General features: G+C 37.4%; 2 protein-coding genes and 5 pseudogenes across 2 annotated transcripts; 6 read left to right on the forward strand and 1 right to left on the reverse strand.

Annotated features, from left to right (window-relative positions):
- The first annotated feature begins 2,934 nt into the window (after window positions 1-2,934).
- LOC140508739 (olfactory receptor 51V1-like) lies at window positions 2,935-3,870 on the forward strand (annotated as a pseudogene).
- Window positions 3,871-20,007: 16,137 nt separating this feature from the next.
- LOC140508740 (olfactory receptor 51V1-like) lies at window positions 20,008-20,952 on the forward strand. The gene has a single exon (XM_072616619.1). It carries the CDS (start codon window positions 20,008-20,010, stop codon window positions 20,950-20,952), a length of 945 nt encoding a protein of 314 aa, XP_072472720.1.
- Window positions 20,953-27,691: 6,739 nt separating this feature from the next.
- LOC140508741 (olfactory receptor 52Z1P-like) lies at window positions 27,692-28,646 on the forward strand (annotated as a pseudogene).
- Window positions 28,647-39,826: 11,180 nt separating this feature from the next.
- Window positions 39,827-40,816, forward strand: LOC140507584 (olfactory receptor 51V1-like; annotated as a pseudogene).
- A 5,977-nt stretch (window positions 40,817-46,793) lies between these two features.
- Window positions 46,794-47,731, forward strand: LOC140508742 (olfactory receptor 52Z1P-like; annotated as a pseudogene).
- Window positions 47,732-52,138: 4,407 nt separating this feature from the next.
- LOC140508743 (ADP/ATP translocase 3-like) lies at window positions 52,139-53,079 on the reverse strand (annotated as a pseudogene).
- A 10,261-nt stretch (window positions 53,080-63,340) lies between these two features.
- On the forward strand, window positions 63,341-64,300 carry LOC140508744 (olfactory receptor 52Z1P-like). Its single transcript, XM_072616620.1, has one exon. It carries the CDS (start codon window positions 63,341-63,343, stop codon window positions 64,298-64,300), a length of 960 nt encoding a protein of 319 aa, XP_072472721.1.
- Window positions 64,301-72,089: the final 7,789 nt, after the last annotated feature.

Here is a 72,089-nt window from a genome sequence, read left to right on the forward strand (position 1 = left end):
ATGCTAGTAGTAATAGCAGCAAAATCATTGTTTTGATCATTAGCTTTTCTATTAACATTGTCTATAGGGCAATTTGAATATTAAATGACCAGACAGAATCTACTCCAACAGGATCATTAAATTTGCAAGTCTCTCATCAGAGAGTGACTATAGACATACATACAATGATGCTGAGTTAAGATTCTGGAAAATGTGCAATAGTAGCATCAGATTTTGTGAGGGTCACTGAAATAAAGTGACCAAATGCATGAATGACTGCAGAATTGGTTATGGACTACCGACTCCAATTTTCAGAATTATTGCGTGAATGTCAAATGACCCTTATGAATAAACTTTAGAAAGGGGGATAATAACGGCAACTTGATATGGTCAAGGGCATAGTACCATACACTCCACAAAAATTTACCTCATATAATTGAATATCAAAGCAAAATAGATTCTTGAAATGAGCACACCAGTAGAGAAGCAAAGAAATGTAAATCATCTATGACCCTAGTAGTTCATTCACTAGTCTTATTAGATATTACTTGTTTTGCAACTTTACTATAGTCATAAACCATAAGGGTAATGTCACCCTGTCAGAGCTAGAATATCTTCATCATCCTCTGTGTTGAGACATCTGTGAGACACTCAACCCTTTAGGGATCATCGAAGTCATACTAGCCAATTTCTTTATTTCTTAGTCTAAGGTCCTCGCTAGATACACAGGGGAATTCCATGGGATAGAGCTCTTAAACATAAAGAAATCCTGATTTTGCTTTTATTTATGAAGAATATGGCAGGACCTCATATGATAAAAAGAAACAATGCATAGCATACATAGGGATCTATTCTTGACAGCTCTCATTATCAGCTAGGGTTTTCTTCCTTTCACAGGGTGGAGACATGCCTATAAGGGAACAAAATGTCCCTTTGTTTTCTCCATTATACAATGTCACATCACACCCCTCCTTGAAAACCTGGCACAATATTGACCTCCATTGGAACCTTCCAAATCTTACTCCTTGGCCTTTTCTCCTTCTACCCCAGTAGATAGGATTAGATTTTCATATATCCATTTAAATTTGGTATTTCAATATGCAGTGAAAAGCTCTTAATCCATTGAGTATTTGTATTTTCTGTCTATTAAAGTGATTTATCAACAACAAATTCCATTCTTTCCCTTTCTTTAATGTTTTTCATGATAGGCAGCCTACTTAATGTTTATCTCTCTGAGGGATGTACCTGTTAAAACACAGCATTAGTTTTCATGTGCATTACACTGAAGGAGATTATCTAATATGTTTTAGAAAATATTACCATTGTAAGGACCAAGTCAATACTGAGATAGATGTGTTAAGGCCAAGTGAACATCTGTAGTGAAAGTGTGAAATGACACATTTTTTCAGCAAGGCCAATATGGGAAATTGCTTTGCCCAACTTTTTTTTTTTTCTTGTTTCTATTTATCAATGGCAGAGTAGGGGGTAAGAAGGAAAAAACCACAAATGTTCTTAGTCTTTGTAGAAAATGATCTCATTTTTCTCAGTATTTTTCACATAAATATTGAAAGGCTTTTTGAAACCCTAATACAACTATGCCTTTCCTCCCATGTTATTCCTCCATAATTGTGCGTTTGTCCTTCGTAGCCGAAGAAGACCATGCCATCAGAGAAATTATGACATGACTTGCACTTGATTTTGTTTTGAGTGAGGGAGGGCTGTGCAGTCACCAGCCTCACTTCTCCTTGAGAGCCATCTAAATCCAGTGACCAGATATATTTATCAGGATGACAGGAGATGATCCAGGATGAGGCAATTGGGGTTAAGTGACTTGCCCAAGGTCACACAGCTGGTGAATATCAAGTGTCTGAGGTGAGATTTGAACTCAGGTCCTCCTGACTCCTGCACTGGTGCTCTATCCACTGCACCACCTAGCTGCTCCTCCTCCACAGTTACTTAGTAGACAAATGAAAGATTTCAGTGATGGTGGCATTATAATTATAGAGTAGGAAGAGATCTAAGAGGTCATTCATTTAGTTAAACACCCTTATTTTACACATGAAAGAACTAAAGATCACAGAGGCCAAGAGACCAAGAACAGACAGATACTAATTGTTTTGAACCCAGGTCCTCTGACATCACAGTCATTGCTCTTTCCCTTCTCATATTGAATGCCTAAATGAATGGCCTGGGACCTAGGACAGAGGCTAGAAATCCTTTTAGCTTCAAAAACCAAGAGATATTTATCCCAGGAGAGAGGCACTTTTGCTGGAGCCCTGGGGTTAATGAGATCCTACATAAATGCTCCCCTCCTGCCATCCTGACCATGAAGAGCAATAAGGAAAAGATCCTGTAGATTCTGATATTGAAAACTACAGAGGGTAGGAGCATATTGGATGAGTTAACCAGTGTGATACTTGGGAGCACAGGTGAAAGGAGAGAGATCTTGGGGTAGGAAAAAAAAACCACTCATAGATTGAAAGGGGCATCATCTGAGACTGACATCTTGGTTGTTACCACATAGCACAGATAACCTGGAGAGAAAAAACACATGCTCCTTGAAGCTTAATTCCATCTTTCTAGCTCACTTTCTGCCTCCTTCCCCTATTCAGCATCTGGGCAAAATCATCACTGATAGCAGGACTTCTTTTAACAGCTCTTCTAACTCAGATATTTTATTTTTCACATTTTGTCTGATTCTCAGAAAGAAAATGTGAAGCTAGATATCATCGAATTCTTCACACCATCCAAATCAACAATACCCTGCATCTGTCAGCTGGTAGTATCTCCTCTTTCTCATGGGAAATACTTTTTTCTCATACAGTTGCTTAATTATGTCATCAAGAAATCTTTTAGGAAGAATTGTTCATGCTTTTACAAAATTGCGTGCAAAAAGTTCTTTTAAATTAAGGGAACGAAGATTTTCCTTCATCTTAAAAAAGGCATTCTACACTCATGTCCACTCAACCTGGGCACAATTTTAGCACCTCCACCTTCCTCCTCACATGTTTTCCTGGTCTGGAACAGTCATATGTGTGAATTGCCATCCCCTTCTCCATCTATGCCATAGTTCTTGGGAATTGCATGATACTCCATGTAATCAGGACTGAACAGAGTCTGCATGAGCCTATGTTCTATTTCCTAGCTATGCTGGCCCTCACCAACCTATGCATAGGGCTGTCCACTGCTCAGACAGTGTTGTAGATCTTGTGGGGGTTCAAAAATGACATCAGTTTGGATGCCTGTATTGGACAATCTTACTTCATTCATAGTCTGTCCTTTATGGAATCTTCTGTACTCCTTGCCATGTCCTTTGACCATTACATTGCAATCTGCTACCCATTGCACTACTGCTCTATCTTGACTGATGCCAGGATAATCAAGATTGGAGTAGCCATTATTATTAGGAGCTTCCTCTTTGTCACTCGCATCATCCGCTTTAAGTTGTTCAGTTACTGTCGGCCCCATATTCTCTCTCACTCCTTTTGTCTACACGGGGACCTCCTCCATTTGGCCTGTTCTGACATCCACTTCAACAGCTTCTACGCACTGGGGCTCGTGATTTGTACCCTAATGCTAGACTCTGTCCTTATCCTTGTCTCTTATGTCCTAATTCTGACATCTGTCTTGGCTATTGCATCTTGGGATGAAAGACTCAAATCTTTCCAGACTTGTGTCTCTCACATCTGTGCTGTCCTAGTTTTTTACATCCCCATCATTAACCTAACTATGGTACACCGTTTTGGCAAGCATCTCTCCCCTATAGTACATGTCCTTATGGGTAATACTTATATTCTCTTTCCACCCTTGATGAACCCAGTTATCTACAGTGTCAAGACTCAGCAGATTTGAAGTAGGATACAGAGGTTCTTCTCATGGCAAAGGTACTGAGTCACTGTAGCAAACATACACATATACATAAAAGTATATGTGTGTGTATATATATATATGATATTAAAAATAATATATCCTGGTAGTAATAGTAGTAAAGTAATTGTTTTGATTGTTTAGACTTTCCATCTTCATTGTCTATGGGACAATTTGAATGCTAAATGACCAGACAGAATCTTCTCCAACAGGATCATTAAATTAGCAAGTCTCTCATCGGAGAGTAACTATAGACATACATACAGTGATACTGAGTTAATACTTGGGGAAAATGTGCAAGCAGAATCAGATTTTGAGTGGGTCACTGAAATAAAGTGACCACAAGCATGAAAGATTGCGGAACTGTTTTTAGAATAGTCTCCGGTTTTCAAAACTGTTGCATGAATGCCAGATCACCCTTACCAATAACCTAAAAAAAGGGGATAAAAGAGACAACTTAATGTGGTCAAGGGCAGAGCAGCATACTGTCCAAAAAAATTTGCTGAGTATGATTGAATATCGAAGTACCACAAGTTCTTGAAATGGCTACTCCAGTAAAGAACCAAAGAAATGTAAATCCTCTAAGTCCCTACTAGTTCATTCACTTGTCTTATTAGATATTAGTAGTTTTACAACTTTACCATTGCCATAAAGGCGATGATACCCTGTCAGTGCTAGAATATCTTCACCATCCTCTGTGTTGAGAGCTCTCTGAGACATTCAACCCTCCAGGACTCAGTGAAGTCATGCTAGCACATTTGTCTAGTTCTGAGTCTAAGTTGTCCACCAGATACACAAGGAAATTCCATGGGACAGCACTCTCAAATGTAAACAAGTCTTGATTTTGCTTGTTATATATGGAATAGGGCAGATTCTCACATGATAAAAAGAAATTGTACATAGAATACATAAGGATCTATTCTTGACAATTAACTCATTTTCAGCTAGGGTTTCCTTCCTCTCATGGGTTTGGTATAAAGGAGCAAAATATCCCTTTGTTTCCTCCATTATACCAAGTCACCTCACATCCCTCCTTCAAAACCTGGCACAATATTGCCTTCTCTTGGAGCCTTCCATATCTAATTCCTAGGGCTTTTCTCCTTCTGCCCTAGTCGAAAGGGCTACATTTCACTGTATCCATTTAAATTTCCTATAACAATACATAGTAAAAAAGGTTTTAATCAATCAAGTCTTTGTATTTTCTGTCTGCTAAATTGGTTTTTATCTTATCAACAACAAATTCCATTCCTCCTCTTTTATGTCTCCCATGAAAGACAACCTACTTAACATTTCTCTCTCTGACAGAAGTACTTGTTAAGATACAGCATGTGTTTCAAATGTATCACACTGAAGGTGATGACCTACGTATGCAAATGTGTTTTAGAAAATATTACCATTATAAGGACAAAACAGTGCTGGGATAGATGTGTTAAGGCCAAGAGATCATCTGCAGTGAAAGTTTGAAAGGATACATTTTTTCAACAAGACCAATATGGGAAACTCACCTACTGTTTTCACTTTCTTTTTTTGTCTTATTTTTCCTTTTGTCAATGGCAGACTAGGGAATGAGAAGGAAGAAAAAATAAATGATTATCATAAAGAAAGTGTGAAGAATATGACTCTGAAATGAGAGAATAAAGATGATGAAAATGTGGGAGAAAAAAGTGATATAGAGGAGCCAAAAGAGATGTAGTCTTTTTGGGGATGTGAGTGAGTATTTGATGGGGGTGAAATGAAGTAAACAAAGATTAGGAACTTATCAAATTTGATATTAGCTTCAGTCAGTAGTGCATGTGATAAAGGTGTTAGTGACCTGTATCTCTTGGACAGAGTTTTAAGTTGTACTGGAAAGAGTGACAGAATCATATAATCCCAGTGTAGAAAGAGAACTCAGTTTATCCATTCCAATTTGAATGGGATCAGATAATTAACTCTCTGTGTAGGTAGATGGCTAAGTGGATTCGAAGTCAAGAAGGTTCATCTTTCTGAGTTTCAATCTGGCCTCAGAAACTTCGTAGCTGAGTGACTCTGGGCCAGTTACTTAATCCCATTTGCTTCTGTTTCCTTATCTGTGTAATTAGATGCAGAAGGAAATATTAAAACACTCCATTATATTTGCCAAGAAAACTACAAATGGGGTAATGAAAGGTTGGGCATCAGTGATAAAGAACAAAACTACAATCTACCCTTCATTTTTAAAAGCTTAAAGTCTAAGAATTCATGACTATTCTGGCTGGTCATCCAGGTTTTTTTAAGACCTTATTCTTGGACAATGTTTCTTGTATGGAAAACAAAGTATACCCATATTCCCATTTCTCCTATTCTCCATTGATCAAATAGAAAAAAAAAATATTATTTTCCTTTTAAATGTCAGCTCTTCTTGTAACTGAAGACAGCTATCAGCTAAGGAAACACCTCTAATTCACCCAACTCATGCTCATGTAGCCTGGTTCCCAATCCCTTCCTTGCCATATTTTGAGAATGTCAATACTTCAGTAGTTAAAAGGATCTAGGATTTCACGATAATAGGCACAGCCTTCAGTGGTGTATAGAACAGGACTAAAGGCTATGGAACTGAATGGGATCATTTAGTCCAGCCTTTCACATGCAAATATTAACCCTTGATGGTTTGGAATGGTAGGTGACGATTAAAAATTCATTTGTTAGTAAGTAGTATGATTCAAACCTAGGTGTTCTGACTCTAAACCAATACTCTATTCATTGAAGAATGCCAAGCCATTTGTTGTGGGAGAGAACTTTATTATTTATTAAATTGTTTGATTCTTACTTTGTATAAGAAGTCGCTTAACTCAGTGTAGTGTATGTAGGTCCTGCTGACCCCTGAGACCATACAAGGGTCCAGGCTTTGTATTGGGACCTCACCCTGAGTTTGTGTGTTTGCTTAGCCTAAGTTTTATTGAATATTTCTTAACTGTAAACACAGTGTGTTATATGCTCAGTTTATTCTCTTTACACCCTTGCTCAAACTCTATATAATGTAAAATCAACAAAGACTGAGGGAAATCTCAACTATGCATATTTTTCCTGGCTCTTCCTTTGTCTGTAGAACTTATTAAAATATTTTCTAAAAACTAGTATAGATTTTGACTTTGTTATTGACTCATAACTATCATGTTTTTCCATAGATCTTCTTCAAAAGATCTACTTTCTGGTTCTGTTTATCAGTCAAGACTTTGTGTATGAAGGCATGTGTTTAGGTGTGTTAGTTGGTTATATTTGTTTCTTGGTAAGTATTTTGTAGATACTGCCACCTTGGTTCATTATTCCAAGGTCCAAATAGAGATTGCATCAGCCAAACATATTGAGCATAACAATTAAGACTGGTTTCATTGCACAATCACTCTTCTTCATTCGAAAGAAAATAAAAAAAACATACCCTGGATTTTATTAGACCTTAGGGATCATAATCTTAAATATGGGAATGAGTCAGATGACAGACTGAGTATAGTAGACCTCATTTATCTTACTATATGTGGAAATCTTTCTACAATGTATTTCCTTTTTTTTAAAAAAAGTGGTATAAAGAACATGCTTAAGGAATCTGGGGGTGATGCATACACTAGAAATGTAGTTTGGCATAATTAGTTTTACTTTGATAATACCATTTCACATCTTTACTCTTATAACTAAGAGACTTATGACTGCACCAGTCAACTTCATTTCTCTGAGCCTCAATTTCTTTACATTTAAAATGTGGCAATCTTTTAGTATTACTTAATGCATCAAATTATAATAGAAACAGTCATTGTGAACTTCAAAGTGCTACAGAACTGTGAGTTACTATATTTATTTTATGAAGGAACTAAGGGAAGATTCCACTGTGTCTATGTCACTTTCTTTCAGACTTTTTTGTCTAATGTGGCTGTGCTTTGTATCTACCAAGGGGACAGGGTAGAAATCACTGGAACAGTAAAAGCATGGTGACATAGCAATTCAGTCTGTAATCTGGGGTGCCTGTCTCATAAGGGAACTTGGGTCAGTAAAGTTCTACAGTAGATCAAGTGCCTGGCCTGTATTCAGGAAGATTCATTTTCCTGATTCAAATCTGTCTTCAGACACTTACTGGTTGTGTAACCCTGGTTGAGTCAGTTAAACTCTGTTTGCCTCATTCTCCTCATTTGTAAAATGATCCAGAGTAGGGAAATCAGACTTAGTGGGAGGAACCAATATCCACAAAGATAGGAGTGCATGGACAGATAATCATATAAGGTCAACGTAATGATAATAAATATATCACAATCTACACGTAAATCTAGGTAATTCTGTCCCAGCAATGTACTCAGTATTTGAAGGGAATAATGAACACATACACAAAATTAGTACAAAAGTTCAAGTAGAGAAATCCCAGGTTGGAGACAAAATGGCAGAGGAAAAGCAGGGACTTGCTTGAGCTCTCCACTAAACTCCTCCAAGTACCTTTAAAAATTATTCTTCACCAATGCCAGAGAAGCAGTACCCACAAAATGACAGAGTGAAAAAAAATTCAAATGAAGACTACCTTGGAGGTCTACAGGGAATGTCTGCTGCACCAATCTGAGAGAAAAATGAGGTCTACTGGCACAAACAGGTCATATCAGACCTCAGCAGACAGAATAACTAACAGCTGTGGTGGTTTCTCGATTTCTCAACCCACAAATTCTAAAGACAACTCAGATTGTCAGTAGGAAAGGTATGTCAGACTTAGGGGAGAGAGGAGCAAGATCTGCATTGACTACAGCATCAGGGCATCAGCTGTGGCAACAGAGGCAGTGGCTATTTCTGGAGCTCTCAGCCCACAGTCAGCGCAAGGATCCAGAGGCTCATCAGAGGAGCATTACAGGGATATCTGATGGTGCTGAGATAGAATTCTCTTTTTTTGTCTGTTCTTGGATCTGGGTTGCAGTCTTGGTTGGCACATCTGGAATGAGGAGGAGCGCTGGCTTGGTGGAGCTTGTGGTAGCGGTGCTTGTGGTGGCAGTGGAGAGGGAGTCCTTCTAACAGTTCCAAGACAGAAAAAAGTGCTTGTTGATATTCACAGACTACAGCATGGACCAGGAGAGGAGTGGCACCCCTCCTTTCATCATATAACTTTAGAAGAACTAATAATTTATAGGTCCCTAGAAACATCTCTGAAAACAGCTGCACAGAAACACTGAAGCTTGGGAAAGCATACCCTAACCACTGGAACCAGAAACCCACCTTAACAAAGAGCTAAAAAGTCAAGTAATTGAGTAGGAAAATGAGCAAACAGTGGGGGAAAAATTAGAGTATAGAATCTTACTTTGGTGACAAAGACAATAAAATATACATCCAGAGCAAGACAACAAAGCCAAACTCCTTTATCTAAAGCCTCCAAGAAAAATATGAATTGGTGACAGGACATGGAAGTGCTCAAAAATGATTTTTAAAATCAAGTAAGAGAAGTAGAAGCAAAATTGGGAACAGAAATGAGGATGTAAGAAAATCATGAAAAATAAGGCAATAGCTTCCCAAAGGAGACACAAAAAAATGCTGATGAAAATTACACCTTAAAAAATAGGCTAAATCAAATGACAAAATAAGTCCAAAAAGCCAATGAGGAGAAGGACTTAAGAAGCAGGACTGGCCAAAAGGATAAGGAGGTCCCAAAGCTCAGTGAAGAAAATAATGTCTTAAAAATTGAATTGGAGTAAAAGAAAACCCATTGGTTTGAGGTAATTTACACCTCTCAGTCTCCAGATTCCAAGATCCTCTTTCTGTCTCAGCAGCTAGCCATTGAAGTTCCTTCATGAATCATGATTTTCTGTTAGATTGATAGTTTCATTATTTGGCTGAGTTGATACACACTTGGCTTTATTAACTCCTCACTGGACACTAATCAATGCATTGAAGAATTTGTCTGATTCCACTCTGTTCCATTACTCAGCTCTTCTAATATCTCAAAAACCATAGTATCCATCCCTTCTAGCTACAAGCTGAGCTCATGTGTGTTAAACATGAAAGAGTGTTGTACTTTCATGAAATGTTGATGACCAGTATCCTAAAACTGGCTAAAGGATTTCTAAATCTGCTCCTTTTCAGGTTTCTTCTTCATCTTCTTTACTTCTCAGTAATAACATGAAACAATGCAAAGAGGTATCTTTTATCTTAAATTCTTTCTAACAATATATAATCATAACAGAAAGAAGAGTATCCTTTATCCTTTCCTCAGTCATCATTGTAACTCATAATCAAAAAGAATATATTATCTGTTACCCTGTTTTTCTGCTTAGAAGCAGAAGGTGTCAGAGAGACTCTAATTAGCCAGCCAGTGCACCTGTCAGGGAGAAGAGAAAGAGACAGAGAAAAAAAAGACTCAGAGATTCATTAATGCTGTTGTGAAATCTGTCTTTTCACTGCTCTTATCTTTCTATATGGGCAGCTAGGTGGTACAGTGGATAAAACACAAGTGCAGGAATCAGGAGTACCTGATTTCAAATACTGTCTCAGAAATTTGACACTTACTAGCTGTGTGACCTTGGGCAAGTCACTTAACCCCAATTACCTCATCCTGGGTCATCTCCAGTCATCCTGATGAACATATCTGGTCATTGGATTCAGATGGCTCTGGAGGAGAAGTGAGGCTGGTGACCTTGCACAGCCTTCCCTCACTCAAAACAAAGTGAAGTGCAAGTCATGTCATTATTTCTCTAATGGTATGGTCCTCTTTGGCAACGAAGGATGAACACACACATCTCACACATTTAGATTCTGATTCTTTTCTAAGAATGATTTCATTCTGGTTTATGTATTCCATTTAGTTTGAGTGTACCTACCTAGTGATTGTGATCCATGACTCATTTTGCAAATGGCAAGTGAATACATCTTTATCATCTGCCTCCAATAAATAAATTGCATTTCCTGCATAATCATAAAACAGGGCTCATTTCCATATTTATCAAATAATGAATCTAAATTCTCTTGAATTCTTCCCATGCACATCACGGACGCATAGGATGTTGTCCTTCCCCTCAATACTCTCAGTATTCTACAGCTTACTGCATTTAAATGAGCAACTGCTTTCTAAACTAGTCAGATTTAACATCAATAATACATTCTCTTAGAACTAACAGAACTATGTCTCAGACATTAACTGTCAATGCAGACTTTACTCAGCAACTGTTTTTCTTCAACAGAAAAGTGATGAATCTCTTAGTGGCTCACTATCTTATATACGTAAAATTATTACTCTTGTTATAATGAGATGAACATATAGAGTTAGAATGAAGTGAAAATAGAGACTACAAGAGGAAGAGATAATTGCCAGGGAAGGACATTAGAGAAAATTTCAAGGACAATATAGCAACAGACGTTCCTGCTTGGTCCTAAAATTATAATTCCTATTATTCAGAACTTTAAGGATTGCATTTTCCACACAACTACCCTGTGAGGTAAGTAGCTTCAAAATTATCCTTAATTTAGAAATGAGGCTCAGAGCATCTAAATGATTTACCTAGTATTCCAAAGATTTTCTTGGGTCTTAGACATTATCCTAGGTCTTTCTTACTCCAAGATGAGGGATGTTATCCAACATGGTGTCATCCTTTAATATTTTTCCAGTTAGATACCATTTCCAGAACTGCCAGCTGCTACTGACTAAATGATGATATTATATTTAAACCAGTTTCTTAAAAACAGGAGGAGAGAAGTCAAATAATGATACTTATTCCCTTCATTAAAGGCAACTTTAGGAATTTTTACCATCTTTGATCATTTCTTTAGCTTTGTGGCCTGCCCAAGACTTTTGGGAGATTGCTGAGCCCCCGACAGTTTAATGAGATGGCAGGATGTCAGAGTTAGAGGGTAACTGAAACACTGAGGAAAGTCCTGGTTTGGTTGTACCTAATGATTGTGATACATTACTTATTTGGCAAAGGGGAAAGCATTAAAAAATTAGGCATACAAATTAGAAAATTGTTCTGCCAAATATCACCGTTCTTCATTTCCCCATTGTTCTAGTACTGGTGAGGGGTATAATCTTTTCATACTATATAATTTATCATGACTGGAAGTATATTTTTGATATTGTTGTGGTCTGTATATTAACACACAAATATTTGTGAATAGGGGTGCTTAACATGGGAATCCTATGGCCATTAGATTACCCTTCCTCAGTGGGACCAGAGCATTTAGAAATTTAAAGAATAAAGAGAAATATTTCTGGATTCAAACCTGTTGGACTCTGCCTTCATGATCCAATTCTGAGCAGGGAGATTTAATATACATCATCCCCTGGCTTGAATGAGGCCCTGAGAAACAGCCAGGTAGGGTAATAAATGATGAATTTCTTGGATTCTGTACATTCAATCCTTTTTGATCCTGCCTTGAGTAACCTGTGTGACTTTTTCTTCATACATGTCATAGGTAAGATAGGCCAGTGCCCTGCAGGGGAATGTGCTTAATGAAAGGGGTGGGGCGAGGTCCTGGAGTTTGCCTCAGGAAAATAAAAGAACTTGCTAACAAGTAGAGTTATGCAACAATGTAATGGAGGTGCTTTGCAGAGTCATTGATTCCTGAAGTCACTGAGTCAGTGAATGTATTTAAGTATTGTATTGGCTGCCAGATCACAATGTAGGGATTTTGTAGAGAGGATTCCTGTTCATATGTGTATGTTCGTCCTTCATTGCTGAAGAAGATCATGCCATCAGAGAAATAATGACATGAACTGCATTTGACTTTGTTTTGAGTGAGGAAGGGCTGTGCAAGGTCACCAGCCTCTCTTCTCCTCTGGGGCCATCTGGATCCAGTGACCAGATATTCATCAGGATGACTGGATATGGCCCAGGATGGAATGGGAGACCTTGGCCCCTTTAGGGCAAGGCCTATTCAGTGCTCACTTAGAGTGAGGTAATACCCACTCAGTGAACAGGACTGTTTTAGAAGTAGTCAACAGATGGCACCTTTAATGAGGCAAAGAAAAGTAACTAAATCATGCTTGGGGAAAAACAGCAACAGTTACTATTGATAATCACTGTTAAAGCAGGAGGGTCCAAAAAACAAATCTGTCTCCCTCTCCCCTCCTTCTCCTATCCAAAGGAAGGTAAATTTGGATGGCCAGAGAATGCTAAGTTAGCTTCGGGTTTACTGGCTACTTCCTCTCCTCTCCTCTCCTCTCCTCTCCTCTCCTCTCCTCTCCTCTCCTCTCCTCTCCTCTCCTCTCCTCCCCTCTCTTCTCCTCTTCTGCCCTCCCCTCTCCTCCCCTTCCTTCTCTTTTCGTTTTCTATCCTTTTCCCCCCTTCCTTTCATTTTCCAAAATCTTATACCTACTGCACACTGAAGCCCATAGATTGTACCACACTAGACGCCAGCCCAGACTCCACTTAAGGGCTGTTTTCTGGACCCTCTTGGCTTAAGAGTGGTTATAAATAGTAACTGTTGCTGTTTCCCTCCCAGCATAATTTAGCTATTTTTATTTGCCTCATTAAAAGTGCCATCCCCTGACTACTTAAATAGTCCTATTCACTGAATGGGCATTACCTCACCTTAAGTAATTACTGAATAGACCTTGGTCTAAAGGGTCCAAGGTCTCTCATTGCATCCTGGGCCATCTCCAGTCATCCTGATGAATAGTTGGTCACTGGATACAGATGGCTCCCAAGGAGAAGTGAGGCTGGTGATCTTGCACAGCCCTCCCTCACTCAAAACAGTCAAGTTCAAGTCTTCTCACTATTTCTCTGATGTCATGGTCTACTTTGGCAATGAAGGATGAACACAACAGCCTGTTTGTAGACTCAGTTGCCTGAATGGGAATCCAGCTAGCTAGAATGAAATACTTTGATTGGTGCCAGATAGTCCTCTTTATACAAGTGAAATTCTACAGAGGTCATTTTGTTCTTGCAATAAGGAGAAATAGTTTGCTTCACTGGGTCCATTGATGTGTAACTGCCACACATATGGTCTTTGGGCTGGGTTACAAAACCCCTTCATTTTCATATATCAAATCAATTGCATAAGCTTATCACTCTAAGTTCACAACATCTCACATACTTCCATTCATTTACACTGCCCCCACCTTTGAAAGCCCTCATCTTCTATGACCTGGACTATTACAATAAAATAGCTGCTGTCTGTACTGTAAGGCTCTCCCCACCCCAATTCATCCTTCATCCTTCAGATATTTTCCTACAGCCTAATTCTGACCTCATGGCCCAAACTCATTGAACTCAGTGGCTCCCTATTATCTTATCAGTTAGTTATAAATGTCAATATTCACCATCATCATCATCAACTACACTAACATCAGGCATTTATTAAATACTCTGTTTCAGTCACTGGGGATATGAAAATTAAAAACAAAACAAAACAAAACATGATCCCTTTCTTGAAGGAGGTAATATTCTAATGGAATGTTTTCTATTTTAAACTCTTCACAACCTGCTCCCTTTCTTACTTTCCATTCTTCTTATCTATTTCACCTACCACTTACCTCCCCACTTTTCGAGAAAGATACATAGATACTCTCTAGATACACTCTAAAATTCAAATACTTGCTGTTCTTTGCATAAGACATTCCATCTGATTGTTATATGCATTTTCACTGGCTGTTCCCATGCCGGAAATATAGAACTTCACTTCTCAGAATTCCAAGTTTTATTAAGGATTCAACTGAAGTGCGATTTTGTACGTGAGGCCTTTTATTAATCCTACCTTCACCCTACCACCCTATCCCCAGCCACAAGTACACTCCCTCTCAAAGCTTTCTTGTAGTCATTTTGTATTTATTATCTGTCTTAACCAGACTAATATTTCAAAAGCAAGAATAAATGAATCACTAGCTCTTTAACAGGAATATAAGGCTTGAAATTACCCACAAAGCTCTCACTGCTGCAGAGATGATGATGATGATGATGATGATGATGATGATGATGATGATGATGATGATGGTGATGATAACAATAGTAAAAATAACGAGAATGGTAATAATAAAGCAGCATTTATATGGTTCTTAAGGTTTCGTAAAGCACTCTATACACATAATCGCATTTGATCCTCACAATTACCCTGGGAGTTAGATGCTATTATTATCTGCATTTTACTAATGAAGACACTGAGGCTGACAGAGATAAATACTTTCCCCAGGGTCACCCAGGTAGTAAGCATATGAGTCCAAATTTAAATTCAGGTCTTTTTTACTCCAAATCCAAGTCCAAGTCTATCTGTTGCACCACTGCACTGCTGCTGGACCACAAAATATCCAGGAAAAGTCTGAGACTAAAAGTAATTGACAATCAATGTCACAGTTCATAGACTAATGGACCTGGAGTCAAGATGACCTCAGGTCAGATCTGATCTTAGATGTTTTCTTTTACTAACTGAGTGATCTTAGGCAAATCATTTAACCTCTGTCTCCCTCAGATTCCTCATTAATAATAAAAGGGATAATAATAACATCAACATCCTAGGTTTGTGAATATAAAATGAGAATATTTAGGAGGTAGAGCCAAGATGACAGAGTAGAAGGATGGGCCTGCTGTAACTCTCCGCCATAACCCAGAAAGTACCTGTAAAAATGACTTCTAAACAAATTCTCAAGCAGCAGAAGCCACAAAGTGACAGAGTGAAACAGATTGCCAGCCCAAGACAGCCTGGAAGGCTAACAAGAAGGGTCAACCACACTGGGCTCAGAGCAGAGCGTAGACAAACCTGGGCCATGTGGCAAAAACAATACTGGAGCAGGTTTCAAAGCAAGGAATCACAGGTGGCAGATCTAGTTCCCAGATTTCTCAACCCACAAATGCTAACGACAGCTTCAAAGGTCAGTAAGAAAGCTCTTTCACTTGGGTGAGAGGGGAGTGAGATCAGTCCCAGCCTAACCCCCAGGGTGGTGGTAGCCACTGAGGCAGCAGCATCCACTTCAGGAGCCCTGGCCTAAAGACCTTGGGTCATTTGAGTAGCTGATCTGGATCTCGGGCCTAAGTGGTGATTCTGGGGTGAGGAGAGCTGGCATGGTGGAGCTGGTGGTGACTGTGGGGAGGGAATTCTACTCACAGAGCCAGGGTAGAAAAGAAAGAGTGCTTGTGGTTGCTCACAGACCAGACCACAGGGCAAGAGAGGAGTACACTCCTCGGCTTTGATTGTGCCACCTTGGAGGAACTGAGAACTTACAGGTCCCTAGAGATTTCTCAGAGAACAGCTGTACAAAACCTCTGAAGCCTAGGATAGTATATCCTCCACTTGACAAAGGACTGAAAAGTCAAGTAACTGGTTGTGAAAATGCCCAAAGAAGGGCAAAAATAAGATTATAGAAGGTTGTATTGGTGTAAAGGTATTTTCTTCCATCCTTTCAGATGAGGAAGAACAATGCATACCATCAGAGGAAGACATAAAAATCAAGACTTTTGCATCCAAAACCTCCAAAACAAATATGTAGTGGTCTCAGGACCTGCAAGAGATCAAAAAAGGATTTTGAAAAACTGGGAAGAGAAATGAGAGCTATGCAAAAAAATCATAAGTGAGTCAGCAGCTTGTTAAGGAGATCCAAAGAAATGCTGAAGAAAATAACACCTTTGAAAATAGACTAACCCAAATGGCAAGGGGTCCAAAAATGAGGAGAAGATTGCTTTAAAAAGCAGAATTGATCGAATGGAAAAGGAGGTTCAAAAGCTCACTGAAGAAAATAGTTCTTTAAAAGTTATAATAGAACACATGGAAGCTAATGATTTTATGAGAAATCAAGAAATTATAAGACAAAATCAAAAGAATGAAAAAATAGAAGACAATATGAAATATCTTATTAGAAAAACAACTGACCTAGAGAATGGATCCAGGATACTTAATTTAAAAATTATTGGTCTACCTGAAAACAATGATCAAAAAAAAGAACCTAGACTTCATCTTCCAATGAATTGTCAAGGAAATCTGCTCTGATATTCTAGAACCAGAGGGTAAAATAGAAATGGAAAGAATTCACCAATCAACCCCTGAAAAAGTTCCCATAAGGAAACTACTAGGAATATTGTAGCCAATTTCCAGAGTTCCCAGGTGAAGGAGAAAATATTATAAGCAACCAGAAATAAATAATTCAAGTGTTGTGGAATGCAATCAGAATAACACAGAATTTAGCAGCTTGTAAACTGAGTGACCAAAGGGTTTAGAATATGATATTCCAGAGGTCAAAGGAGATTGGATTAAAACCAAGAATCACCTACCCAGCAAAAACGAGCATAATACTTCAGGGAAAAAAGTAGGCATTCAATGAAATAGGGGACTTTCAAGCATTCTTGAAGAAAAGACCAGAACTGAATAGAAAATTTGACTTTCAAACACAAGAATCAAGAGAAGCATGAAAAGATAAATAGGAAAGAGAAATCATAAGGGAATCCCTAAATTGAACTGTTTATATTTCTACATGGAAAGATAATATTTGTAACTCTTGAGACTTTTCTCAGTATTTGGGTAGTTGGAGGGATTACACACACACACACACACACACACACACACACATACACAAAAAGATAGATATATATATGTATATATATATGTATGTATGTATGTATATATCTGCTCCCTTGTCATGGAAGTGAAAAAGTCATCTCACTGATCTTTGAAGTGTCTTTGTCTTCTGTTGGTTGAGGGGTCTGCCAACCTCCACTGCTGGGGATACTGCCTCCCGAGGCATGCTCCTCCTGGCACTGGGCTGCCCAGGCTAGGCTCTGCTCCATTCTGCATCCGGTGCAACAGACCTTTCCCGTTGGCCTTCCAGGTCACCCTGGGCTGGAAATGTCCTCCACTCCATCATTCTGTGGCTTTTGCTGCTCTAGAATTTGTTTAGAGTCTTTCTTCACGGGTATTTTATGGGCTGTGGAGGAAGAGCAAGGGTATGTGTGTCTTTCTACTCCGCCATCTTGGCTCCACCCCCCAAAATACTTTTTTAAATTAGAGAATGATTGTAAGTTCTTTTTGCCCCTACAGATAGGATGAAGTTCTTGAAGAAATTAGGGAGAAAGGTGTGTATGAAAATAAAAACAATTTCAGTCAAATACAATTTTCAAATCTCATATAAATAAAATTAATACAGACAGAATGAGAAGAGAAATTATCCCACAAAACATCTTCACAGAAAATATGTCTGAGAGTGATTATCTATTCAAAATATTTGTGACATTTATATAAATATATAAGAAAAGGACACTTCCCCAAAGATGGCCAAATGAAAGAAAATATTCTATTTGCGAGAGAAGAAATACAACTAATTTATTGACAACAGCATGAAAAAATATACCAAAACACTTACAAAAGAAATGCAAATTTAACAAAAGAACACATGATTTTACCTTGAAAACATGAAACTGGCAAAGTTGAAAATCACTAATTTTGGAAGAGTTTTGGAAAGACATACCCACAACCACATTCTTAGTTCAAGCTATAAATGAGCCCACCATTCTGGAAATGACATTGGAACAACAGAAACACTGAGGGAAAAAAATCACTAAAAAAATCCCCTTAACTTAGCAATACCAATATTGATCCTACCCCAAGAAAGACAAAGACAGAAGGGATAGACCCCATAGGTACCAAAATATTCATAACAGAAGACTGTGGATATAGTAAAAACCTGAAAACCAAATTAGGTGCCCATCACTTATTGAATAAGTGAATAAATTGATGAATGTACTAGATTATAAATGTGGTATAAGACATATTGAATATTGGGAATTCAGGGAAACTTAGGAGGACTTTATAATAACATGCAGAACAATGTAAGTGGATTTAGGTGACTATACAATAGCAACTATAATATGGATAAAATCAACATGAATGAAAAATCACACAACTTTGATCAGTGTCATATGTATATATAAAGGGAAATAGAGCCAGTTTGGAAATATTTCTACTCTTCTATAAATAAGCAAAAGTGCAATTTCAAATATGGAAATCACCTTTTATAAGACACATAGAATGTATTTTTGAAGACAAATTTGGAGTACATGTTATACCTAGTATCAAATTGGATCATTCCATGCTTAAATGTCGCAGTAAATTATCTTTCTTTATCCACAGTTTTTCCTATAAGAATCAAACGGCTCTTTGAAGCCCTAACTTGACTATGCCTCCCAAGTAATGTTTCAATAATGACCTAGTAAGCAAATGAAAGATTTTAATAATCTTATTATTTTGATTCTGTTCTGTAATGTTAGGATCATAACAGAAGAGCAGGAAGAGATCTCAGAGGCCGTTCACTTAGTGGAATGCCCTTATTTTGCACATGAGGAAACTAAGGATCACAGACGTTAAGGGACTTGCCAAAGACCACATAGGTTGTAACTGTTTTGGTCCCAAGACTGCTGACATCCCAGTCATTGCTCTTTCCCTTCTCATACTGAATGCCTAAATTAATGAGCTGGGACCTAGGTCAGAGACTAGGGAATTGCATCATGCTATCAGCTTCAGAAACCCAGAGATGAGATATTTATCCCAGGAGAGAGGCACTCCTGCTGGAGCCCAGGGGTTTATGAGATCCTACATAAATCCTTTGGTCCTGCCATCCTGACCATGGAGAGCAATAAGGAAAAGAACCTGCAGGCTCTGACACTGGAAACAGTAGAGAGAAGGACCATATTGGGTGAGTTAACCAATGAGACATTGGGGAACCCAACGGAAAGGAGAGAAATCATGTGGTACTAAAACAAACCACTCACAGATGGAAAAGGACCTCTTTTGAGGCTTGCATCTTAAACATCCCCAGATATTTCAGATACACTGAAGAGAACAAGGACTCTTTTCAAATAGTTCAATTTCATGTGTGAAGCTTACCCACCCTATCCATCATCTGAGCAAAATCATCCCAGATACAAGGACTTCTCTAAACAGCTACTGTAGCCCAGACTACTTTTTCACATTCTCTCTGATTCCCAGAAAGAAAATTTGAGTCCAGGATGCTGGCATTGAATTCTTGTCCACATGAAATGGAACAATTCCTTGGTCCAGTCAGCTGGTCATGTGGTCTCCTTTTCCTGAGAAATAAATGAATAAATAAATATTGCTGACATGGCTGTTTAATTATGTCATCTAGGATATTTTTCAGGAAGAATTGTGCATGTTTTTTCCAAAATTAAATTTGGAGGTTTGTTTTAAGCTGAGGACATGAAGATTTTTTGCATTAATATATCCCTTGATCTTACTTAAAAAGGGCACTCTACACTCATGTCTGCTCAACCTGAGCACAATATCAGCACCTCCATCTTCTTCCTCACAGGCTTTCCTGGCCTGGAACAGTCATATGTGTGGATTGCCATCCCCTTCTCCTCCATCTATGCTATGATTCTCCTTGGGAATTGCATGATACTCCATGTGATCAGGACTGAACAGAGTCTGCATGAGCCTATGTTCTATTTCCTAGCCATGTTGGCCCTCACTGATCTGTGCATGGGGCTGTCCACTGTACACACAGTCTTGGGGATCCTGTGGGGGCTCAGCAGTGACATCAGTTTGGATGCCTGTATTGGACAATCTTACTTCATTCATGGTCTATCCTTTATGGAATCTTCTGTTCTCCTTGCCATGTCCTTTGACCGTTACATTGCCATCTGCAACCCACTGCGCTATTCCTCTATCTTGACAGCTGGCAGGATAATCAAGATTGGGGTAGCCACTATAATAAGAAGTTTCCTCTTTATCACTCCTGCCATCATCCGTCTAAAATTCTTCAATTACTGCCGGCCCCATGTTCTCTCTCATTCCTTCTGTCTACACCAGGACCTGCTCCGCTTGACCTGCTCTGACATTCGCTTCAACAGCTTCTATGCACTGGGATTAGTGATTTGCACCCTCTTGTTAGACTCTATTCTTATCCTTGTCTCTTATGTCCTAATTCTGAAATCTGTCTTGGCTATTGCATCTAGGGATGAAAGGCTCAAATCTTTCCAGACTTGTGTCTCCCACATTTGTGCTGTGCTGGTCTTTTACATCCCCATCATTAGCCTAACTATGGTACACCGTTTTGGCAAGCACCTCTCCCCTATAGTGCATGTCCTTATGGGTAATGTTTATATTCTCTTTCCACCTTTAATGAACCCAATCATCTACAGTGTCAAGACGCAACAGATTCGAAGTAGGATACGGAGGCTCTTCTCAGGGCAGAGGTACTGAGTTATTCCAGTGTTGTGTGAAAATAAGATATTTTTTATTTTGATATTTGGGGTAATAGTAGTAGTAGTAGTAGTAGTAGTAGTAGTAGTAGTAGTAGTAATAGTAATAGTCGTAGTTGTAGTCGTAGTATTAGTAGTAAAGACATTGTCAAGACCATTTGGTTCTTCCATTAGCATTGTGTTTGGGACAACTAAAATTCTGAGTGTCCAGACAGAATGTACTGGATCATTGATTTAGCAAGTCTCCCATCAGAAAGAAAATGCTGAGGGATACAATATTGCTGAGTTTAGCCCTTTGGGGAGAAAGTGCCACATTAGAATCAGAGGCTCTCTGGTTCACTGAAATGGAATAACCACAAGCACGGATGGTTGCAGAGATATTTTAAGGATGCTCTGCCTCCAGGTATTAGCAATGTTGTATGACTACCGAGTGACCTGTGTGTAGGACCTTTAAAGAAAGGATATAATACCCACAGCTTGACGTTGCCTAGGGTATAATAACATAGACTCACAAAACATTTATATAACAAGCATAATATAATTGAATCTTAATGTACACTAAGTTCTTGAAATGGTTACTCTAGCTGAGAACCAAAGAAATGTATATCACCTACTCCCTTTTTTGATCTTTCACTAGTTTTCTCAGACATCCAACTTTATCATGATTATCAGTCATAAGGAAAATGTCACCCAATGATACCTGGAATCTCCTAATCATCCTGTCTGCTGAGAGGTCTCAGAAAGATTCATGCCTTCGGGGCCCACTGAAGTCACACTGAAGCATATCTCTGCTTCTGAGTCCAAGTTCTCCACCAAACACACAAGGGGATTCCATGGGATTAAGTTTTTGAATGTAAAGAAATTCTGTTTTACCTTTTATATAGAGAATAGAGTTGTTGCTCATTTGATTACAAAAAGAAGAAAGTAAGGAATGTTTCTACAACTGGTTCTCTCTGCCCTTGACCAATTACTCTCCTTGTCATCTAGGGTTTTCTCCCATGGGGTAGGATATGCCTGGAAGGGAACAAAGTGTGCATTCTATCCCCCTTGTACCAAGCCACATTACTCCCCTATTTCAATATGGCACAATATTAAATCCTCTGTATTGGAGCCTTCCAAATTTAACTCCTAGTTTTGCTACGCTTCTGCAGCATAGATAGGGGGAGATTTCAATGTATCAATTTAAATTCCCTCATGTAATTTTTAGTAAAATTTCTTAAACCATTGAATATTAGCGTTCTCAGTCTGGAGAAGTGATTTTAACATTCTCAAGGACACAGACTTCTCTTTCTTTTATGTGTCCCATGAAACACAACCTATTTATTTTTTTCTTTCTTCGACAAGTGTACATATTAAAATACTGTACCTTTTCATGCATATTAGATTGAAAGTATTTAGCTAAGTATGCAAATGCGATTTTGTAGAATGTTACCATTTTAAGGAGAAACCAGTTCTGAGATAGATAAGGTCAAGAGAGCATCTCTATTGACAAGTGTTAAAAAACAAGAACAATACATTTTTAAAAACAAAACCAATATGAGAAGTTACTTTCCCCAAATATGCACTTTTTTCCACAAAATGTTTTGGTTTTTGTTTGTTTGTTTCTCTACCTGTTAATGGCAGCTTGTGAATGAGGAGGAAAAAGTAAATGTTTGACAGCTGCAAAATAATTGTGAAAAATGATATGATTCCTAAAAGAGAGAATAGTGATGATGAAAGATGTGGGGGAGAAAAAGAGGTAATATGAAGAATCCCAAAGAGAAAGAGAGAAAGGAGTCTTTGTTGGGTGATGAGTGAGCATTTGATGGGAGCTGGAATAAAGTAAGGAAAAATTTAGAGCTTGATTGACTTGATCTTAGCTTCAGCTCGTAATTCATGTGTTAAAGATATCAGTCACATGCCTCTCAGACAGAGCTTTAGGTTGTACTGCATAGAATGACAGGTTTATATAATCTCAGTGTAGAAAGAGGACTCAGAGTTTAACTATCCCAGTTTTAATATGATTAGGTACTATGTCCTCTGGACAGCTAGGTGGGCTAGGAATCAGGAAGACCTGAGTTCAAATTTGGCCTCAGACATTTACTAGCTTGCTGACCCTAGCCAAATCACTCAGCCTTGATTGCCTCAACTTCTTCATCTGAAAAATAAACTGGAGAAGGAAACAGAAAATTACATTTGTATCTTTACCAAGAAAACCCTAACTGGGGTCACAAAGAGCTGAACACAATTGAAAAATGACTGAACATGAACAAGTTTATATATAGAGATATAGATATATGTCTATCTATATATCTATATCTACATATATATATCTATATCTACATATATATATATACATATACATATATATATATATCAAGCAAACTACCTGCCTTATCTGAAAACTACCCCTTTGCAGAAATTCCCTACATATATTCTGCTCAGCTTCTTAGCCTTGTACCCTTGTTTGAACTCTATATAATATAAAATTCACAAAGACTGAGAAGGAGCTCAATTATGTATGCATTTTTTGTTTTCTGTCTCTCCCTTTCACTGTACAACTTAATAAAATTCTCTCTAAAAACCTGTTTAGATTTTGGGTTTGTGGTTGACAAATAGTGCACATGCTCTTCCATATTTCTTTAAAAGATCTACTCTCTGGTTCTCTACATTGGCCAAGCCATTGTGTGTGTGAGAAGGTATGTTTAGGTGTGCTAATGGGTCATATGTATGGGGTGGTATTTTGTAGACACTTCTGTGTCTAGGACCTGTTTAAGACAGGTGACTATAGTAACAGATACTAGCTCAGTGATCACAAGCTGTTAAGACATAATATTTTTGTAAAATTCTTAGAATACGCATGCTGAAAAGCCACATTAGATCTCTCAGTCTCTGTTATTCTCTTGTTTTTTTCTCTCTTTCTGTGTCTTTCTTACTGTCTCTCTATTCTCCTTTCCTGGGTCTATGTCTCTCATAATAAATGGAATAATTCTGTTTTAAGTGCTATCAAAGAAGTGAAGGAAAATTGGGGGAGTGGTTCTGTCATGAGGAGGTGAGGCAGTGTGGAAGAGGAAAAGATGTAGTTTCAGGTAGAAGGAAACTGAAATTCGAATATTAGTGCCTGGATCCAGACAACCATATGAAGAAATAGCCGTTATGAAGCAAATCATTCTAAACAAATTGAGGTGTCCACATTGGGATTTGATGCCTTTGGACAGAGTGGGTTGCTTTTCAGAAAGGTAGTCAGTTAGCAAACAAGCATTTATTGTAGAAAGCAAAGTACTTTAAAAAATGCCAGATAAGGGCAGTTGAATATACTGTAGAATAACTTCTCAGCCAGGCATGGTTTATAATAGATGACCTTTAAAGCTCCACCAACTCAGATTCCATGATACCCATCATACTACATGTTTTCTTTGTATCCTGTCATAAACATTGCTGAAAATTGATTCTGTCCCTCTGTTATCTCTTACCCTAAATGCAACTGACCTCCTTCTCCAATCATACCTACCTTGATGATATTATTTACCCTACTGGTGATATGTTAATAATACCTTATATCATCATCAGCCTTATTTCTTTATATTGTTCTTTTGGTCCCTGACAATTATAATTCTTGAAATAAGAGGTGATAAACAGCTCAGGAAGATACAGCCTAGCAATGAGAATGCTGGTCATGAAGATGTGGGTTTTTTGGGCATGGAGGATCTAGGAGTTGTTGAATGCTTCTCAATGAAATTCCTAAAATGTGATGTCTAAAATGAATAAAATTTTCTTTTGATATCTGTATTGATAATGTATTTTTGTTTATTGTTAATATAATTTTGCTTCTTAATGGGGCAATCTTCCCCACCTAGTTATGGGCCTGGGAAGATTTGTAGGAAGATCCACACCTTTTGTTAATAAGACGTTAGTTTTCAAAGGTTATAATGCCGTATGGCTCAGAAAAATGTCTAAGTACTCTGAGGTGAGTCTTTCCTTTGGGTTTTACTCTTTGGAAGTGTTATTTGGACAGACGAGACTCTGGGTAGCCACTAAAGAGACCCTAGGCTTTGAAAATCCCAATGTTAGTACTTCTCTCTCTGGTCATTATGTATAAATGTAATGGACAGACAGTTGGATCTGTCTGTTGATATATGATGAATGTATTGTGTACATCAGACGGTTGGAAGCCATATCTGTTGATTATTTTGATTTCTCTCTATTTTCTCTGAAGTTCAGGGTGCTGACTTTTTCCCTGAACTAAGTGAATGATACATGTGCTTGATTAAAGTGATTGTTGAATCCTCAGAATTTACTTTCCTTTTAGAAAAGCTGATCAAAAAACCTGTGACAGCAGGCCCTCTTGTATATGTCAGGGTGCTTGTTTTTTACAGCATTCAATCAGGAAAGAGTGCATTAGCCTTATTATTCCCCTTTTTTTCAGAGACTATAATCTTAAGAATGCTGCCTGATTGAGCTAGTTAAAGGGATTTCAATTTCACAGTGTTTTCTTTTATTGAACTTTCTCTTAATAAAAACTCAGATATTTTCAGAACAACATTCTCACTAAGATTCCTTGTAATTGGCATCTAAAGAACCATTCCTATCCCTGATTTTAATTAGTTCATGCCCTTACATCTCAGTCATCCTATGTGGAACTACAAGGTTAATTTAGATCAGAGATGGTGTTTCCCAATATTATTTCTTTATATTCCCCATTTTTTCTCTTTTGTATGCATTGCTAATCAAAGGTCTCTGTGTTATATAGGGGTATGCATGCACACACATATGTGTATATATGTGTATTCATATATATGTTTTATTTATGTATACATATTCATATATACTTCTACATGATTTTTTATTATGTATGATTTTTTGTCGCTTTGCATTAGGATCATCAGTATTTTTCTGCTGAAATTCAATTCAACCTAATTGATACTGGTAAATTACCTCTTCTATGTTTAATACCTACACTGTGAACACTACTGTGTTTAAATCAGATACAGTCTACTAAGTAATTGAGTATTCAGTGTAATTGGGGGTCAGGGGAGAGATACAAAGGACATATACAGATTAATATAAAACAAAAATTTTTATATATGTACATATGCATACAAACGTATTTATACATAGTTATACTATGTGCATATTTGTGTGTGTATGTATATACATATAATATATACATATACACACATATGCATCTGTGTGTGCACCCATATGTGTAACAATAAGTTATAAATGTGTTAGAGAGGCACTATAAAAGAATGCTAGGAGAGCCCATAAGAAAATGGTTATCACCAACTGGAAAGAAGGTTTCACACATGTGGGGTTTTTAACTTTAGTTTTACTGTGTGGGAAATAAAGAAGAAAATATATGGTTGGAGAGACATTCCAGCTATAGAGAACAACATGCAGGAAGGAATGCAAGTGGGCTATCATGGGATACCTGTGGTGAGTGCTAGAATTTTCCCACAGTTTAGGGAATGTGCAGGGGATGATGAGATAATGTTGAAAATGTAGAATAGGAAGGTCAAAATGTGTCAAGGATATAATATAGTAATGAAGGAAGATAACAAAATCTAAAGCTGCATTAAAACAGGTATAGATTTTAGGAATAAGGAGATGAAAGGTCCCTTTTAGTCTGCTCTGTATGGAACTTATCTGGAGCACTGAGGTTCTAATAAATTCAAAAGAACAGGGCAGCCAAGATAGTGAAGGGTCTCAAGGTGACAATATGTGAGGATTGTTTGAAGTAACTAGGTATGGTAAACTCGGAGAAGAGCTGGAGTTTGTATATGTAAAGGTAATTGTTATAAATGAAAGATTAGACTGCAATAAAATTTAGGCTTAATAAAAGCAAAAATTTTCTAACAATGGGAGCTTAACTAAAGTACAAATGGCTTACTTTGGGAATTGGTAAATTCCCCTTGTTTAGTTTTCAAGCAATGGCTAGATGGTGTGGTGTTGCATTTGTGTTAGACTGGCTCTTATTAAAATTCAGCTTGGATTCAGTGACACATGAATACCCTTCTAGGTTATATGATTTCATAATTTTGGAATCATATAAATGTTTTTGGACAGATGAATGAGAAGACTAGGGAAAAGGCAGAATGCCTGGCCAATTACATAGCTTCTGTTTAAGGGAATCAAATTAGAGTAAGTTAAATATCTACTTTGATACCTACAAGCATCCATTTTAAAGGAGGAGAAAGAATTGATAGTGTCTGAATAGAGACCAAATCATATTTTTATTTTCTTCTTTCTTCTTCCTTCCTTCCTCCTCTCTTTCCTGCTTTCTTTCTTCCTTCCTTCCTCCTTTTCTCTCTTTCCTCCTTTCTTTTCATCTTCCTTCCTTCTTCATTTACATCTTTCCTTCCCTTCTTTTTGAATTTTCTTCCACAAAACAATTAAAATGGAAATGTTTTACATTGATTCTACATGTGTAGCCTGTATTTTGTTTGTTTGCCATCTCAGTGAGGGGGAAGGGAACTGACAGAATTTGGAACAGAAAACTTAAATAAAAGAATGTTACACAAAATTTTACATGTAACGGGGAAAGAAAATATTTTAAAAAAAGAAAAGAAGAAAAGAGAAAATGTTTAATTGGAAAAAATAAGATTGCTTTCAGATTAATACCTTGGTTTCTCCCTTCATCACAATTAGTAGGGCATGCCACAAGAAGGAATCCATCAACCACCCACTACACACACCATTACTGAACCATCAGTCTTATTTTATATCATTGTGGTGGCAAGGTCTAAAGAAGATATTTGAATATGATGTCCTCTCCACAAAATGATACTAACCTATAATATATCAAGTATCTTCTGATTGGTATCCCAGGACTGGAGGACTTACATACCTGGATCTCCATTCCTATTTGTTTGATGTACTTTACAAGGATCCTTAGCAACAGCTTCTTAATCTTCCTTATCATCACTGAGCACAGCCTCCATGAACCTATGAACTTTTTTTTCTCTGTGCTGGCCCTGACAGAACTCCTGCTCTCCACAACCACAGCATCCAAAATGCTGGCCATTTTCTGGTTCCATTCTGGAGCTATCTCCTTTGGCAGCTGTGTGGCCCAAATGTTCTTCATTCACTGCATCTTTGCAGTAGAATCAGCCATTCTTCTGGCCATGGCATTTGATCGTTACGTGGCTATATGTTACCCGCTGAGATATACTACCATTCTTACTCCCTCAGTCATTGGAAAGATTGGGGTGGCAGCTGTGGTTAGGGGTTTTCTCATCTGCTTTCCTTTCATCTTTCTGGTATACCAGCTTACTTATTGTGGGCAAAATATCATTCCCCACTCCTACTGTGAACACATGGGCATAGCTAGGTTGGCCTGTGACAACATCAAAATCAACATCATCTATGACCATAGTCCTAGTGTCCCCAAGTCTGGATGTCTTGCTCATCATTATTTCCTATTCCTTGGTCCTCCATGCTGTCTTCAATATACCTTCCTGGTCTGCCAGACTCAAAGTTCTTAACACCTATGGCTCCCATATCTGTGTGATCCTCATGTTCTACATATCAGCCTTTTTTTCTTTCCTTGCTCACTGCTTTGGAGGCAATATCATTCCCTGGCATATTCATATTCTGGTGGCCAACCCCTACATGGTGGTGCCTCCCACACTCAATCTCATAATTTATGGAGTAAAGACAAAGCAAATTCAGGACAGGGTAGTAAAAGTCTTCTCCTTCATTAGGACATGTTGCTAATATACCATGAAAAGATTCTGACACTGGCCACGCCTGATACAACATTTTGAATTAGGTGGTGAAATAGCAAGTGAAAGAGAATAAAATAAAATCCATTAAACATCAATAAATAGTTCCATGCTTTTCTATTACAAACAACGGTATGCTGGTAAATGTTTAACAACTGATTTCCTAGAAAAAATACATTAAATTTTAAAGTTTAATCTGCATATTAATAAAATCCCCACTACTTATAATCAACCAAACAATAAATCAAGCCTTGATTTGTAGAACTTTTGGTTTCTGAGGTATAAATGCTCATGTTGAAAACTTAACGATCACTTCCAGGTGATTCAAAAGTTGATTACACTTCTCCTCAAGTAGGAAAAAGAAATTTAAATTTGACTTTTAAGTCCTTTGTTGCAATCACTGAAAATCAGTGTGATATAATGAATAGTGAATCCCCTTGTGTCTGGTGGACCTGACTTAAATCCCAGATCTGACACACATACTGAATAGACAAGTCACTTTATATCTTAGTACTACAGGAAGTTCCCCAAAACTATAAATTGCACAACAGTTGTTGAACTTCTAGGAGTTACCTGCACAAAAGAAATTATCTATATGGACAAAAACAAAATTTCCTTAGCACATTTGCTAGTGAACAGTCTAAAATGACAGAAGAAGAGACAATAAATAAGCCATGGGTTTCCCAGAACCTTTTCTGAATATTTAAAGTTATGTAACATGTAAATCCAGAGACTAAATCCTTGGCTCCTTCGCACTTGTTCTGTGATTTGTCCAGGATTAATAACTGATTGGGATACCTCTACATTAAAATGTGATGGTCACAAAATTCAGTCTTGCAGAAGAGTTAATAACTCAGTGAACAAAGATTTATTAAGTACTTATAATGTCTGAGATATTGTGATAATTGATGGGCAAAGAAGGGCAAAATAGTCTGATCTCAAGAAGCTTATATTTTGTTAGAGAAAGCATATAAATAAACAATCACCTACAGGATACATATAGAATAGAAAAGGTAATGTTAAAAGAAAAGTCTCTTCCCTTTGAGAAATTGAGCTTTCCTTTAATTATTACAGCAGTGGGGACCTATGGGTGCAAAATTTGGAATATAATCTCATACCCTCTTAATATGTTGATTAATTTTCCTTTGTCTCATTTATCTTTTTAAAAATTTTGATCTTTGTTACCAGGAATGGTTCTATGGGGAAGTGATGGGGAGGGACATATTCAAAAAGGAATATAATATAAAGAGAATCAATAAAAACTGTCAAAATTTAATAATAATAATGATAAAGAAGTACAGAATATAAACTCAACATAAATTCAAAGTACAGCATCACAATCAACAGAGATAATAGGTTTAGAGGCAAATGTTATGCATATATCAGTTTCCTGAATGGAAATTCAGAAAGATATAGTGCAGATAGTTTTAGTTTTACACATTGTGCTTGCAAGAAGAATTACAATTAAAAGGAAAGATGGATGGATGAATGAATGAACAAAAAAAGCATTTACTATGTGCTTCCTATGTGGAAGAGTTCTACTTAGTGTTGGGGATGCAAATTGAAAAACAGAGACTGCAATGCTCTCAAGGAGCTCATATTGAAATGTGGGAGGCACATAATTAGGAAGTTTCACCTATCAGTCAGATGGAAAGGTATGAGGAGTTGCAAAACCCCACCTGTTTCTGATGGTAAATCAGTGGATGGTCCGATGGATTTTAGCAGTGAGAACGTTCATTTATAGGTCTTCTGTAGCTGTCACAGTCATAGTTGCCAGATTACATCTTCATGGTAGCTATTTCCTTGTATAATGGCTCAAGAGGGCAGGCTAGAAGTGGGACCATTGGCCCGGAATGTGCTACTTGAGCTGCTCGTATTTACCTGCCCATCATCAATTAGTCAGCAGTTAGACCTGCTTGTGGTAAGGCTGGTGGGACTCTTCCAGTGGGACTCTTCCACCTCAATTATCATTTGAAGGGACAGAATGGAAGGCAATGTTATTCCCAGGGCTCTTGTGGGTTATTATTTTGAGTTGTCTCCATTGAGGAATAAGTTTAAATGGTGATTGAGCAGGTAACAGTGCTTCAAACTGTTTTGTCTCTCTCCCTCTATTGTAAAAAGCATCAAAATATTCAAATAAAATGGCACAAATTAATTTTTTTCAACATGAAAGATTGTAGCGTAGACAGATGGAGGGTTGTACTTTCAGGAATGAGTGATGTTTTACAAAAGATTGTAGAACCTGTTGAGCATACTCACAAGGCTATCCCACAGGGTAGAATAAAAAGTCAATTGCTCATCCTCGGACTGAGATACTGATTCATTTCTGTACCTCTGAGGATTCCAAAGTCTGGATAATTGGACTACACAATAATAGTGCCATTTTTGTTCTCTGTTACTTATTGAAGTTACTGTGATCATCAAGAAATGGATATGTGCTTTGTTCTATACAGGGTTTTGCAGATCAAGAGATCTATCAAAACGTGGAAAAGGAGAAAAATGAATGTCTCTGCTTTTTAGCATCATGCCATCCAGATTTGCCATACCTTTCCTTCCAAGGAACAAGTTTTTCATTTCACGGCTGCAGTCACTGCCTGCAGGAATTTTTGAGGCCAAGAATATAAAATCTAACATTTTCTATTTCTTGTCCCTCTGTTTGCCAGGAAGTGATGGAAGTAGTTGCTATTTTTTTATGTTAAGCTTCAATCTAACTTTTATACTCTCCCCTTATCAACAGGTTTCAAAATTCCTCTTCACATTCTGCCATAAGTAAGATATCATCTGCATATCTGAGATTGTTTATATTTCTCCTGGCAACCTTAATTGTGGCTTTTGATTTATGTAGCCTGGAATTTTGCATGTTGCATTCTGTATATAAGTTAAATAAATAAGGTGACAATATAAAGCCTTGTTAGAAATCTTTTCCAATCTTAAACCAATCAGTTTTTCCATGTTCAGTTCTAACTTGCCTCTTGGCCCGAATATAAATTTTTCAGGAGACAAGGAAGATGAAATGGGACTCCCATCATTTTGAGGACTTGACACATTTTGTGATCCACACAGTTGAAGACTTTAGTGCAGTCAATGAAGTAGAAGTATATTTTTTTTTTGTTTTTTGTTTTTTGTTTGTCTTTTTCTGGAGCTCCCTTGCTTTTTCCACAATTCAGCAAATGTTTGCAATTTGGTATTTATTTCCTCTGCCTCTTTGATAAACAGCCTGAGCTACTCAATTCACATATTGTGAAGCCTAGCTTGCAGAATTTTGAACCTAACCTGGCTGATGTATGAGATGGGCACAATTGTTTAGTAATCTGAACATTCTTTGACATTATTCTTCTTTAAGACTGGTTTGAAAGCTGACCTTTTCCAATCAAGTGTCCACTGTTGAGTTTTCTAAATTTGTTGGCACACTGAGTGTAAGACATTATCAGCATCATCTGGTAAGATTTTAAATATCTCAGCTGGAATTCTTTCATATTCACTAACCTTATTGTTAGCAATGCTTCCTAAGGCCTACTTGACTTCATTCTCCAGAATGTCTTGCTCTAGATCTGTAATGACACTGATGTGGTTTTGGTTACTGGCTATGTTAAGATCTTTCTTGTATAGATTTTTTGTTTATTTTTCTCCTCTTTTCTTCATCTCTTCTTCTGTTAAATCCCTATGATTTTTGTCTTTTAATGCCCGCTTTTATGAAACTTTCTGTTTATACCTCTAATATTCTTTTTTTTTAAATTTATTTATTTATTTAACTTTGAACATTCATTTTAACAAAATTTTGGGTTCCAAATTTTCTCCCCTTTTATCCCCTCCCCCCCCAAACACCAAGCATTCTAATTGCCCATATCAGCAATCTGCTCTCTCTTCTATCATCCCTCTCTGCCCTTGTCTCCATCTTCTCTTTTGTCCTGTAGGGCCAAATAACTTTCTATACCCCTTTACCTGTATCTCTTATTTCCTAGGGGAAAGAACAGTACTTGACAGTTGTTCCTAAAACTTTGAGTTCCAACTTCTTTTCCTCCCTCCCTCCCCACCCCTTCCCTTTGGAAAGCAAGCAATTCAATATAGGCCATATCTGCGTAGTTTTGCAAATGACTTCCATAACAGTTGTGTTGTATAAGAGTAACTATATTTCCTTCCATCCTATCCTGTCCCCCATTACTTCTATTCTCTCTTTTGATCCTGTCCCTCCCCATGAGTGTTGACCTCTAATTGCTCCCTCCTCCCTATGCCCTCCCTTCCATCATACCCCCCACCCTGCTTATCACCTTATCCCCCACTTTCCTGTATTGTAATATAGGTTTTCATACCAAAATGAATGTGCATTTTATTCCTTCCTTTAGTGGAATGTGATGAGAGTAAACTTCATGTTTTTCTCTCACCTCCCCTCTTTTTCCCCAAACTAAAAAAATGTTTTGCTTGCTTCTTTTATGAGAGATAATTTGCCCCATTCCATTTTTCCCCTTCTCCTCCCATATATTTCTCTCTCACTGCTTGATTTCATTTTTTTTTAAGATATGATCCCCATCCTATTCAATTCACTCTGCGCACTCTGTCTCTATGCGTGTGTGCGTGTGCATGTGTGTGTGTGTAATCCCACCAAGTACCCAGATACTGAATAGTTTCCAGAGTTACTAATATTGTCTTTCCATGTAGGGATGTAAACAGTTCAACTTTTATAAGTCCCTTATGACTTCTCTTTGCTGTTACCTTTTCATGCTTCTCTTCATTCTTGTGTTTGAAAGTCCAATTTTCTTTTTAGCTCTGGTGTTTTCATCAAGAATGCTTGAAAGTCCTCTATTTCATTGAAAGACCAATTTTTCCCCTGAAGTATTATACTCAGTTTTGCTGGGTAGGTGATTCTTGGTTTTAGTCCTAGTTCCTTTGACTTCTGGAATATCCTATTCCATGCCCTTTGATCCCTTAATGTAGAAGCTGTTAGATCTTGTGTTATCCTGATTGTATTTCCACAGTACTTGAATTGTTTCTTTCTAGATGCTTGCAATATTTTCTCCTTGACCTGGGAATTCTGGAATTTGGCCACAATATTCCTAGGAGTTTCTCTTTTTGTATCTTTTTCAGGTAGTGATTGGCGGATTCTTTCAATATTTATTTTGCCCTCTGGTTCTAGAATATCAGGGCAGTTTTCCTTGATAATTTCATGAAAGATGATGTCTAGGCTCTTTTTTTGATCATGGCTTTCAGGTAGGCCCATAATTTTTAAATTGTCTCTCCTGGATCTAATTTCCAGGTCAGTTGTTTTTCCAATGAGATATTTCACATTATCTTCCATTTTTTCATTCTTTTGGTTTTCTTTTGTGATTTCTTGGTTTCTCATAAAGTCATTAGCCTCCATCTGTTCCATTCTAATTTTGAAAGAACTATTTTCTTCAGTGAGCTTTTGAACCTGCTTTTCCATTTGGCTAGTTCTGCTTTTGAAAGCATTCTTCTTCTCATTGGCTTTTTGAACCTCTTTTGCCAATTGAGTTAGCCTATTTTCCAAGGTGTTATTTTCTTCAGCATTTTTTTGGGTCTCCTTTAGCAGGGTGTTTACTTGTTTTTCATGCTTTGCTTGCATGTCTCTCATTTCTCTTCCCAGTTTTTCCTCCACCTCTCTAACTTGATTTTCAAAATCCTTTTTGAGTTCTTCCATGGCCTGAGCCCATTGAGTGGGCTGGGATACAGAAGCCTTGACTTCTGTGTCTTTCCCTGATGGTAAGCATTGTTCTTCCTCATCAGAAAGGAAGGGAGGAAATACCTGTTCACCAAGAAAGTAACCTTCTATAGTCTTATTTTTTTCCGTTTTCTGGTCATCTTCCCAGCCAATGACTTGCCTTCTGAATATTCTCTTCACACCCACTTGGCCTCCAGATCCACCCAGCTGGCACTTGGGGGCTGATATTCAAATGCTGCTTCCCAGCCTCAGAGCTCTTGGTGGGGAAGGGCTGCTATTCAGTGTGAGATTAAGTTCAACTGCTCAGGTCGGGGCAGGGCCACCTCCTTCAACAATGCATCCAGGCTCCTGCCTGCTTGGGGAGCCCCGGTCTGCTCCCACCTCTGCTGCTGCCTCCTGAGGGGGCCTGAGTTATGGGGGCACCCCACTCCCCTCTCAGCAAGCCGAGACGACCCTCTCACCAACCTTTGGGGCCCATGGGTGGAGGGACCTGCATGGCCGCTGGAGATTCCGTCCCTGAAGCCTGCTGGGATCAGCTCCTCTTGGTGCCTCGCAGCCCAGGCAGGGCTGGGCTCAGCCCTGGGTCCGCAGCATGAAGGACCTTTTGTGAGAGGTTTTCAAGGCTCTCTGGAACAGAAATCTCATCCACTCCTTTGTTCTGTGGCTTCTGCTGCTCCAGAATTTGTTGGGAGGTTTTTTTTTTACAGATATTTTATGGGCTGTGGGTTCGCAGCTAGCATATGTGTGTCTTTCTACTCCGCCATCTTGGCTCCACCTGAGTAAGTATTTTTAATGCATAAAAATCTGTTTCCCACTGTGTTTGGGATCCAGTAACAAAACTAAGGAGGCCTGATCCAGATTTGTTATTCAATTAGTAGGCATGCTTAATAAATCAACAAACTCAGAAGTTCAAACCTTTGTTTTTCAGTCATTTTATCTTTTCTCTGCCACACTTACTAGTTTTGTGAGCCTGGGCAAATCATTTAACCTTTGTGTACCTCATTTTCCTCAAACGTAAAATCATGTTAATAATCACGCCAACCTCACAATGTTGTTGTGAAAAACAAGTGAGATACTATTTGTAACATGCTTAGAACAATGCCTGACACATGGTTGGCACTTAATAAATGCTGTCCCATGTCATTCTCCATTCCAGAGAACTTGACAACCCAAACCATTTAGAAGGATTCATTTCGATGTTTGTGAAACATCAATGTACACTGGAAAGTTATGCATCTCTTTGAACATCTTGGTTTGAAAACGCTGTTTAGGGGGTTTAAGAATTAAAGGAATAATAATGAGCAGCTAAGATAATATGTCGATTAAATGTCAACTTGTCAACTTGGTGACATTTGACTAGTTCTTTGTATCTAATTATCCTTAGCTGTCATACTGTAGTAAAATTTTTGTTTGTTCTCTCCTGTCCTTGAGGGACAGGAAGAAAACAATAGCTGAGTTTTGCCATCGTAGCCTGCTATGGTGAATATAATAACAACTTAAAACAAGCAACCAAACCTTTTTTTGTTGTCTGGAGTTAAATGCATTAAGTAATAAATTAGGGGAAAAAATTTTTGTCATTGAAATGAGAGAATATTGAATTTATATAAAAACAACTTGTGGTTAGTATTGTTTGGAATTCAGGATAAGCTGATAGAATAGAGGGACCTGTTAATATACTAGTGGAATGGGAAAAGAAGAGCTAGATCTACTTCTTAATTTCTTTTCTTGGTGCTCTGTGGTCCCAGAAAGGGGCATGAGGGAGAGGAGTAATGTCATAACACTGTGAGGTTGGTGGGATTATTATCATGATTTAACATTTGAGGAAACTGAGGTACAGAGAGGTTAAATGATTTGCCTAGGATCACAAAATTAGTAAGTGTAGCAGAGGAAAGATAAAACGACTGAAAAACTAAGGTGTGAACTTCTGCGTTTATTGATTTATTTAGAATACCTACTCATTGAATAACAAGTATGGACCAGGTCTCCTTAGCTTTGCTACTGAACCCCAAACATAGTGGGAGACAGATTTTATGCATTAAAAACAGTTAATCAAGGAAGACCTTTTGCTTTAGTTGCATTTTAAAGTAAAACCAAAACTCACTGATCTAGTTCCTGGAGCTGATTCCCAGCTCCTGGAATTTGAGGGAATGGTGCAGGGCAGCAATAAGCATAGGAGTGACAGAAACTCACAGTTACCAGACACTTCAGTATTCCTTCAATTACTGTTCAATGCATGAATGAATATGCAAATGATCAAAACAGACACTTAAGGTTTGAGAGCAGCCACTTCCACCTAAACAATCCCAATAAAATCTTATTGAGGATCAGAAAGAACTTGGATTTGAGAGTTAGGAAATCTTATTTCTGACTCTGCCACTTGCTAATCATGGGGCAAGTCATAACTTCTCTGAATTTCAGTTTCTTAATCTGTAAAATGAAGATACAATAGCAGATACACAGCAAACATTTGTTTGATATATTTGAATCTCTAAGTACACCAAGAGTTCTGGGTCTGGAATCTGGGAGACTCAAGTTACAAGAATGTGTCAGAAACTTAATAGCAATGTGGCCCTGAATAAGTCACTTAATCTGGGTTTACTTCATATTTTTTTAATCTGTAACATGGCACATACCTCCCATAAATTTTATGAGGACAAAATGAGATCATTTTAAAGTGCTTAGCAGAGTTCCTGGTATATAGTAAGTACTATAAAATGTTAGCTATTATTATTAATAATATTAGTGGAAGAACTAGAAAGAAGTTTGGTGAAAAAAACATTTAGATCAATATATTAAATGATAAACTGCAATGAGCTCCAAGTAGATAGGTGAGAATGCAATGTGAACATTATTTTTTTAATTGGAGAATATTTGTAAGTACTTTTTGGCACTACAGATAGGATGAAGCTCTTGAACAAATTAGGGAGAAAGGTGAGTATGAAAATAAAAAGAATTTCTGTTGAATGTAATTTTCAAATCTCTTATGTAAACAAAATTAATACAGATAAAATGAGAAGAGAAATTACCTTACAAAAAATCTTCACAGAAAATATGTATGATAATGGTTATCTATTCAAAATATTTGTGACATTTATATAAATATATAAGAAAAGGACAATTTCTCAAAGACAAATGGCCAAATGAAAAGAATATTCTATTTGCAAAAGAAGAAATACAATTAATTTGTTGACAACAGCATGAAAAAATACACCAAAACACTTGTAAAAGAAACACAAATTTAACAAAAGAACACATGGTTTTACCTTGAAAACATCAGACTGGCAAATTCAAAAATCACTAATTTTGGATGGGTTTTGGAAAGACATGTCCACAAACACATTCTTAATTTAAGCTATAAATGAGGCCCCCATTCTGGAAATGACATTGAAACAGCAGAAACACTGGGATAAAAGTCATAAATCCATTTAACTCAGCAATACCAGTACTTCTCCTATCCCAAGGAAGACAAAGACAGAAGGTATAGACCCCATAGGTACTAAAATGTTTATAAAAGAAGATTGTGGATATAATAAATCCCTGAAAACCCAATTAGGTGCCCATCACTTATTGAATAAGTGAATAAATTGATGAATGTACTAGATTATAACTGTGGTATAAGAAATATTGAATACTGGGAATTCTGAGAAACTTAGGAAGACTTTATAATATGCACAGCAATACAAGCAGATTTAGGTGACTATACAGTAGCAATTATAATGTGAATAAAATCAAAATGAATGAAAAAATCACACAATTTTGTCCAGTGTCATTACCTGTCTTGACTTTTTACCTTCAATAAATGTGTGTGTTCATCCTTCGTTGCTGAAGAAGACCATGCCATCAGAGAAATTATGACATGACTTGCACTTGATTTTGTTTTGATTGAGGGAGGGCTGTGCAGGTCACCAGCCCCACTTCTCTTCCAGAGCCATCTGAATCCACTGACCAGATATTCATCAGGATGACTGGAGATGACCCAGGATGAGGCAATTGGGGTTAAGTGACTTGCCCAAGGTCACACAGCTAGTGAGTGTCAAGTGTCTGAGATAAGATTTGATCTCAGGTCCTCCTGACTCCTGCAGTGGTGCTCTATCCATTGCATCACCTAGTTGCCCCCTTCAATAAATAAGTGACAGATGAAATGTCTATGTGCAAGCAAATACACACACACACACACATATACACACACACACACACATAAAGGGAAATAGAATTGGTTTGGAAATATTTCTACTCTTTTTTAAACAAGCAAAAGTGCAATTTCAGATATGAAAATCAGCTTTTATAAGACACATAGAATGTATTTCTAAAGACAAATTTGGAGTGCATATTATGTTTAGTATCAAAATGGTTCATTCCATAATTAGACTTTGCAGTAAATAATTTTATTTTATCCAGTTATTCATATAAAAATCAAAAGGCTCTTTGAAACCCTGACTTGACTATGCCTTCCATGTAATGTTTCAGTAATTACAATGAAGCAAATGAAAGACTTTAATAACCTTATTATTATGATTCTGTTATGTTATAATGGGATCATAACAGAAAGGCAGGAAGAGATCTCAGAATCCATTCACTTAGTGGAACACCTTTATTTTACACATGAGGAAACTAAGGATCACAGAGGTTAAGAGACTTGCGCAAGACCATGTAGGTTCTAAGTGTTTTGATCCCAGGTCTGCTGATATCACAGTCATTGTTCTTTCCCTTCTCATCTGAATGCCTAAAGAAATGAGCGTGGACCGAGGTCAGAGGCTAGGGGGTTGCATCATGCTATTAGCTTCAGAAACCCAGAGATGAGATATTTATCCCAGGAGAGAGGCACTCCTGCTGGAGCCCAGGGGTTTATGAGATGCTACATAAATCCTCCCATCCTGCCATCCTGACCATGAAGAGCAACAAGGAAAAGAAACTTCAGGCTCTGATACTAGGAACAGTAGAGAGTAGGAGCATATTGGGCGAGTTAACCAATGTGACATTGGGGAGCCCAAAGGAAAGGAGAGGAATCCTATGGTAGGAAAGCAAACCACTCATAGGTGGAAAAGGACCTCCTCTGAGGGTGACATCTTGCACATTCCCACATATTCCAGATACACTGAAGAGAACAAGGGCTCTTTTCAAATAGTTCAATTTCATCGGCAAAGTTTACCCACCCTATTCAACATCAGCAAATTCATCCCAGATATGAGGACTTCCCTAAACAGCTGCTTGTAGCCCAGAATATTTTTTCACATTCCCTCTGACTGCCAGAAAGAAAATTTGGGGCTAGGATGCTGGCATTGAATTCTAGGCCACATGACATGCAACAATTCCTTGGTCAGGTCAACTGGTGATGTGGCCTCTTTTTCCTGAGAAATAAATGAATAAATAAATAAATATTGCTGACATAGTTGCTTACTTGTGTCACCCAGGATATCTTTCAGGAAGAATTGTGCATGCTTTTGCCAAAATTACAGTTGAAAGTTTGTTTTAAGTTGAGGGAATGAAAATTTTTCGACATGGACGTATCCTTTGATGTTACTTATAAAGGGCACTCTACACTCATATCTGCTCAACCTGAGCATAACTTCAGCACCTCCACCTTCCTCCTCACAGGCTTTCCTGGTCTGGAGCAGTCATATGTGTGGATTGCCATCCCCTTCTCCTCCATCTATGCCATGGTCCTCCTTGGGAATTGCGTGATACTCCATGTGATCAGGACTGAACAGAGTCTACATGAGCCTATGTTCTATTTCCTAGCCATGCTGACCCTCACTGACCTGTGCATGGGGCTGTCCACTGTGCACACAGTATTGGGGATCCTGTTGGGGCTCAGCAGTGACATCAGTTTGGATGCCTGTATTGGACAATCTTACTTCATTCATGGTCTGTCCTTTATGGAATCTTCTGTTCTCCTTGCCATGTCCTTTGACTGTTACATTGCCATCTGCAACCCACTGCGCTATTCCTCTATCTTGACAGCTGGCAGGATAATCAAGATGGGGGTAGCCATTATAATAAGGAGCTTCCTCTTTATCACTCCTGCCATCATCTGTCTAAAGTTCTTCAATTACTGCCGGCCCCATGTTCTCTCTCACTCCTTCTGTCTACACCCGGACCTGCTCCGCTTGACGTGCTCTGACATTCGCTTCAACAGCTTCTATGGACTGGGATTAGTGGTTTGCACCCTCTTGTGAGACTCTATCCTTATCCTTGTCTCTTACATCCTAATTCTGAAATCTGTCTTGGCTATTGCATCTCGGGATGAAAGACTCAAATCTTTCCAGACTTGTGTCTCTCACATCTGTGCTGTGCTAATATTTTACATCCCCATCATTAGCCTAACTATGGTACACTGTTTTGGCAAGCACCTCTCCCCTATAGTGCATGTCCTTATGGGTAATGTTTATATTCTCTTTCCACCTTTAATGAACCCAATCATTTACAGTGTCAAGACGCAACAGATTCGAAGTAGGATACAGAGGCTCTTCTCAGGGCAGAGGTACTGAGTTATTCCAGTGTTGTGTGAAAATAAGATATTTTTTATTTTGATATTTGGGGTAATAGTAGTAGTAGTAGTAGTAGTAGTAGTAGTAGTAGTAGTAGTCATAGTCGTAGTCGTAGTATTAGTAGTAAAGACATTATCAAGAGCATTTAGCTCTTTCATTAGCATTTTGTATGGGACAACTAAAATTCTGAATGGTCAGACAGAATGTACTGGATCATTGATTTAGCAAGTCTCTCATCAGAAAGGAACTGCTAAGACATGTAATATTGCTGAGTTTAGTCATTGGGGAGAAAGTGCAACAGTAGAATCAGAGGCTCTCTGGTTCACTGAAATGGAATGACCACAAGCATGGACGGCGGCAGAGATATTTTAAGGATGCTCTGCCTCCAGCTTTCAGCACTCTTGTATGACTACTAAGTCACCTGTGTGTATAACCTTTAGAGAAAGTGTATAATAAGCACAACTTGACATTGCCTAGGGCACAATAACATACACTCACAAACCATTTATATAACAAACATAGTGTAATTGAATCTTAAAGTGCACTGAGTTCTTGAAATGGTTGCTCTATTTGAGAAGCAAAGAAATGTATATCATCTACTCCCTTTCTTGTTCCTTCATTAGTTTCCTCAGACATTCACTTTATCATAAATACCAGTCACAAGAGAAACATCACCCAATAATAGCTGGAATATCCTAATCCTCCTCTCTGCCGAAAGGTCTCATTAAGATTCACCCCTTCAGGGCCCAGTGAAGTCACACTGAAGCATATCTCTGCTTCCGAGTCTGAGGTCTCCACCAGACACAGAAGGAGGTTCTATAGGAGAAAGCTCTTGAATGTAAAGAAATTCTGATTTTATCTTTTATATAGAGAATAGAGCAGCTGCTTATTTGATTAAAAAAAAAAAAAAAGAAGGAAAAACTGTTTGTACAACTGGCTCTCTCTGCCCTTGACCAATTACTCTTATTACCATATTGGGTTTTCTCCCATGGGGTAGGGACATGCCTGTAAGGGAACAAAGTGTGCATTCTTTCCCCCATTGTACCAAGCCACATTACTCCCCAGTTTCAAAACCTGGCACAATACTAACTTCTCTGTATTTGGAGCCTTCCAAATTGAACTCCTAGTTTTGCTACCCTTCTCCAGCTGTAGATAAGTTTACATTTCAATGTATCCTTTTAAATTCCCTACTGTAATTTTTAGTAAAATCTCTTAAGCCATTTAACATTTGCATACAAACAGTTGACATGACGTTGACCCTGCCTCACTTCTCTTCCAGGGAGAGGGTAATGGGCAATGAAGCAAGGAAAAAAGGTTGGTGTAAAAAGATTGACAAGTTTGAGCACATGATGTTTAAAAAGCACATGATTTAAGGCATCATTTCTAGGTAATTTAAACATTTTATTAAGGAGACTAGCAGGTTATTAATAAGAGGATAGTCATTTGTCTCTCACTCTTAGAGTGAAAAAGCTCTAATAGTAGTGGGATCACAGTTTATATCCCCTCTGAAAGGAAGTGTTTCTGAGGGGTGACAATCAGCTCAGATTTGTTTACGCAAGAGGTATGAGTTACATTAAAATGAAGGTCTTGGGGTACCTGACTTAGGTCACTCAAACCTTAGTAAAAGGGATAAAAATTTGCATATCACCTGTCTTAATAATAGGGAGAATCAACCTTTGCCCAGGCTTGTCAAAGCAGACACAATGAGCAGGAATATATCCATTAGCCTGTACTTAGAATTTCTTTTACTGTCTGATTAGATCTTGACCTGGGTAATTCTCTAAGAGAGCTACCCCATACTGCTTAGTTTCTGGATAAGGAAGTAGAAAAGTAGAAAAAACCTTGGTCCTAGTACAGTAATTAGTTATTAAATATAAGAGAGAAATCATTTCTTATAAGCAGATCCAGAATAAGGCAACAAAAATGGAAAAGTGTCATGATGAAGTATGGCTGAGGAAAATGGAAATGCTTCGCTGGGAGAAAAGAAGGTGTTGGGAGACATGAGCACTACATTCAAATAGCTGTAGGGCTGTCATGAGAATGAAGGGGTGGATTCAGTCTATTTGGCTGCAGATGGAAAAACTAGGATCAAAGGGTAAAAGTTACAGTGAGAAAAAATTGTTTGTTTTTTCTAATGAGGGGAAAGAAGAAACTGCCTAGCAACTAGAGCTATTCAACAAAGTAATGGAATTGCTTTCTGGAGTCACTGAGTTTTGCATCAGTGAAGGTATTTAAACATAGGTTGGAAGATGACAATTTGAGCACTTTATAGACAAGATTTCTTCTCAAGTACTGATTGTTTCAGATCATCTCTGATGAGCTTCAGTGTTTCCAATTTACTAAATCATAGCTTTAGAGCTCTAAGAGAGCTTTGAATTCATCTAATGCAAGCCCTTAATTTTACAGATGAAGAAACTGAGGCCCAGAAAATTAAGTGTCTCTCCTAAAGTCAGATTGGTAGGAAGAGGCAGAACTGGGATAGGATCTCATATTCTACGACTCCTATGCAGTATTTCTACTTCTCTTTGAAATTCTACAGTTCTAATCAATGGCTTCAGAATGACCTACTAACCCTCCTGCTACAGTGCCTTTTCTTGAACTTTGAAAAAAATTTACTAATTAACTAATCTTCGATTTGGACATGGGTTGATTCTTTGTGATTTACTTAACCCTGCTTTATGACTTGATAATGCCCTTGATAATGTTTAATATAAAATTTTAGAATAATCTCTTTGTTCTCACTGAAGCAAACTCAGAGGATGCCTCTTCCTATGTCAACAAAGCCAGCCAAGGCTGACTCTACATTCCTTAAGAGACCTTTAACCTAAGACACTATCTTGAATAATGGGACATTTTCCATATCTTAATATTTGTAGACATATACTATGTTATGGAATGTTAATGGTAAAGAAAATATAGACATCTTAGGTCGTAATTTCTACTGAACTTTGTTTACCCTTTCCTATGTCAGTTATCTGTTTAGGGCAGGAAGCCTGCCACTCACTAGTGCTGGGATTTCCTTATCACCGAGACATATGTTTATCCAGCCTGGAATCCCAAGGCCTGATCAACATTGCTTTGTTAATTGTCCTGTCTTACTGAATTTACGATTTGCTCAATTAGGAGAGTTCCTTTCTCACGGCAAAATGTATATAAGCCAGAAGATTTCTGCACTGGCTAGCCAGAACATTTCTGGCTCCATAATGCATTATGTTACCGTTTTCTTTAATAGGGTATTGATTAATTAATTAAATCATAAAATGTATGCATTTAGCCATGTTGCCTTTTCTTCAACAAGTTTTCAGGACAACACCCTCAAGATATCTTAACTTTCAAAAGAACAAGATTCATTCACCAAGCTCAGCTCAACATTTTAAAAATAAAATTTTACAATACTTTTTTTTTAATATTACCTGAATTTCCTCTTGAATTTCTCCCCTACCTTCATCTCAGAGAGGCATTCCATACAGTTTTTTTAAGCAGAAGAAGAAAAAATTCAGCAAACCTAATCAACACATAAAAAAAAAATCTACAAATATAGACCATTTTTCATACCTAGGAACCTCCCATATCTCTAAAGGATGATTAGGTAGTGTCTTATATGTCTTCTTTGGGTGTCCTCCTCTCTATTCCTCAATTCAAAAACTTCCATGACCTTGTTGTAGTGTCTTGGGAAGAGATCTAAGTATTTGCTTGGAGTTTAGTAGAAAGAGAGGACAGTATGGTGCTCTACAGACACCTCCTTGACTAGGGAATTTTTAATCACATTCTCGCTGAGATCCCTTGTAATTAGCATCTAAAGAACCATTCTTATCCCAGATTTTAATTAATTTATGTTCTTACATCTCAATCACCCTATGTGGAAGTGCATGGTTAATTTAGATCAGAGATGGTGTTTCCCAATATTATTTCTTTATACTGCTAATCAATGATAATCAGAGGTCCCTTTGTTATATAAGGACATATGTGTATTCTTGTATTACATAATAATATATGTATGACATGTGTATTCATGTACGTGTATTTATTTATGAATATATATTCATACATATTTATATATGATTTTTATTATATATGGTTTTTTGCCCCTTTGCATTAAGGCTATCAATACTGTTCTGGTGAAATTCAATGCAACTTACTTAATATTAGTAAAATACCTCTTCTGTGTTTAATACCTACATTGTGAACACTACAGTGTTTAAATCAGATACAGTCTACCAAGTAATTGAGTATTCAGGGTAATTTGGGGGGACAGGGGAGGGATACAAAGGACATATACAGGTTAATATAAAACAAAAGTTTTTATATATGTACATATACATACAAATGTATTATATACATATACTATACACATAATTGTGTGTGTATATATATAGCACATATATATATACAGATATACATATACACACATATGTGTCTGTGTGTGTGCATCTTTATCTACAAGAACAAGGTGTAAATGTATTAGAGAGGCACTATAAAAGAGTACAAGGAGAGCCCATAAGAAAAAGATTATCAATAACTGGTAAGAGGGTTTCACACATGTGGGGTTTTTAGGTTGAGTTTTAATGGGTGGGAAATAAAGAAGAAGATATATGGTTGGAGAGGCAATCCAGTTATAGAGAACAACACGCAGGAAGGAATGCAACTGGGCTATCATGGGAAACCTGTGGTTAGTGCTAGAATTTCCCCAGAGTTTGGGGAATGTGCAGGGGATGATGAGATAATATTGAATATGTAGAATAGAAAGGTCAAAATGTGTCAAGGATGTAATATGGTGACAAAGGAAGATAACAAAATCTAAAGCTGCATTAAGATAGGTATAGATTTTAGGTATAAGGAGATGAAAGGTCCCTTTTAGTCTGCTCTGTGTGGAATTTATCTGGAGTACTGGGGTTCTAATAAGCTAAAAAGAACAGGACAGCCAAGATAGTGAAGGGTCTCAAAGTCAAAATATGTGAGGATTGTTTGAAGGAAATAGGTATGGTAAACTTGGAGAAGAATTAGAATTTGTATATGTAAAGGTAATTGTTATAAATGAAATGCTAGACTGGAATAAAGTTTAGGCTTAATAAAAGCAATTTTTTTTAATAATGGGAGCTTTACTAAAGTACAAATGGACTAATTTCGGAATTAGTAAATTCCCCTTCTTTATTCTTCAAGCAATGGCTAGATGGTGTGTGTTGCCTTTGTGCTAGAGAGGCTCTTATTAAAATTCAGCTTGGATTCATTTGCCCATGAATATCCTTCTAGGTTATACGATTTCATTATTTTGGGTCATGAAAATGTTTTTGGACAGATGAATGGTGCCAGTAGGTGCCAGTAGGGAAAGGGTAGAATGCCTGGCCAATTAAGTAGCTTCTGTTTAAGGGAATCAAATTACAATGACTTAAATGTCTACTTTGATACCCACAAGTAGCCATTTTAAAGGAGAAAGAACTGATGGTGTCTGAATACAGACCAAAGCATATTTTTATTTTCTACTTCTTTCTTTTCTTCCTCCTTCCTTTTTTCCTCCTCTATTTTTTCCTCCTTTCTTTCCTTCTGCCTTCCTTCTTCATTTCCAACTTTCCTTCCATTCTTTTTGAATTTTCTTTCACAAAATGATTAAAATGGAAATGTTTGACATGATTGCTCATGTGTAACCTAAATCAGTTTGTTTGCTACCTCAGTGAAGGGGAACAGAAGTGACAGAATTTGGAACATAAAACTTCAGAAAAGAATGTTACAAAAAGTTTTTATATATATTTGAGGGAAAATAAAATATTTTCACAAAAGAAAAGAAGGAAAGAAAAAAATGTATTTGATTGGAAAACATAAGACAACTTTCAGATTAATACTTTCATTTCTCTCTTCATCACAACTAGTAGGTCATGCCACAAGAATGAATCCATCAATCACCCACCATGCACACCATTACTGAGCTATCAGTCTTATTTTATTTCATTGTGGTTGCAAGGTCTAAAGAAGATGGTTGTATATGGTGTCCTCTCCACAAAACGACACCAACCTCAAGTATATTCTGATTGGTATCCCAGGACTGGAGAACTCACTTACCTTGGTCTACATTCCTATTTGTTTGATGTACTTTACAGTCATCCTTGGCAACAGCTTCTTAATTTTCCTTATCATCACTGAGTGCAGGCTCCATGAACCTATGTGCTTGTTTCTCTGTATGCTGGCCCTGGCAGGTGTCCTGCTCTCCACAACCACAGCACCCAAAATTCTGGACATTTTCTGGTGCCATTGTGGAGCTATGTAGCTCAAATGTTCTTCACTCACTGCATCTTTGCAGCAGAATCAATCATTCTGTTGGCCATGGTATTTGATCACTATGTGGCCATATGTTACCCACTGAGATATGCTACCATTCTTACTCCCTCAGTCATTGGAAAGATTGGAGTGGCAGCTGTGATAAGGGGTTTTCTCATCTGCTTTCCTTTCATCTTTCTGGTGTACTGGCTTACTTATTGTGGACAAAACATCATTTGCCACTCCAACTGTGAACACATGAGCATAGCTAGGTTGGCCTGTGACAATATCAAAGTCAATATCATCTATGGCTTGATCATAACCCTAGTGTCCACAGATCTGGATGACTTGCTCATCATTATTTCCTATTCATTGATCCTCCATGCTGTCTTCAATATACCTTCCTGGTCTACCAGATGCAAAGCTCTTAACACCTGTGAGTCCCATATCTGTGTGATCTTCATATTCTAAACACCAGCCTTTTTTTCTTTCCTTGCTCACTGTTTTGGAGGCAATACCATTCCCAGGCATATCCATATCCTAGTGGCCAACCTCTATGTGGTGGTGCCTCCCATGTACCACCTCCCCATAATTTAAGGAGTAAAGACAAAGCACATTCAGGACAGGGTGATAAAAGTCTTCTCCTCCATTAGGACATGTTGCTAATATATCATGAAAAGATTCTGACACTTGTCAGGCCTGACAGAACATTTTGGATTAGGTGGCGAAATAGAAAGTGAAAGAGACTAAATAAATAAAATCCATAAAACATCAGCCAATAGTTCCATGCTTTTCTATTACCAACAGTGGTATGCTGGTAAATGTTTAACAACTGATTTCCTAGAAAAAATATGTTAAATTTTAATGTTTAATCTGCATATTAATATTATCTCCATTACTTATAATCAAACAATAATTCAAACCATATTTGTAGAACTTTTGGTTTCTGACGTATAAATGCTCCTGTTGAAACCCTAACAATCACTTCCAGTTGTTTCAAATGGGCTCCACAATATCTTTGATAACATTTCTCTTCAAGTAGGGAAAAGTAATTTAAATTTGAGTTTTACATCCTTTATTTCAATCAGTGAAGATCAGTGTGATATAATGAATACTGAATCACCTTGTGTCAGGTGGACGTGACTTAAATCCCAGATCTGACACACATACTGAATAGACAAGTCACTTTATATCTTAGTACTACAGGAAGTTCCCCAAAACTATAAATTGCACAACAGTTGCTGAACTTCTAGGAGTTCCCTGCACCAAATAAGTTATCTATATGGACAAAAACAAAATTTCCCTAGCACCTTTGCTAGTGAATAGTCTAAAATGACAGAAGACGGGAAGATAAATAAGCCATGAATTTCCCAGAACCTTTTCCGAATATTTAGTTATACAACATCAATCCAGAGACTAAATCCTTGGCTACGTAGCCCTTGTCTTGTGATTTGTCCAGGATTAAGAACTCGTTGGGATCCCACTACATTAAAATGTGATGATCACAAAACTCAATCTTGGGGAAGAGTTAATAACTCAGTGAACAAAGATTTATTAAGTAATTATAATATCTGAGATACTGTGATAACTGATGGGAGTGCAGAGATGGGCAAAAATAGTCTTTGATCTGAAGAAGCTTATGTTTTGGGAGAGAAAACATATAAATAAACAATCACATACAGGACACCAATAGAATAGAAAAGGTAATGTTAAAAGAAAAGTCTCTTGCCTTCAAGAAACTGAGCTTTCCTTTATTATAGAAATGGTGGCCTATGGGTATAAATTTTGGAATATATTCTCATACTCTCTTAATTAATTTATTGTTATTAATTATACCTTACTGTAATTAATTAATCCTTAATAAATGATTAATTTTCCTTTGTTCCATCGATCTTTTTAAAAATTTTGATCTTTGTTACAAGGAATGGTTCTATGAGGAAGTGATGGGGAGGACCATATTCAAAAATAAATATAATGTAAAGAGAATCAATAAAAATTGTCAAAATTTAATAATAATAATAATAATAATGATAAAGAGAGACTATATATTCAACACAAATTCAAAGCATGGCATCACAATCAGCAGAGATAAGAGGTTTAGAGGCAAATGTTCTGTATATATCAGTTTCCTGAATGGAAGTCCATACAGATATACTGCAGATAGTTTTAGCTTTACACATTGTGCTTGCAAAAAGAATTATGAATAAATGGATAGATGAATGGATGAATGAATGAACAAAAAAAGCATTTGCTAAGCACTTCCTGTGTGGAAGAGTTGTACTAAATGTTGGGCATGCAAATTGAAAAACAAACAGCAATGTTCTCAAGGAGAGCATATTCAAATGTGGGAGACACATGTTTAGGAAGTTTCACTTTTAAGTCAGATGGAAAGGTATGAGGAGCTGCAAAACTCCACGTGCTTCTGATGTTAAATCAGTGGATGGTCCCATGGACCTTAGCAGTGAGAACATTATTTTATAGATCTTCTGCAGCTGCCATGGACGCAGTTGCCAGGTTGCATCTCAATGGTGGTCATTTAGGTTAGAAGTGGGGCCATTGGTCTGGAATGTGCTTCTTGGGCTGCTCTCATTTACCTGCCCTTCATCAATGAGTCAGCAGTTGGAGATGCTGGTGGTAAGGCTGGTGGTACTCTTCCAGTAGGGCTCTTTCACCTCCATTATCATTTCAAGGGATAGAATGGAAGGCAATGTTATTCCAAGTACTCTTGTGGATTATTGTTTTGAGTTGTCTCCATCGGGGTCTATATTTATATATATGGTGATTGAGCAGGTAAAAGTGATTCAGCCTGCCTTCTCTCTCTCCCTCTAGTGTGAAAAGTATCAAAATATTCAAATAACATGATGCTAATTAATTGTTGTCAGTGTGAAAGATTGGAACATAGATGAGTGGTGGTACTTTCAGGAATGAGTGATGCTTTAAAAACGATTGTAGAACCTGTTGAACACATTCACAAGGCTATCCCACAGGGTGAAATAAAAAGTCAGTTGTTCATCCTCAGACTGAGATACTGATTCATTTCTGTACCTCTGAGGATTCCAAAGTCTGGATAATTGGACTAGCCAATAATAGTGCCATGTTTCTTCTCTACTATTGATTGAAGTTACTGTGATCAAGAAATGGATATATATTTTCTTCTATACAGGGTTTTGCAGATCAAAAGACCTATCAAAATGGGAGAAAGGAGAAAAATGAATGTCTCTGCTTTTTAGTGTCATACTGTCCAGATTTGTCACACCTTTCCTTCCAAGAAACAAGAATCGTTTCATTTTATAGCTGTGGTCACTGTCTGCTAGGATTTTTGAGGCAAAGAATATAAAATCTAACATTTTCTATTTCTTCTCTCTCTATTTGCCAGAAAGTGATGAAACTAGTTGCTATTTTTTTATGTTAAACTTTAATTTCACTTTTATAGTCTTCCCTTATCAAAAGGCTTCTCAATTCCTCTTCACATTCTGTCATCAGTATGATATCATCTGCATATCTGAGACTGTTTATATTTCTCCTGGCAACCTTAATTCTGGCTTTTGATATATCTTGCTCGGCATTTTGCATGCTGTATTCTGTATATAGGTTAACTAAATAAGGCGACAACATAAAGCCTTGTCACACAACTTTTCCAATCTTAAACCAATCAGTTGTTCCATGTTTAGTTCTAACTTGCCTCTTGGCCTGAATACAAATTTTTGGGAGACAAGGAAGATGATATGGGACTCCCATCATTTTGAGGACTTGCCATATTTTGTGATCCACACAGTCAAAGGCGTTAGTGAAGTCAATGAAGCAGAAGTATATATATACATATATATGTATTTTGGTTTTTTTCTTTTTCTGGAGCTCCCTTGCTTTTTCCCTCATTCAGCAAATGTTTGCAATTTGATACCTATTTCCTCTGCCTCTTTGATAACCAGCCTGAGCTACTCAACTCACATATTGTGAAACCTAGCTTGCAGAATTTTAAAACTAACCTGGCTGATGTATGAGATGAGCACAATTGTTTAGTAATTTGAACATTCTTTGACATCATTCTTCTTTAAGATTGGGATGTAAACTGATCTTTTCCAATCAGGAGTCCATTGTTGAGTTTTCTAAATTTGCTGGCATATTGACTGTAGCACATTAACAGCATCATGTGGTAAGATTTTAAATATCTCAGCTGGAATTCTTTCATATTCACTAACCTTATTGTTAGCAATGCTTCCTAAGACCTACTTGACTTCATTCTCCAGAATGTCTGGCTCTAGATCAGGAATGACACTGATAAAGTTTTGGTTACTGGCTTTGTTAAGATCTTTCTTGTATAAATTTTTTTTGTGTATTTTTGCCATCTCTTCTTAATCTCTTCTTCTGTTAAATCTCCATGATTTTTGTCTTTCCATGCCCATTTCTAGGAAACTTTCCATTGATACCTCTAATTTTCTTGAAAAGATCTCATCTTTCCCATTCTGCTGTTTTCTCCTATTTGTTTGCATTGCTTATTTTAGAAAACCTTCATATCTGGACTTGATATTCTCTGAAATTCTGCATTCAATTGAGTATGACTTTTCCTTTCTCTTTTAACTTTCATTTGCCTTCTTTTCTCACCTATTTGCAAAATCTCATTAGACAACCATTTTGTTTTCTTGCTCTTTTTCCCTCCCTCTCTCTTTCTCGTTCCCCCTCTCCCTTCTTTTTAGAGTTTTCTGTGTATTTATTGTTTAACAGCAGAATGACCAGCATAGATCATCATAACTGCCAAATAGTCAGCTGTTCAAAATAGTATATATAGTGCTGAAGTACAAATGGGAGACATGATTTTTTAAAATAAATACTTAAACAGAAATTTATGATCCTACAAAAAAGCTTTTAAACTAGATGGTCTAAGTTGATCTGCCTCCTTGGAGGAACTGTTACTTTCCCAAAAACCAATAATCAATATACTGACTCATCATGAGGTCCACTGTATGAATAATGGATCACAATAAATGAGTCTCTTTTTCTAAGAGCTTTTTCTGGCTCCTCTACAAACATGATCTGGCCTGGATAAAAAGAGAACAGAAATTTCTTGAAGGCCCAAAATGCTAAATATGGTCAAGTATTCTACATGATCTATATTCACTGGTTCCTTAGTTAGGATGTACTTAGATTACTTTCTTCAATTCATCATACAGGACAAGCATGAAAGCTCCACCCATGCCTCTAAGAACACTGGACCAGGTACCCTTGAAGAAAGCTTTGCCACGTCATCTTTAGCAACCTTCTTCCACCAATCAATTGTCCCAGTGTACATGATATAAGCTCCTTTGTGCCCAGACTGCATCATCATTCTCTGCCTTACTGTATCAAAGGGATAAGAGACTACATCTGCTACAGTAGTCACTGTTTGGGCAATCATCCAGCTTATAACAAAGTGAGTGTTCTTGAAATCTGGGAGCATACCTTTTGCTGTATCATAGATGCCAAAGTAAGCTGCTCTGTAGATAATGATACCTTGCACTGAGACATTAAAAACTTGATACAAACCAAGAATTCCATCAGACTTGGTGATTTTCACAAGGCAGTCTTCAAGGCCTTTAAATTCCCTCTCAGTGCCAGATTTTCCAACATCAGCTGCCAAACTTGCAAAATCTAAGGGGTAAACAAAGCAGAGAGAAGTGGCTCCAGCTGCCCCACCAGAGGCAAGATTGCCAGCAAAATACCTCCAAATCTTTGTATGCTTGTCCACTCCTCCCAAAAGCACTTGTTTAACACCAAATTAAAGGCCTGTGTGGGAAAATATCTGATTACATTTGCTAAGTTACCCTGCCAGAAGGAAAGCATCCCTTGTTCCTTTGGAGTTTAGACTATACAATCCATTATGCCTTTGTACCGCTAATCTGCAGCAATTTGTTTACTTGAATGCTGCACCTGCATTAGTACCTGATTCTCTCTATGGGGGCCACTGTCATCTTGGAGAAAACAGCAGAGTTGACACCAGCCAGGAAGTCTTTGGCAAAGGAGATGGCCTATTCCGTCATGGTTACCGAGGGGGGAAGGTGTTGGAGTTGGAGAAAGAAAGCCAGTTGAGAGAGGGCTGAAAGCTGGGGAAGTCACTCTCCGTCTTTTTTTGTGGCTGCTTCCTGTACGATGTTGCAAACCCTTGTCCACAATCATTCAGGCACTCTATCGACCAGGTGTAAATCCTCTAATCTATTCATCACCTACACTTCACATTCTTAAGATATGTTATTTGGGTCATAGCTATACGGTCTGATGATTTTCCGTATGTTTTTCAACTTAAGTCTGAATTTTGCACTTAAACAGCTCCTAATGTGAGCCACAGTCAGCTCCAGGTCTTGTGTTAACTGACTGTAAAGAACTTCTCCACCTTTGGCTGCAAAATATAGAATTAATTTGAGTTTGACATTGATGATCTGGTGATGTGCATGTGTAGAGTTGTCTTTTGACCTGTTGAAGAGTGTTTGCTATGACCATCAAGTTATCTTGACAAAACTCTGTTAGTCTCTGCCTTGCTTCATTTTATTTTTGAAAGCCAAATGTGGCAGTTACCTCAATTATCATTTGGTTTCCTACTTTAGCATTCCAATCCCTTTTGATGAAGAGATAATTGGAAAAGACATTTGAGTGAGGGTCCAGCCCACTTCCAATCCCTTTGTGTTACAGTGTGTCATTTCATATTATTCATCCATTCTGTTCATCTTAGGGTCATGTGTCACAGTCTAATTCTGACACAGCACTCCAGGTCATATCTCTGGAGCCCTGCTCTCCTGAAAGCTGAGAGTTCACTATCTAGGAGGTCCTGGGCCCTCTGTATTATGCTCTGGCCTTCTTCATGCTAAGTGGGTGCCCCAAATTTCACACCCCTTTCTACTGTTTGCTCTGGGAACAGTAATCAGTCACATCAAAGAATCAATTTCTGGAAATTGAAAGTTTATGTCAATCAATTGCCATGTGACTCCTTTCACCATCTCTGTGACTTTTCAGAAAAAAAAAAACACAGTTATCATTCAATTAAATCCTTTGCTTTGTCCTGTTATATTTATATTTAGAGTTTTTCTGATTTCAAAATGAAGAACATTACATAACATGACATCATTTGACTACAATCCCTTCAACCTGGTTGTGTATTAGATACTTATTTTGGTAAATACTAGGTAGCATCTTTAACTTTTAGCATTCTATGGGGAAAAAATGTATTCTACTACCTATGGAACATTGCCATAACAGGGACAGAGCTCAAATGCTACTGTTTAATTTCTTCATTTAAGGTCAGAGTGTCTTAAGGGTAACTTTGAGCATCTTTCATCATTTTTAATGGTAGCCCAAGAGTTCTGAGGGATTCCTGCGCCCCTGGTAGTTTAAAGAATGAAAGTGATATCAGGAAATGCTTGGAAGGGGAACTTAAGAGCTGAAGAAAAGATCTTGAAGAAAATTTCCTTGAAATAAATCAATTGAATCATATGTTATCTGGGAGAAGAGCCAATATGGTGGGGAGAAGTTAGGAAGTTGTGCAAGCTCTCCTCAACTTCCTTCAGAAACATTAAATAATGTCTCTAAATGGATTCTTGAGCAACAGTGCCTTCAAAAAGTGAAACAATTTTCTAGTTTAATAAAACTTATAAGGACTTCAGGAAAGGTCTGTTTCAGTTGGGTAAAAGGGAAGCATAATCCAGCACAGGAATTGTCTGTGCAAGCTGGTGGGAGCATCTTAGATACAGCATAAATAAGAAACAAAGGTCCTTTGGTTCTGGTTCAGAGGGCCAGTGGTACAGCAGGCCAAATGTGGGGACTGCAGCCCCAGTGCAGAAAGCAAAGTGCCAGCCCTGGAAACCAGGCAACAACAGATAAAAATAGACCAGGTCACCTCAACACAGTGAGAAAGTCACCAACACCTCAAGACTCAGAATACAAAGTGAGAGACCACAGCCCTGGCCCCCTGCACAAGAAGCTTAGGACAGAACCCCTTGTGACCCGGGATAAGAGCTCAAATATATAACTATAAAATAGTCCTCGTAGCCCTCACTCCCCCCAAAAAGAGCACTATGCAAAAGAGAGCCTTGACTAAAAAAGATTATTATGGTAACAGAGAAGATCAAAGCACAAACTTAGGACAACAATGTCATAATGCTTACATGCAAAAATTCAAAGGGGAATACAAATTGGTCTCAATCACAAAAAAAGCCTTCTTGGAAGAACTCAAAAGGGATAGTAAAAATCAAATGAAAGAGGCAGAAGAAAAATTCGAAAAAAAAATGAGCAGTATTCAAGAGAAAGTCAACAGCTTAGAAGAGGGAAGACACAAACTGACTGAAGAAAACAATTCCTTAAAAAAACGCCATTGGCCAAATGGAAAAAAAATACCTACCAAAGAAAACAATTTCTTTAAATGTAAACTATGCCAAATGAAAAATGAGATACAAAAGCTAACTGAAATAAATAATTCCTTCAAAATTAGAATTGGGCAAGTGGAAGCTAATGACTCTATGAGACATTAAAAATTAGTCAAACAAAATCAAAAGAATGAAAATCAAGTACAAAAAAATTTAAAGCACCTCACTGGAAACACAAATGATCTGTAGAATAGATGCAGGAGAGATAATTTAATAATTATTGGATTACATGAAATCTAGGATAAAAACAAGAGCCTGGATAGGTTCGTTAAAGATATTATCCTGATCTCCTAGACCCAAAGAGTAAAATAGCCATTAAAAGAATCCACTGATCACCTCCTGAAAGAGACTCTAAAATGAAAACTACAAGGAATATTGTAACCAAATTCCAGAATTTTCAGGTCAAGGAGAAAATACTGAAAGCAGCCATAAAGAAGAAATTTAAATATCATAAAACTACAGTTAAGATTATTTTGGATTTAGCAGCTTCTACATGAAAGATCTGTGAGTTTGTGATATGATATTCTAGAAGGCAAAGGACATTGGATTATACACAAGATTCAAATACCCAGAAAAACTGAGCATAATCTTTCAGGGGAGGTGATGGACATTCAGTGAAAGAGGGGAATTTCAATCATTCCTGATGAAAAGATTAGAGCTGAACAGAAAATTAGATCTTCAGATATGAGCAAAGAGAAGCATAAAGAGGTAAACAGGAAAGAGGAAAAAAAATAAACAAACATGTTATTCAATAAGTTTAAACTGTGTACACCCCTACACAGGAAGGTGATACTTGTAGCTCTTGAGAACTGTATCTTTATTAGGGCAGTTAGAAGGGTTATACATAGGCAGAGCATGTGGGTATAAATTGACTTTGATGTGATGATATAAAAAAATTAAGGGGTGAAAAAAAGGATTGTACTGGGAGAAGAGGAAAGGGGATGAAAAATAGGGTAAAATACATCATATGGAGAAGGAAAAAAGATGGATAACAGTAGAAGGAAAGAAGGGGTGGGGTAAGCCTTATTTGAACCTTACCCTCATTGGATTTGGATTAAAGGGAGAATAACATACGTACTCAGTTGGCTATAGACATTTTCTTATCCTATATGGAAGTAGTAGGAGAAAAGGGAAGAGGAGTGTGTAGAAGGAAGGACAAAAGGGAGAGCAAAGGAAAGAAAAGGAAAGGAAGCTGATACATTGGATGGTAGACTGAAGGGAATGGCAGTCAGAAGCAAAACTGTGGTGAAGAGGGACAGGGTTAAGGAGAGAGAAAAGTATAAATGGGGGAAATAGGATGGAGGGAAATACACAGTAATCATAACTGTGAATGTGAATGGGATGAACTCTCCCATAAAATGGAAGCAAATAACAGAATGGATCCCACAATATATTGTTTATAAGAAACACATTTGAAACAGAAGGATATACACAGAATTAAGGTTAAAGGCTGGATCAGAATATATTAAAAGCAAAGCAAAAATAAATCAAGTTAGAAGAGATAAGGAAGGAAGTGAGGGGAAAGTGGTTGGGGTGGGATGACAGAAGAGAAGCAGCCTGGGGGAAGGGGTAATCAGAATGAAAGCCATCTTGGGTTGGGGGAGGGAGGGATGGGGAGAAAATTTGGAACTCAAAATCTTGTTAATCAATGTTGATTAAAATAAATAAATTAATACAAGAAAAAAGAATATAAACAGAATTAATGAAAAAATGCAAAGGAAGGTGGCCTAGATTTACTAGATCTAAAACTACATTATAAAGTAACAATCATTAAAACTGTTAGGTACTGGCTAAGATATAGAGTGGTGGATCACGGAATGGGTTAGGTACATAAGACACAGTAGTTAATGGCTATAGTAATCTACTGTTTGATAAACCCAAATGCCTCAGCTTCTGGGATAAGAAAGTGATAATGTTGGAGATTTGGGAAAATTGGAACACTAATGTATTGTTGGCGGTGTTGTGAACTGATCCAACCTTTCTGGAGAACAATTTGCAACTATGCCCAAAAGAGTATAAAACTGTGCATATCCTTTAATCCAGCAATACCACTTCTAGGTCTGTATCCCAAAGAGATCATAAAAAAGGAAAAGGAACCGCATTTTCAAAAATATTTATAGAAGTATGTTTTACATGGCAAATAATTGGCAATTGGGAGGATGCCCACCAATTGGGGAATGGTTAAACAAGTTGTGGTATATGAATGTAATGTCACACTGTTGTCCTATAAGAAATGATAATTTCAGGTGAATTTTAGAAAGAAAAAACCTGGAAAGACTTACATCTTGCTTAGTGAAGTGAGCTAACTATACACAGCAACAACAACATTGTGTGATGACCAACTTTGAAAGACTTAACTCTTCTCACCAATACAATGACCTAAGACAATTCCTACAGACTCATGATGGAAATGCTATCCACCACCAGAGAAAACTATGGAGCCTGAATGCAAATCAAAGCATCCTATTTTCACACTTTTTTCTTTCTTGTGCATTTTTTTCCCTTTTGTTCTGATTCTTTCACAACATGACCAATGTGTAAACATGTTTAATATGATTGTACAAGTATATCCCATATAAGATTGCTTGCTATCTGGGAGAGGGGAGAGGGGAGGGAGGGAAGGAGAGAAACAATGAAACTCAAAATTTATAAAAGTGAATGTTGAAAACTAAATATTTATATTTAGTTTTCAATATTTTATATATAAACATACATGTGTGTGTGAGTGTGTGTGTGTATAAATTTCTCTGGACATTTGGCCATTAAATTGATCAGAGTTCCAAAAAAAAAGGAATCAAATGAAAAAGATATGTATGGTTCTTTGCATATCTTATAGCGCTGCATAAATTCTAGTTAACTGCTTCCTTTTTTCTTGTTCTACATATATCTACTGATTGTGACTCATGATTCATTGGGCAAATCGGAAGAAACTAAAAAGTTAGATATACTTGGGGGAAAATATTTTTTTTGCTTGAATCTAGTTCTCCCAAAGGTATTTTTCCTATTCTTTCAGTCCTCCTGGGTGGGAGTGTGGTGGGGTGATTGGGGGTCATACTTTCATTATATATTACTGTGCTCTTTCATATTATAATTGGTATTTGAGTGTCATTATTCTTGTGCTTGTTTGGGTATGAGAACATGTTGATTTGTGATGAGGGGTATTTTATCTGAGAATCTATGTTCATTAAGTTAATATTTATAAGTGAAACCTGACCACGAAGAAATGTAAGGAATATGCTAAAGAGAAAAAAATGCTTATGGATTTAAAAACTTGGGACTCTGTCCTCATAATCTAATTCTGAATAGAGAGAAGGAAGATGATTAATCCCCTAGGACTAAATGAGGACCTGAGGGAGAGCCAGATAAGAATAAACACCACATTCCCTGATTTCTGTGTATTCACTCTGTTTTGATTCCTTCTTTCACTGATGTCTCTGCTTCTCTCTTCATCCATGACACAGGTAAGACAGGCTATTGCTTTTTAGAAACATGTACTTAGTCAGGCAGCAGAGGTATGTGGAGGAGTCATAGAGTTTATTTCCAGTAGAGTGGAAAGACGTGTCATAGACTTTGTTTCCAGTAGAGTGGAAAGATGTAAGGAGAGAAGTAGAAGGAAGGAGCAGGAAAACCAAAGGAGGAGCTGATCCTCCAGACTATTTGTACTGGGGAACATAAACATTCAATGACTCTTGTTATGAATTGGGCAGCTGATGTGAGAGGTATTGACATAGGTGCTTTCTGACAGGAAACACAGCAACTGAAAAACAGCGGGTAAAACTGATATTTTGCCCTTTTCACACATGATTCCTGGCCACCTTAATGATATTGTTCTAATTATAAATTTCTGAGGTAATAAAAAATTGAGGAAGAGAAGGCAGCATGTGTGTATATTCATCCTGCCTCTCTCCTCTTCCCAGGAGGTGGTAGGCAGAGAAGGAAGGAACAAAAAAAAACAAGATTTGCATAAAAATATTCGCGTGTTTGAGAAGATTCAGAGAAAGGCAATGGAAATGATAAGGGGCAATCAGTTCCATGGTATAAAGAGGAAAATGGAAATGCTTACTTTGGGGAAGAGAAGACAGAGTGGAGGCATGAGCACTGTTTTCAAATAGCTGAAGGGCTGGCATGAGGATTCAGGAAAAAAGATTTAATCTCTTTGACTACAGAAGGCTGGAGCTGGGATAAACTGGTCAAAATTGCAGGGAAACTATCAACTCAGGGAAATAAAAAAAAATAAAAGAAACTTTAGAATATCACATACTGCTGCATCATGAGTGAGTGACAGCAAAAAAAGAAAATAAAAGGAAAGGAAAGATTGAAAAATACTGAACGACTTCTATTACCAGCTTATTGAGATTTGAAATCACAAAAAATTTAAATAGTTACTGGTCTATAAACTATGTGTTGATAGAAGCTGATAGAAGAAGAGGCTTTAGTAGCTAAATCCAGGGCATTGAACACCATAATGGAGATGTCAGCAGAGAGCAGCATGGCAGAGAAGACAGAGCATCAGACTCAGTGGAGAAAGACTTTTAATTGATGGTATCATCAGAAGATATCAGTGGCTCTGCAGTAAAAGCAGAAGTGTCAGAAGTATGAACCCCAGACATGTATGTTCCCTGTGTATGAGTCCCTCCACGTGTATTCTCCAGTCACTCATGTTCCATGACCATGCATTGTCCCTCTGTGTGTCCCCTCTCACACTGGTAGTGTGTGTGTGTGTGTGTGTGTGTGTGTGTTTTCATTCTTCATTGATGAAGAAGACTACGCCATTAGAGAAATGATGACATGATTAGCACTTGACTTTTGTTTTTTGAGTGGGTGGGGCTGACTGGTAGTATAGGAGACTTTGTTGGAGACTAGACCTCCTCTGCTATGGGAAAGGGAATGGAATCTTTCTTGTTACTTATTTTGCTATGCTGTTTAATTAAACATCTCTTGTTTTGGGAAGGGGGGGCAATTATAGGGAGAAAGATGTCCTTATAACTAAAATGGAACTTCCTAACATTCAGAGATATTCAACAGTATGACAGGGCTGCTTTGTGGAGTCAGCATGTCCCATTACTAGAAGTGGTAAAGCGCAGGCTAGAAGAGCACAAATCATAGAAATGATTCCTGACCATGTATGGATTGTATCAAATCACTTCTGATGACTCTCAAGAGTCTTCATTTTATTTAATCATAGCTCTAGAGTTCAAAGAATCCTTATACTTCATCCATTACACACTTTTCATTTTACAGATGAAGAAAATGAGGTTCCTGACAGAAAGGAAGGCCTCAGGGTTCAGAATTTTATATATATATATATATATACATATACACATACACATATATGCACATATATACATTTATACACACATACATGCATACACATACACACATATATTTAATATGATCAATATTAATATGTTAATTTGCTTTGCTTCACAATGCACATTTATTATAGGTGTTATATATATTTTTTCTTTTCAATGGGAAAGTTAAGAGAGAAAATAGATTTTTGATAATTGAAAAAATAAAATTACACTAAAATCAATAACTTCTAGAGTGAAAGATCAACCAGAATAGTAAAGGTCCTTGAATCTATAACATGTGAAGACAGATTAGAAGAATTGAAATTGTGTAGATTGTATACAGGAAGAATTGGGTGAGGGGGAAATGAGGAGATTTGAGAGCTCTTTGTAAATATAGTGTCCCCAAAGTCTTCGTATACTTCTTTCTGTATGTCTGTGTTTGTCCTTCATTTTCGGAGAAGATCATGACATCAGAAAAATGATGACATGACTTGCACTTGACTTTGTTTTGAGTAAGGGAGGTCTGTTCAAGGTCATCAACCTCACTTTCCCCTCCTAAGTCATCTGAATCCAGTGATCAGATATTCATTAGGATGACTGGAGAAGGCCCAGGATGCAATGGCAAACCTTGGCCTATTCAGGTACTCAGAGTGAGGTAGAGCCATTCAGCGAATAAGCCTCTCTAAGAAGTAACTAGGGAATGGCCCCTTTAAAGAACAAAAGAAAATAAAATAAGCAAATCAAGCTGGTAGAGGAAGAGCAACAGTCAGTATTGATAAGCACTCGGAAGCCAGGAGGGTACAGAAATCAACCATTAAGTGGAATTTGTGAGGGACCTATTGGTGTTCAGTGTATGAACTTCAGGGTGCTCTGGGTTTAAGGTTTTGGGAATGATGAAAGAGAGAGAGAGAGAGAGAGAGAGAGAGAGAGAGAGAGAGAGAGAGAGAGAGAGAGAGAGACAGAGACAGAGACAGAGAGACAGAGAGAGACAGAGACAGAGAGACAGAGACAGACAGAGAGACAGACAGAGAGACAGACAGAGAGAGAGACAGAGACAGAGACAGAGAGACAGACAGAGACAGAGACACACAGAGAGACAGACAGAGACAGTAAGACAGACAGAGAGAGAGAGAGAGACAGAGAGAGAGAGAGAAATATAACCAGTAAACCCCAAGTTAACTGGGTATCCTCTGACCATCCAAATTTACCTTCCTTTGGAGAGGAGAAGGAAGTGGGGGACAGTAGGGAGCAGATGAGCTGAGTTACCCAGCTAGCTGGGTCCCCATTCAGGCAGCTCAGTCTACTCTCAGGTAATAGGAAGGAGGGAAACAAGCATTTATTAAGTGTCTAATATGTACATTAAAAATGTTATCTTATTTGATCTTCGTAACAGCCTTACGAGGTAAGTGTAATTATTATCCCATCTGCATTTTATATTTGAGGAAATAAGTCACCTGACCAGAGTCACACAACTAGTAAATGTCTTATGCTGGGTATGAATGTTGGTCTTCCTGGCTCCAGGCCCAGTGATCTATCAATTGAGCCTTCTAGCCGTCACTTAAAACTTGTATATGAAGACCTGTCTCATAAGAGAGATGTTAGAATTGAGTCAGGGAAAACTTCCTACTTATTACAAGTGACTGAAAGCATAATGGGCTTCTTTAGGGAGCAGAAGGTTTCCTTTCCCTAGAAGTCTACGTGATCACCTGAATTTATTGAAAAAGGGAACCTTCTTCATGTACAGCCTGAATTCAGTAGAATTCGAAAGCCCCTTCTAGATCTGAGATTATGTGATCTTTTGATTTTGGAGCCATGGAAGTAGTCTTTAGCAGAGAAGTGATATAACTGGGAAAATGGTAGACCATTTCTTGGAGAATGGGGGGAAGAATTAGGAATTGTCTTTACTATCACAATTTAGTATCTCCTAGAGCAACCAAAGACATTCTTTTTTTTTTACAGACAGCCAGTCAGTTGACAAATATTAAATATTAATTGATTTGAATATTTATTGTCTAATACATACATTAATATATAATAAATAAATACCTGTTCTGTTCTAGGCACAGTGCTAAATTCTAGGGATAGAAATACAGGCAAAACAAAAACAAGCAAGAGAAAGGTCCTCTTTCCAAGGAACTCACATTCTAAGAGGGAGGGGGATAGACAACATGCAAAGCAAACAAACAAACAAAATTATGAAGAAATGAGAAATGTGCAGGATAAAATGGAAATAATCAACATACAGAAATACTAGCATTAAAGAGAATCAGGAAAATCTCCTTGCAGAAGGTAGGATTTTAGCTGGTAAAGGAGGGAACCCAGGAGACAAAGATCAGGGTGGAGAAGATGCTAGACAAGTAAAGAAGGTACAATATTCAGACTAACTCCTTAATTTCCCTCTTCCTCACAAATAGTAGAATATGCCACAAGAAGGAACCAATCAAGCATCTATCGTGTCTAAGGTAGCACTTTAAAGTATAATTAATTAATTTTTAGTTTTAATCATTCACTTCCATGAGGTAGCACTTCTGATAAAAGTAGCACTGAAGCCTATTTCATTTAATTACAGCTGCCAAGCCAACAGACAGTAAGTTATGGTGTCCTCTGCATTCCATAACACCAGCCTTCAAGACATCAAGTACATTCTGATTGGTATCCCAGGGCTGGAGGACTCACATGCCTGGATCTCTGTTCCCATTTGTTCAATGTACCTTATAGCCATTATGGGCAATAGCTTCTTGATCATCCTTATCATCACTGAGCGCAGCCTCCATGAGCCTATGTACTTGTTTCTCTCTATGCTGGCCCTGGCAGATATCTTGCTCTCTACAACCACAGCTCCTAAAATGTTGGCAATTTTCTGGTTCCACTATGGCACTATCTCCTTTGGCAGCTGTGTGACCCAAATGTTCTTCATCCATCTCATTTTTGTGGCAGAATCAGCTATTCTACTGGCCATGGCATTTGATCGCTATGTGGCTATATGTCACCCATTGAGATATACCACCATTCTTACCCCCTCAGTCATTGGGAAGATTGGGGTAGCAGCTGTGGTTAGGAGTTTTCTCATCTGCTTTCCTTTCATCTTTCTGGTGTATCGGCTTACTTATTGTGGACAAAATATCATTCGCCACTCCTACTGTGAACATATGGGCATAGCTAGGTTGGCCTGTGACAATATCAAAGTCAACATCATCTATGGCCTGACCATGGCCCTGTTTTCTACAGGTCTGGATGTCCTGTTCATCATTATTTCCTATTCACTGATCCTTCATGCTGTTTTCAATATACCTTCCTGGTCTGCCAGGCTCAAGGCTCTTAACACCTGTGGCTCCCATATCTGTGTGATCCTCATGTTCTACACACCAGCCTTCTTTTCTTTCTTTGCTCACCGCTTTGGAGGCAATACCATTCCTCGGCACATCCATATCCTAGTGGCTAATCTCTATGTGGTGGTGCCTCCCATGCTCAATCCCATCATTTATGGGGTAAAGACAAAGCAGATTCAAGACAGGGTAATTCAAGTCTTCTCCTCCATTTGGACAAGCTGCTAATGTAACATGAAAAGATTCTGATACTGGCTATACCTGACAGAACCTTTTACATTAGGTGGTGAAGCAGAGAGGGGAAGAGAAGAAGTAACTAGAATCTACAAGACGTCACCAAATAATTTCACCTTGCCTCTCCATCATACCTCCCCCACCCCCAAAACTGACAAGAAGCAAAAAGACAACTTAAATTCAAGCTTTACCCCTTCTATGTCCATTAGTAAAAAGCAACATTTTTTTAAAGATAAGATCTGAGCATTAAAGTCAAGAATATTTGAGTTTAAGTCCTAGTTCTAATACATAATGATTGAACCAGTCACTTGAGGGCTTAGGGCTCCAGCTCACTTTCTATATAGTAATGGAAAAACAGGCACTCAGATGCTGAGTTTTCCGTTCCAATGAAGTCAGTGGTGTGGATAAAAGACGATAATAATCTCCTTAGTAAATATGATAATAACCACAGTAAGACAGAAGAAAGACAAACAGAGGGAAAGAAAATGTGTAACTGTTTTAATAAATACACACTGTATATTCTGAAAATTTATGGATATATAACATCAACACAAAGATTTAACCCAGAGAATGATTGCCTCACCGATTTTTGCTGTGCTTTGTTCAGGATAAGAAATTGACTGAACTCCATACCAAGTGCTTGAAAAGGTGAGTGTCAGACACCTTCATCTTGGAGAAGAGTTGAAAATTTATATTCCCCTCTCTTCATTCTAGAGAGGGGAATCTATGGATGTGAAATACTGAATATGCTATTATGAAGGGTTGATATGTACATTTTGCTGAACTGCTTTTTTCCTTCGTTTTTAAATAAATAAAAAAAATCCACCCCCTTCCTTTTGAGCAAGAGATTACCTGGGTATGAGTGGGGAAATAATATGTATAGGAATGAATATGATAAACACGTATGTGTGTATAATATATACATATACATATATATTATACACACATGTATGAGAGAGAATAAATACAAATTAAAGTTTAAAAATATTTAAAATATGAAGGTTATCAGAGTTGGTAAACTCAGTATAAGTTAACAGCATTGTAAAACCACCCGAAATGAGAATCTAATTTTTAAGTGTGATAATAGTAAGAAAATGTCTAGAAAAAATCTAAATCACTTGCTGAATGCATTACATGCCATTTTGCAGAGTACATGCAATTCCATAAAAGAAAAGCAAGTATGCTTAGCAATAAAAAAAGTGGTAGTCCTATTATGGGGCATCTGGATGGTTCAGTGAATAGAATCCTGGTCCTGGAGTCAGGAAGACCTGAGTTCAAATCTGGTCTCATACATTTACATGAACTTGGTACATGTACTTACCCTTGGTTTGTCTTAATCCATTGTAGAAGGAAATGGGAAACTACTCTACTACCCCTGCCAAGAAAACCCCAGGGACAGTATGGTTTGGACGTGACTGAATAACAACAAATGTCCTATTAGACGGTATCTTCAGTAAAATAACAACTATAAGGCATAGCTAACAGTCAATAAACATTTACTAAGCACCTACTGTGTCCTAGGCACCGTGCTAACTGTTGTGCTAACAAAAACCAATGTAAACAAGTGTATCTGCAATAAAGACATAATATAAATTCAAAAGCAAAAACTGCAACACAAAAATGATAACGTAATACTTAATAATAAGTATACTTAAACATGAGACAACTAATAATGTGTAATTATTAATAGATAAGTATAAGCATGTGCTTTTAAATATGTATATATACGTGTACACACATATATTTGAGGCCCATATCATCCAGAGAAACATTACATACATAAAAGCTCCAACTTATTTTATCTATACCTGATTCTACCTATTTGTTTGCATGTTGTCTCACCCATTAGATTATAAGTTCTTTAATGGAAGAAACCGATTTTTGCTTTTCTTTTTATCTCAATGGTTTAGCTCAGGGCTTGACACATAGTAAATGGTTAATAAATGCTGGTTGACTTGATTTTAGCATTATCATATCATTAGAAATGTAACTGTTTCTCCATGTTCAGTTAGTACTGACCCTCCTGTAACCTACTGACTTCTTTGCCCGTATAGTTATGCTAGCTAAAGTTATGGGACTGATCATAATCCTCATTAGAATTATAGTTTTGTCCGCCTACCTCTGAAATCTTAAGGGATCTAGGCAGGCTAGCAGTATTACTATGGTCCAAGAGTTATGTCTCCACACCAGGAGACTCTTTGGTTGAAGCATTAAGCTCAAGAGGTGTTGCTTATGGGTTGAGTTTTCTCCCATCATTTGACTTTATAGTGTATTTTTTTTAAAATATCTGATTCTGATATCCATTATGTGAATTAATCTGTCTTTGAAGACTGGCAGGTGATCTCTTTTCTCTTCGAGTTCAATAAGGTGTCCTACATTAATCTGTATTTTCCTTATGGGAAACCAACTAATGTAAAAATGTGATTGTAATGAATTATTTTTAGAGGACCTCTACTAGTCTCAGAAACTGTTGTGTAAGTAGGCAAGCTGTCCAGACTCTCTGCAACTAGGATTAGAGTTGCTTTCTATTGGTCTGATGATTTCTGTGTCTCCTTAAAACCAAGATTTCTCAGCAGAACTATGATCTATGGAAGGTCTTAACAACGAACATGAGCACTGCATCATCAACTATATCTGTCAGCATTCTTCCAGGCTTAAAATGCAATGAGGTGGTAAGCTTCTTTTCTTTCAACTTCTCTCTCAACTGAAACTCATACTGGCTCTTGGAATCAGCAGTCTTTCCATCCTTAAGGTCTATAAAACACAAGTCAATATGTGGCCAGTAGATTCCTGATGGAATTTTGTCCATTTACAATAAACAACAACCAATTCCCTACATGTTGCCACAGTTAAGGTTGTGTTCTGGTCTGGTCTCACTGTTCTTAATGTTAGGTTGTGGGTCCCCTTGATGGTGGTAAGGTGTTATTTCAGATACATTAATGTGAGGTAAAGTTAACTCCTTCAGCAGTGTACATTAAAATTGTTTGCCTTGGCTGCCCTCCTAGTTTCAGCATGCTCCTACTGCCTTCCAGGTATTTGGGGTATTCTGATATGTCCTCCATGATTTCCTCAACTTTGACACTATAATGATCCTACCCGGATTATAATTAATTGAAATTAATAAATTAATCTGTTACTAAGGACAGACCAGACTCCTCCCAGTGAATGAAAAGAATTTTATAGCTTGAGAGACATAGTTCTACATTTTACCATTTAACAACTACTGATGACAACCACATCTTCCTTGTCCTAGTGAACAAAGAAATTATGAGGTTTTCTGCACACCTCTCCCAGCATTTCTGAACCATATTTTCATTTCACAATTATCATTGAAAAATGAAACATGTAATGCCAACACAATGAGATGTTTCCTCCAAAGATCACAACTCATCAATACCTACCCATGCTGTACAGTGCTTGTCCCTATCTTACCAGAAGCTTCCTACACAAGTTCCTCCAAACATCCAGGAAGCTCTGGCTCTGTGAACAGCTCAGCAATGTTGAGAATACTTTGATGAAGACATTCTTTACCTGAATTTTCCTTCATTGTTTCAGCTTATTCTTATACACTATGTTCCTCTCCATTGTCCTCTCTGAGTGAAATTCATTCTATTATTCAAATTGTAAAGACTTTAGTATTATTTCATGACTCACAGATGAATAACAAATGCCAAGAGATTTTTCAAAAAGTAGTCTTTTGTTTCAGGAGGAAATTTGGGGTTACGAAATAACTTTGAAGTTTTCCAAAAAGTAAATTTAAAGGTGTATGGAATTATATTTCAAGTTAGCCAATTTACAATTATTCTCTCTGAATATTCCTTACATTTGTATAACCCCATATTACAATGTCTCACACAAACTGTCATATCTTTTCCTTGGGATCATTCCCTTTCTACATCTGGGTTTATCTTCAATTTATGGAAATGGAATCACCATAGAAACAGAAGGGACTCTACACTAACCCCAAACTTATGAACATCACTAGGAATTTCTTTATTCTCTCACTAAAAGGGAACTTCTATTTCTAAGGCATTCCAAAGAACTATGAGATAATAAGGATCTGGGGCTACAAAAGTACTTGGGTAAGTGGGAGAGAATACCCTGAAAGTTCTACAGTCTACTCCTCCAATGTTAAGCTGGGAAGCAGGACACCTGTGGTGGTGTCATACTGTTTCAGATACTCCGTCTGCATCAATAAATACATCAAGAATTTATCAAGAAACCCCTAAGTATCAGGTGTTATGCTAGGTACTGAACATAAAACATATGTACACAAAACCAAGTATAAACACAATGTATATTCATTACACACATACCTACACACATGCACATGTGAGATACATATATATGTGTGTGTATTGTGTGCATTTAGGTATATGTGTGTATATGAACTACATGTATGTGTATAGATACATAAAATATTTTCACACAGATGATCTGCATAGCACTAGGTTTCCATTTATGTACTCCACTCATTCTCTAGGACAATGAAAAATAACAAGAGCAGCTGGCTTGCCCAGTCCTGTCATTCTAAATCCCTGTCAAACATTTTAGAAACACTATTTTCCACATACCATTGAATATTCTCTTATTTTCATACACCCTTACTCATCCCTGCCCTCCCCTGATATCTCACTCTAATTTTTTATGTCTTTTCCATTGTGCTATTTTGAATGCCTACTTCAATAGTTAAATAACTTATTTACATTGTAAAACTTTCCCACTTCTTCCATCTCCTGGTTCTCACTCTGACCTATCTTTTCATGACATGCCATTCTTGGCTACCTTTTGTAGTACTGCTTGAACATTCCCTCATACCCTACTGACTCATTTTATGGTAGGGATTCTTGGGATAGGTCTTGCTACCCGCTGTCATTCCTAGATTCTCTCTCCAGCACCATCTTTCATTCACCTCTCCTCACTTGACATTCACTGAATCCAAATTTACTTCACAAGTGTCTGGTAGCTCTTGTCTAACTGTTCCTAGGAGACCCTGCCTACTTCAGTGACTTCAGTGAATGATTCAGAGGCTTTCTATCCCACTCAGCTTCTGTAAGGTATAAAAACTACCTCAAACTTTACATTTTTCAATGTACTCAATTTCCTTTACCTATTCCTTCATGCAAACTGAGTTACAAATACAGATTTTTCCTAACTTTGATCTTGCTACCAGTCACAAGTAATGTGTTTTCATATTAATAGACTCTGAAATTCCCTCGTCTAATCATACTTTAGCATTCCCTCTGTCTAATGTCTTTTGTTTTTGTCCTCACCATGGAGGCCATTATGCCTACGCTGACTATACTCTCATCCCTTCTTTCTCTTGATTTCTTGAAGAAACAGTTCAGCACTAAACTGCAGTCTTTTACCTTCTTACTTACCATTGATCATGCCTTGAGAAGTGCCAATCTTGAATTACTCTCACTCTTCACTGCCTGTGCTTCCGTTAATGTGCTGCTGAATTTAATTAGAGAAAATGAGGAGTCCATGCTAACTGACTCCATTACAAATAGTTACATAATCTCAAATGGCCCCTCACAAAAGCAAGAGAATCCCGTAATTACTCCCAAGTTGAATTTTCTATTCAAGAAACCCTGTGGGCTAAAAATAAAAACATGCAATCTTTAGAAAGTATTTTCTTCACTTCTCCCAACTTGGTGAGCAGCAGAAACCATAAAATAGAAACACCTGATAAGTGTAATGAAGGTGGCAAAAGGTTCAATTATAAGTCAAAACCGAATATTCATAAAAAATTGCTCACTGAAGATAAGCCCTACCTATGTAATAATTGTGGGAAGACCTTCAGTACAAAGACAAAACTACTTATTCATCACAGAGTTCATATGGGAAAGAAACCATACATATGTGATGAATGTGGGAAGAGTTTCAGTCAGAAGATAAATCTAGTTGCTCATCAGCAAGTCCATAGAGGAGAGGAACCATACATTTGTGATGAGTGTGGGAAGAGTTTCAGTCAGAAGATATATCTAATTGTTCATCACAGAGTTCATACAGGAGAGAAACCATACATTTGTGATGAATGTGGGAAGAGTTTCAATTACAAGAGAAATCTAGTAGCTCATCAGAAGGTTCACAAAGAAGAGAAACCCTACATCTGTAATGAATGTGCGAAGGGATTTATTAAGAAGTCAAATCTACATGCACACCTCAGAATTCATATAGGAGAGAAGCTCTATTTATGTGATGTGTGTGGGAAAGGATTCAATAAGAAGTCAACATTTTATAGTCATCTTAGTTCCCATGTAGAAACACATCTTTAAATGTAAGAATATTAGAAAGATTGTATTAAGAATACAAATCTAAATTAACCCTATGACATTAATTTGCACGGTGACAGAGCAACTATAACTTCATTTACTGCCTGAATTCTGGGCATTTAATACTTTCTGTTGAGAACCATTCTTTCGAGGACTTCCAGCTCAAGGGAAAAACTAAACTATTGAATGAATCATCTAATGACTCTCTACTTTAACTATAAAAGACCTGCAAACTGGACCTTTCAGTGTATAACATATATGTAGTTTTCTCTTGACTTAATACTGTTCCATGAAACCACAAATATGGGGCTGAGTTCATTACTCCAACTTGGGAACCATGTTTTATATGTCCTTTATTCATATTTATTCCTGTAATCTCTTTTATGGTGCCACTTTTTTCTAAATAATTAATCATATTATTTTCTACATGTTAATGAAAATTTTATTCTTTACTCCACTCCTATGTTAGATTTTTATCCATCATATCATAATTTGTTTCCCTTCCGTAAACCCTCACAATAGGAAATATTTTTTTTTCTCACAGACTTTTTTAATATCAGAGATACCCTGAACTCTTCAGCTTAAATAGAGTACAGAAGTTATCCACGAGTGCAATATTTCAGTTCACCTCTGTCAAAAGTTGCCAGAAAGAAAGGTTCATGTATGTTTTTGAGGGAGATGGAGAGGAGACATTAAGTTTATATTGTTGATGACAATTAAATAAATGAGAGATTTAGAATATACAGTTGGTCATAAACTTGTATAAGTGAGTCAAGAGGGGAGGCAGTTTTTTTTCAGAGAAGTTCTAGGGTTTTCTGGCTGCAAAAGTAGAATATGTAATTTTTAGATTTGCCAAGGTTACATCCTTCAAAATAGGGAAAATGTCACAATAAAATGTTTACTGTGCACTTGATTCTACAACTATAAACATCAAAAGACTAAAGAGAAAAAATAAATGATCAATTTCATGGGATGTGACCTTTTCCTCTTAGGAATTATTATAGAGGAATTGAAGTTAAGGTATAATCTGCCATTATCCTCAGATTTTAGAGGAAGCAGAATTCTTATTTTTATCAATTATTTTGTTATAAATATAAAATAAACCTCTATGCAATGAATAAAATTGGCTCATCAATTATACTTTTTGAGATACTAATCTGCATCAGTCAATACATCAAGAATTTTTCAAGCAACCACTGTGTCCAGTATTATGCTGGTTACTACATATACAACCTACATACAAAAACATGTAAATGCATCTTACACTCAAATGTTCACACGTTTGCATATACACATATGCATACGTAAATGTGTGTATACACTCACACAAATGAACTGCACAAAGTAGGTTTCTATTTAGGTTCTCCAGTCATTCTCTAAGTCACAGGATCTGGTTTGCAGTACCCCCTTTCTAGCAAAATACTGATTACCCACACCCTGGAACAACTCCATCTTAGGCTAAACATACATGGAAGATGATTACCTACATGACCTTTAAAATTTTT

The sequence above is a fragment of the Notamacropus eugenii genome, chromosome 5 (genome assembly GCF_028372415.1).
Source record: "Notamacropus eugenii isolate mMacEug1 chromosome 5, mMacEug1.pri_v2, whole genome shotgun sequence".
Lineage (NCBI taxonomy): Eukaryota > Metazoa > Chordata > Mammalia > Diprotodontia > Macropodidae > Notamacropus > Notamacropus eugenii.

Bases quoted from the DNA above. Each gene is read 5' to 3' on its own strand.
- LOC140508740 (XM_072616619.1), top strand. From the start codon at position 20,008: ATGTCTGCTCAACCTGAGCACAATATCAGCACCTCCATCTTCTTCCTC.
- LOC140508744 (XM_072616620.1), top strand. From the start codon at position 63,341: ATGGTGTCCTCTGCATTCCATAACACCAGCCTTCAAGACATCAAGTAC.